This window comes from Emys orbicularis, chromosome 1 (genome assembly GCF_028017835.1).
Source record: "Emys orbicularis isolate rEmyOrb1 chromosome 1, rEmyOrb1.hap1, whole genome shotgun sequence".
Classification (NCBI taxonomy): domain Eukaryota; kingdom Metazoa; phylum Chordata; order Testudines; family Emydidae; genus Emys; species Emys orbicularis.
In genome coordinates, this window is record NC_088683.1 from 68,223,949 (window position 1) to 68,296,037 (window position 72,089).

The following is a 72,089-nucleotide window of genomic DNA, read 5'->3' on the forward strand; positions in this document are numbered from 1 at the left end:
ACCGGCTCAACACCCTGGTCCCGGCCGCGGGCTTCCTGACCACCCTCCGGACGTTGATTCTGGAGTTCTTTTGGTCAGGACTGCACTGGGTCTCTGCGGGAGTTCTCCATCTACCCCTGGAGGAGGGAGGGCAGGGCCTGAAGTGTCGGCACGCTCAGGTCCACGTCTTCCGCCTCCGGGCCCTGCAGAGGCTCCTTTATGGTGCAGGTAGTCCGGCATGGAGCGTATTGGCGCACGCCTTCCTGCGCCGCTTCCGAGGGCTCCGATATGACCGGCAGCTCCTTTGTCTCCATCCGAGAGGTCTTCCGCGAGGCCTCTCCGAGCTGCCGGTCTTCTACCAGGACCTCCTCCGGACCTGGAAACTGTTTTCAGTGACCAGGTCCGTAGCGGCCACCATGGGGGCAGATCTCCTCGCGGAGCCCCTGCTACACAACCCCCAGCTTCGTGTGCAGGTGGCGGAGTCCCCCATGGTGCGCCAGAGGTTGGTCCTGGCAGAAGTCTCCAAAGTCGGAGACCTCCTGGACTATGACCGGGGAGACTGGCTGGATCCCCTGACGCTCGCTCAGCGCATGGGGCTCTCCAGACCTCGTACTCCCCGGCGCGTACTTCAGGAGGTGAGGGCCGCTTTGCCGCCCGCTGCTCGGGACTATCTCGACCGGGTCCTGCGAGAGGGCACGCCCCGCCCACCCTCCACTCCGAGCCCTCCAGACTTTTTCATCGGGCCCCTGCCCCGTGGACCCAATCAGCCCCCTCCCCGTCCATTCGCCATGAGCCGGCTGCACCATCTGCAGCTGGTTCTGTTCCGGACCGCGCCAAGGAAACATCTATACACGCTCGTGCTCCATGTTCTTCATGTCCTCACCCTCGCGTCCCGCCCTGATACGAAGTGGCGGGACCTTCTGCCACCTCTGGAGGGTGAGGAGCCCCGGTGGGCCAGCCTTTATTCTGCTCTGATCCCAAAACCCACCAGGGACATCAGTTGGCGGCTCCTTCACGGAGCCGTGAGCACGGGCGTGTACTTGGCGCGGTTTACCCCTATCCCAGACACCTGCCCCTTTTGCGGCGTGAGGGAGACCCTGGCGCATGTTTACCTGGAGTGCGCCAGGCTGCAGCCCCTATTCCGGCTCCTCACGGATATTTTGTTAAGATTTTGGTTGCACTTTTCTCCTCACCTTTTTATTTATGCACTCCCTATCCGTCGCCCCACAAAGTCGCGGGACCTTCTGGTCAACCTCCTTCTGGCCCTAGCGAAACTGGCCATCTATAAAACCAGAGTGAGGAGGTTGGCCGATGGAGGTTCCTGTGACTGTGGGGCGTATTTCAGGTCCTCCGTTCTTTCACGTATCCGGGCAGAGTTCCTCTGGGCGGTGTCCACTGGCTCCCTTGATGCCTTCGAGGAGCAGTGGGCGCTGTCCGGAGTTCTCTGCTCGGTGTCCCCATCTGGTTCGCTTCGTTTGACCCTTTGACCTCACTCCTGTCCCTGTTCTTTTATTAGTTGTCCCCCGTAATTTTTTGGTCTCCAGGTCCTGTGGACCCCCCCTTAGGCTGGGGGGGATCCTTTAGCAGTGGGCGGGCTTCGCCCGCCCACTTCCTGGATCCCAATAGGTCTGGTCACTCAGGGAACAGAAAACTACTCATCCAGTGACCAGTATATTTGCCCTCTACCAGACTCCTGTACCCCACTGGTCTGGGTCTGTCACACCAGCTACTGTAAGTTAATTGGTCTCCCAGGGGCCAGTGGAAACCTACATTTGGTGAAACTTTCCTTTCCAGATATGCAATTTTCTCTCTTTGCTAAATATAATTAATGATGGCAAGAACATGAAAATAAAATGTTATTTATTCTGCAAGTGCTGTCTGAATAGTGTATATATCGCATTGCTCTTAGGAAAATGCCACCATGCAATCTGATGTTAAAATGCCATTTTATTTTGGTAAGTGATCATAGGGTTGCCACCCTGATGTTCCATTTTGATTGTCTCACAATGATTTCCATGCACTCTGTGTACAGGTAAAATGGTATTGTTTCTGACTGCCAGCCCTGTAAACTCAGTTTGGGATCTGACAGTGAAGCTGTTCTTTCCTTTTTGTCTACCATCACTGCTAATTGCACCCAGAGTTACCCCTGTGTGACTCTTTGGGTATGTCTACACTTGGAGCTGGGGGTGTAATTCTGAGCTTGAGGAGACTTACTTGAGCTAGCTCTAGTCAAGTTAGCGCACTAAAAATAGTAGTGTTGCCATGATAGCCTGGGCAGCAGGGAACCATGGGAGGGGCTAGCCACCCCGAATACAAATCCGCCCAGATCCTACACGTAGTTGAGTGGCTAACCTGAGCCGCTGCCCGGGCGACCACAGCCACATTACTATTTTTAGCATGTTAGCTCAATGAGAGCAAGAACAAGTATGTCTCCTCAAGCTTGGAATCACACCCCCAGCTCGAAGTGTAGGCATACCCTTAGTCTTCAGATTCCACCCTCAGTGACATCTGGCAAGCCCCTGCCCTTCAGAAAATTTACAAAAAATTCTATTGATGAGGGAAGAAGGAAGAAAATCCATCTCACTCCCTCTTATTTCTGTTGGTTCTATTTGTAGTGCTCGTGCAGTTAAGAGAGAGCCCTATAATTGCTTTAGGTATATTGATATAGAGAGATAAAGATGGATCCAATTCCTCAGTTAGAGTTGACTGAATTGTAAAGAATAAATGATTAATTACCAATCAGTTGACCAGCTCTATAGAAGCTAGTTTGTGCCTTTAGGCCTAGCTTTGAGCAAAGGGTGGTGTGTAAATTACACCCCCACAAGGAATAGCCCCGGGACCATTGTACTTCAGAGACATCCCTCTGAGATACAATTCCCTTTCTGCTTTCCCCTCGCTGTGAGGGGGTAGTAATTTGCTGCTATCTTATACCAACAGCAAATTATGGACACCCCTCATACCAAGCTCAGCTGCATTTGCTAGTGTGTTGGAGGAGGACCCAAAACTCAAGCAATTCCCTTCTACTAACTACCTACATACTCCGGGGTGACGACAAATATGCAGGTTCTCTTACTCCTGTGTGCCTGGCCCCAAGGTTCAAGAAGGCTGTGTGTCGGCCTAAGCTGGCTCCGACTTCCCCTTGCTCCCCTCTATACGCATGCAGACCAAGTCACAATCTATTATTTTTATGTATTATTTGTATTGCAGTAGTGCCTAGGGGCCCGTCTTGACTCATAGATTCTCAAAGGTTATAAAGTCAGAGGCACCATCGTGATTATCTAGTCTGATCTCCTGTATAACACAGGCCAGAGAACTTCCCTGAATTAATTCCTCTTTGAACTAGATTAGAGCATATCTTTTAGAAAAACATCCAATCTTGATTTAAAAATAGACAAGGACCCTATTGTGCGAGGTGCTGTACAATCACACTGTTTGTGGAGTAAAGTACCTGAGGACCCTTCATGGTTTTATTACTGTGCATTGATTATTTATTTGTATAGTGCCACTATGTACTAGGGTCCTTTCACTGAACAGTTTGACTGCATCCTCCTCCTTCAGTTACTCCACAGTGTTAGTAACAGAGAGAGAAAATAAATTATTGGCAGCTATAACAAAGCTCTAATTCTGTCACAGTGCTGTTGTGCTCTCATAAACAATAACAGCAAAGGAGTCTGTGGAGTCACCAGAGCCCAGTGATGGAGTAGTAGCCCCATAAAATCAAAATTCCTCTTAGTTTTTATTTTATCTAATATGTGGATCTGACAAAATCTAGCTAACAAAAAAAATTAAATGGAAAAAACAGAAGGAAGTGCTGACACAAGGCCACATCCTCCATGGTCGCTCAGGTGCACTTGATGCTTTTTATGTCTGGGGCTGCTCTGAGCTGGTCCATTCCCCAATACTGGTTAGAGAAGCTGGAAGGTTACTCTAATCTGCACTAGCTGACAATTTTCCCCAGAGGCTATTACGGCAGCTAGGGATTGCGGGAGTGCAGGACAGCTCCAGCCATGACCCCTTTGACCGATTGTGCCCCCTGTTCCAGCTATAGGGAGGGAGTGCATAGGTGGCTTTTCAACACAGAAGAATCTTTGCACACAGGAGAAATCCTCCAAGGGCTGGATCCACAGGGTTTAGGGCTGTTTCCTGCCTCTGCAGTGATGCAGAGTGGCTTGAGGATGGTCCATGATCGGTGCCAAACCATGCACATTTGCATGTGTAGACTTCACATATTTTATGGAGATTACTTTTTTGTACGTTTTCAAACTCAGCTCACAATGTGAATGCAGAACAAGTTAAAGGAGAATTGTTCCAATATTTGTATATTTTTCCACTATGTAATTGCAAAAATTCAGATAATTTTCAGTTATGTCGCATTCTTCTAGGCACAATAACATGCATTTTGCAATGAAAGAAATTGCTGCTTCATCTTGTTTTTCAACAGATTGCACTTGTAAGTGGTAATAGTGGTAGTTGTACAGCAACCCAGATGCTGTATTGCACTGCAGATAATGTCTCATCTTTTGCAATGTATTCAGTTTCCATAAGCACAGCTGGATGCCCTGCAACTTGATTCATTTCAGGTGCTACAGAAATCTATGTTAATAATAACTAGGGCTGTCGATAATCATAATTAATTCACACGATTAACTAAAAAAATTTAATCATGATTAATCACAGTTTTAATTACATTGTTAAATAATAGAATACCAATTGAAATTTATTAAATATTTTGGATGTTTTTCTACATTTTCATATATATTGTATTCTGTATTGTAATTGAAATCAAAGTGTATATTATTTTTGCTTGCAAATATTTGCACTGTAAAAATGATAAACAAAAGAAATAGTATTTTTCAATTCACCTCATACAAGTACTGTAGTACAACCTCTTTATTGTGAAAGTACAACTTACAAATGTAGATTTTTTGTTGTTGTTACAGGACTGCATGCAAAAACAAAACAATGTAAAACTTCAGAGCCTACAAGTCCACTCAGTCCTACTTCTTGTTCAGCCAATCGCTAAGACAAACAAGTTAGTTTACATTTAAGGGAGATAATGCTGTCCTCTTCTTATTTACAATGTCACCAGAAAGTGAGAACAGGCAAGGTATTTGCGTGCCAGATATGCTAAACATTAGTATGCCTCTTCATGCTTCGGCCACCATTCCAGAGGACATGTTTCCATTCTGATGATGCTCATTAAAAAAAAAAATGCGTTAATTACATTTCAGACAGAATGCCTTGGGGGAGAATTGTATGTCCTCGGCTCTGTTTTACCTGCATTATGCCATATATTTCAGGTTATAGCAGTCTCGGATGATGACCCAGCCCATATTCATTTTAAGAGCACTTTCACTGCAGATTTGACAAAACGCAAAGAAGGTACTGTGACAGACCCAGACCAGTGGGGTACAGGAGTCTGGTAGAGGGCAAATATACTGGTCATTGGATGAGTAGTTTTCTGTTCCCTGAGTGACCAGAGCAGGGGCTGCACTAGAGTAATCAGGAACCTGCTAGAACCAGTTAAGGCAGGCAGGCTAATTAGGACACCTGGAGCCAATTAAGAAGAAGCTGCTAGAATCAATTAAGGCAGGCTAATCAGGGCACCTGGGTTTTAAAAGGAGCTCACTTCAGTTTGTGGTGCGAGTGTGAGGAGCTGGGAGCAAGAGGCGCAAGGAGCTGAGAGTGAGAGGGTGTGCTGCTGGAGGACTGAGGAGCACAAGCGTTATCAGACACCAGGAGGAAGGTCCTGTGGTGAGAATAAGGAAGGTGTTTGGAGGAGGCCATGGGGAAGTAGCCCAGGGAGTTGTAGCTGTCATGCAGCTGTTACAGGAGGCACTATAGACAGCTGCAGTCCACAGCGCCCTCGGCTGGAACCCGGAGTAGAGGGAGGGCCCGGGTTCCCCCCAAACCTCCCAATTGACCTGGACTGTGGGTTCTTCCAGAGGGGAAGGTCTCTGGGCTGTACCCCAGCCCACATGGTGAATCTTTGAGGCAAGAAAATCCGCCAATAAGCGCAGGACCCACCAAGATAGAGGAGGAACTTTGTCACACTGGTGTCAAGAGTGGGATCTTGGGGTGCACAGCGCGGCGGAAGAAGGAGGGTGATTTAAAAAAAAAAAAAAAAAACGGGAGAGGGTTTATTTTTTTTTCACCACAATGGATGACGTAGTGCGGGCACTGATACAAGCTACGGCGGCCCAGCAGGAGGCTACCCGTGTCCAGGCAGCCGCCCAACAGGAGGCAGTAAGGCTGCAGCAAGAGACTAATCGACTGCTGATGGACCAGGCGGCTCAAGACCGAGCTATGTTGCGGGAACTGGTAAACCAGGTAAAGTCCCTTACAGAGCTGAATCACGGCCATGATGGGACGCGGCTCATACGGGCCAGCCATTGGCAGCAGAAAATGACATGGGAGGATGATGTAGAGGCATACCTTCTGGCCTTTGAGCGGACAGCCCTACGGGAGGCCTGGCCTCGAGATCAGTGGTCTGGCATCCTTGCCCCATTCCTGTGTGGGGAGGCCCAGAAGGCCTACCACGATCTGCCTGAAGAGGCTGCGGCAGACTACCCCCAGCTGAAAGCAGAGATCCTGGCCAGATCTGGGGTAATGACAGCAGTGCGGGCCCAGCAGTATCACGGTTGGAGGTACCAGGAAGACAAAACCCCACAGTCCCAATTGTATGACCTCATCCATCTCGCACGAAAGTGGTTGCAAAGAGAGTCCCGGAGTCCGGAAGAGATACTAGCAGTTCTGGTCATCGACCGATACATGAGGGGACTACCACCAGACCTTCGTGCCTGGGTAAGCCAGAACGAACCCTCCACCTATGACGAGGTTGTCGCCCTGGTAGAAAGGCGAAGGACAGCGAGGGAGCTGACCCGACCAGTTAAGGAAGAGGCACCCCGGGTTAAACTAGCAGCACCAAGCCCTAAAGTTCAGGTGACTGGGCCACCAGGAGGGCCCAGGTGGAAAAAGAGAGAGGCTGAATGCCCATCAGAGGCCACAAAGAGTCGGAGCACTGAGGGAGAAGAGGATCGTGATGTTAGACTGCCCAAACCAAGAGACCGGGGAATGCCTAGGGCTCCATACAGATGTTATGCCTGCGGGGAGTGGGGACACATAGCTGCACAGTGTCCCAATGCTGAGGAGCCTATGCAGTGTAACCTGGGGAACTGGGCAGATCCATGCTCCCTAATCCACCTTGTGGGGGTCTCACTAACCCCACATATGTATACCAGACCAGTGAAACTAAATGGGGTAGGGACCACGGCACTGGTTGATTCGGGGAGTGCTATCACGCTTATCTCAGGGAAGCTCGTGAAGTGTAGTCAGCTGCTGCAGGCTAAACGTATGGGGATAACATGTGTCCATGGGACAGTTAGTTACTACCCCACCATCCCAGTAAAAATCGAGATCCAAGGGAACACTACTGAGGTAGCAGCAGGTGTAGTCCCTAAACTCCCATACCCGGTGCTCATAGGGAGGGACTTCCCAGGGTTTGGAAACTTACTCCCAGTAGGGGGATTGGAGAAAGATGGGGACCCTAAAATTGGTGAGGCATCCACAGCAGACTGTCAACCCCCAATCTTCTCTGAAATATCCCCAGATTTGTTCTCCACTCCCAGACAGGGTAGAAAGACAAAAAGGGAAAGAAGGGCAGCTAAGGCCTTGGGAACCTGAATACTGACCCAAAACCAGAGGGTCGCTCTTGTAGGTAGGCGGACCCGCGCAGCTGAAAAGGAGGCCACGCAGGAGGGAGAAGCACCTGAGTCTGACCCCCACCCTAATGCTTCTGAACCAGTAGAGGCAATAGAGACTGGGCCCCTAGATCTTGGGCAGATTAGCCCCGGGAGAGGAAATTTTGGGCGGGACCAGGCAGAAGACCCAAGGTATGACAACATTAGGAAGGAGGTGACTGAAATAGATGGGGTCCCCGTGGAAGAGAAAACCCAGGGACCAGGACCCTACTTCATAATGAAGAAGGATCTCTTATACCGGGTTGCACCAGTACAGGGGCAGAAGGTACAGCAGATCCTAGTACCTCAAAAACACCAGAACGCTGTATTAAGTCTTGCTCATAGTCATCTTTTTGGGGGGCATTTGGGTGTAGAGAAGACCCTGGCACGAGTCCTACGACGGTTCTTCTGGCCCGGAGTACATGAAGAAGTGCGGAGGTACTGTGCCTCCTGCCCGGAGTGTCAGCTGCACAGTCCCCGTCCCCACTTGAGGGCACCTTTAGTACCCCTTCCCATCATAGAGGTCCCCTTCGAGCGAATAGCCATGGACCTAGTGGGACCCCTGGAGAAGATGGCTCGGGGCCACCAATATATACTTGTTTTGGACTATGCTACTCGCTACCCAGAAGCCGTCCCCCTGCGGAACACGGCCTCTAAAACTATAGCCAAATTGCTGTTGGGGATCTTTGCCTGAATGGGGCTACCGAAGGAGATACTAACCGACCAAGGAACCCCATTTATGTCGAAGCTAATGAAGGACCTCTGTACACTGCTCCATATACATACCCTGAGAACTTCGGTCTACCATCCGCAGACTGATGGGTTGGTAGAAAGGTTTAACCGAACCCTCAAGGCTATGATAAGGAAGGTGCTAAGTCGGGACGGGAAGGATTGGAACACCCTACTACCCTACCTTATGTTCGCTATCCGGGAGGTACCTCAGGCCTCAACTGGGTTTTCCCCCTTCGAGTTATTATACGGGCGTCACCCCCGTGGCATACTAGATATCGCCAAAGAGATTTGGGAAAAGGAACCCAATGAGGGGAGAAATATAATAGAGCATGTATTGCAGATGCGAGACCAGATAGCCCGGGTTACCCCTATTGTACGGGAACATTTGGAGAAGGCACAGGAGGCCCAGCGAACCCATTACAATCGCCAGGCAAAAGTGCGACAGTTCCAACCAGGGGATCGGGTTATGGTGTTGGTACCCACGGCAGAAAGCAAGCTTCTGGCCCAATGGTAGGGGCCCTGTGAGGTGGTTGAACCTGTGGGGGAAGTAACCTACAAGGTGCGGCAGCCAGGACGCAGAAAACAAGAACAGATTTATCACGTTAACCTTCTGAAACCCTGGCATGCACAAGAGGCATGCACAACGGTCCAAAAAGACCTAACCCAGGAAAACAAGCCTTCCAAACAGGTGAGAGTGTCTCCCGATTTAACACCAGACCAGAAGAATGAGGTGTCTGAGATGATCTTCCGGAACCAAGATGTGTTCTCGACAAAACCGGGTCAAACAACCGAGACATATCACCACATCGTCCCGAACCCTGGGGCCAGAGTAACAATGAGGACCTATCGGGTGCCAGCGGCAAAAAGGGAGGAAATAAAAGCAGAAGTAAAAAAAATGCTGGAGTTGGGGATCATCGAAGAATCCCACAGTCAGTGGTCCAGCCCAATCGTGCTGGTGCCCAAACCTGATGGCACCACAAGATTTTGCAATGACTTCCGGCGACTAAACGAAGTATCCCAGTTCGACGCGTACCCCATACCTCGCATAGATGAGCTAGTGGACCGTCTGGGTAATGCCCGGTACTTGACTACCCTAGACTTGACAAACGGGTACTGGCAGATTCCCCTTGCAGAAGATGCAAAGGAAAAGACTGCGTTCTCTACACCAGAGGGTCTTTTTCAATATACTGTCCTCCCTTTTGGACTACACGGGGCCCCAGCTACCTTCCAGCGCCTCATGGACAAGCTGTTACGCCCGCATAACAGTTATGCTGCTGCCTACTTGGACGATGTGGTCATTCATACCCCAGACTGGGAAACCCACCTGGAGAAGGTGGAGGCAGTCCTTGATACCTTCAGGCGAGCTGGCCTTACAGCAAACCCTGCCAAGTGCGCTGTAGGGTTTACAGAGGCCAAATATCTTGGCTACATTGTGGGAAAAGGTCTGGTAAAACCCCAAGTGAACAAGTTAGAGGCCATCCAAAATTGGCCCCGACCAAGTCGCAAGAAACAAGTCCGGGCGTTCCTAGGTGTGGTGGGGTATTACCGACGATTTATCCCCCACTTTGCCACAAGGGCAAGCCCCCTGACAGACCTAATGAAAGCCCATGGACCAGATCTGGTGAGATGGTCTGACGCAGCAGAGGAAGCATTCACAGACCTACGGACTGCCCTCTGCAGTAACCCCGTACTGATAGCCCCTGATTTCACCAAGGAGTTTATCCTGCAGACGGATGCATCGGAAGTAGGGTTGGGGGCCGTTCTATCACAGATGGTCGGGGAGGAGGAACACCCAATTCTAGACCTCAGTCAGAAACTCCTTCCAAGGGAACAAAAATATGCAGTGGTGGAGAGAGAATGCCTCGTTGTAAAATGGGCCATGGAAACATTGCGCTACTACCTGCTCGGGCGCAGATTTGTCCTCGTGACCGGCCATGCCCCTCTTCAATGGATGCAGCGGAACAAGGAGAAGAACACAAGGGTGACCAGATGGTTCTTATCCCTCCAACCTTTCCAGTTCCATGTGCAACACAGAGCAGGGAGCCGTCATGGCAACGCCGTTGGCTTGTCACGTGTGCACTGTCTGGCGTCCCAAGCTGCCCAACCCCTTGGCGTTGAGCAGGGGGGAGGGATATGTGACAGACCCAGACCAGTGGGGTACAGAAGTCTGGTAGAGGGCAAATATACTGGTCACTGGATGAGTAGTTTTCTGTTCCCTGAGTGACCAGAGCAGGGGCTGCACTAGAGTAATCAGGAACCTGCTAGAACCAGTTAAGGCAGGCAGGCTAATTAGGACACCTGGAGCCAATTAAGAAGAAGCTGCTAGAATCAATTAAGGCAGGCTAATCAGGGCACCTGGGTTTTAAAAGGAGCTCACTTCAGTTTGTGGTGCGAGTGTGAGGAGCTGGGAGCAAGAGGCGCAAGGAGCTGAGAGTGAGAGGGTGTGCTGCTGGAGGACTGAGGAGCACAAGCGTTATCAGACACCAGGAGGAAGGTCCTGTGGTGAGAATAAGGAAGGTGTTTGGAGGAGGCCATGGGGAAGTAGCCCAGGGAGTTGTAGCTGTCATGCAGCTGTTACAGGAGGCACTATAGACAACTGCAGTCCACAGGGTCCTGGGCTGGAACCCGGAGTAGAGGGTGGGCCCGGGTTCCCCCCAAACCTCCCAATTGACCTGGACTGTGGGTTCTTCCAGAGGGGAAGGTCTCTGGGCTGTTCCCCAACCCACATGGTGAATCTCTGAGGCAAGAAAATCCGCCAATAAGCGCAGGACCCACCAAGATAGAGGAGGAACTTTGTCACAGTACCAATGTGAGATTTCTAAAGATAGCTACAGCACTCGACAACAAGAATCTAAAGTGCCTTCCAAAATCTGAGAGGGACGAGGTGTGAAGCTTGCTTTCAGAAGTCTTTAAAGAGCAACACTCCGATACGGTAATTATAGAACCTGAACCACCAAAAAAGAAAATCAACCTTCTGCTAGTGGCACCTGACTCAGATAATGAAAATGAACATGCATTGGTCCGCACTGCTTTGAATTGTTATTGAGCAGAACCTGTCATCAGCATGTCTTCTGGAATGGTGGTTGAAGCATGAAGGGACATATGAATCTTTAGTGCATCTGGCACGTAAATATCTTGCGACGACGGCTACAACAGCGCCATGAGAACACCTGTTCTCACTTTCAGGAGCCATTGTAAACAAGAAGCAGGCAGCATTATCTCCTGCAAATGTAAACCAACTTGTTTGTCTGAGCGATTGGCTGAAGAAGAAGTAGGACTGAGTGGACTTACAGGCTCTAAAATTTTACATTGTTTTATTTTTGAATGCAAGTTTTTTTTGTACATAATTCTACATTTGTAAGTTCAACTTTAATGATAAAGAGATTGCACTACAGTACTTGTAGTAGGTGAATTGAAAAATACAATTTCTTTTGTTTTTTACTGTGCAAATACTTGTAATCAATAATAAATATTAAATGAGCACTGTATACTTTGTATTCTGTTGTAATTGTAATATATTTTAAAATGTAGAAAACATCCAAAAATATTTAAATAAATGGTATTCAATGTTTAAAAGTGTGATTAATTTTTTTAATTGCGCGATTAATCGCGATTAATTTTTTTAATTGCTTGACAGCCCTAATAATTACTATTTCCCCTAGACTGTTAGCTGCAGCTTCTTGTCATTATTGCAAGTAGAGTAAGTGATGAGCTAATCTATAGTACAGTTACAACTTAACATGTGAAATCAAAACAAAGACCTAAGGCTCTATGGGCACACATGGCGTACACCAATTATCTGTACTAAACAACCCTTTTCAAACCACTTCTTCCAGTTTTGCTCTGAATATCTCAGCAGATAAAACAGTGTCTTGGGGGCGAAACATATTGGGCTTTCCACTCTGTATTAATTTCCTTTGTCATAGTGACAGGTCTCATCACTTGTCAAAAGTAGCACATGCATGCCAAAGACAGCAAGATATCAAGCAGTGGTCATTTCCTTCACCCAGTTTATTGTTCAGCAGTTCAGAATCCTTTTTAACACACACATGGAGACAGAGGAATGAAAACAGCATGAGTAAGAAGCCAGAGTTGCCTTAATATAAGGCTGTTCTTAATTCTCATACCCTATAAGCCTGATATTGAAAGTTGCTGAAAACTGACTGCTTCACTGAACTCACTAAGACCTGTAGGTGCTCACCACCTCTCAAAATCAGACCCTTTAAGACTATGTTGCTATTCTGGGGGGACTTGGGGTAAGAAAGAAACTATGTTTCATGCCAGTCTTGTTTGTTTACTGTACACCCCTGTTCTGTAAGTCTGGGGTTAAGAAGAGAAATTTTCGATTTTCTAGCATCTAATTCATTAAAGTTTTATTGTGGACTAGGACCTACAAGCCTTTTGGAAGAATTTTTTTTAAAGGAGAGGCCAGGAGGGGGAGAAGGGGGAGGCATGGCAGACTAGGTAAAGGGGATCCAGTCAATCACAAGATCAGGGCCTTAGAAGACGAATGAAATATGAAAGACTGGCAGAGAAGAATACAGTCAAGTACACACACACGTCTGGAAATGACAATGTGCGGACACAAGGGGTAATGAGGATAAGTCATATGGCTTAGGGAGAGCAAAAAGTGTAGTATCAAGAGCTGAAAGCAGCTAAATTGTGCAGGGCCTTGAAGACCTTAAATTTGAGGAGAACAGTGAAGAGGAAGTCTGTGCTGGTATTTGCAGAGTGGATGGACATGGTCTCAAGCAGCAGGAAAGGTAGAAGAGTTTTGCAGCAGAATTACATTGCAGAGTACAATCTGGCAGGAGCCTCTATCTCTACCTCTTCCCTCTCCCCCCCTCCCCCCCACAGGCACTCTTCTTCTGCCCAGCACTTTTCCACTCCACTGTTAGTACTGTAGTCCTGTTAAATAATAACAACATTACCTTCACTCGCATTCTCCTTTGTAAATAAAAGAGGTTTATTTAAAAAAAAATCACAACCTTAATTAATTGCATTCATTAGCATTTGCACCCAAAGCATAACAAAGCACTTGATACTTACTTTCAATTGCTTAACTGGAATTTATTACCAATTATGACTGCTGCTGAGAAGTTAAATAAGCAGCTAATTTAACTGTGGTAATGTTCTCATCAGCTGTACTAGCATCTCTGCCCTTGCACTTTCTACACTGTTAAAAATCACAGCTGCAGTTAAATCAATTGAATCCATCTGCTCATAGGCCTAGTCTCAGCAGCTTCTGTTTGAGCTTATCTTCCAATGGCTGAATACAATACACCTCTACCCCAATATAACGCTGTCCTTGGGAGCCAAAAAACCTTACCGTGTTATAGGTGAAACCGCGTTATATCGAACTTGCTTTGATCCTCTAGAGTGCGCAGCCCCGACCCCCGGACCACTGCTTTACCGTGTTATATCCAAATTCGTGTTATACCGGGTCGCGTTATATCGGGGTAGAGGTGTAGTTCTATTTTTTTCATTAAATTATGGTAAATTGTCAAAATGTCAACCTGACACAAACATCTAATACAAGTCTCCAGAGCCAATATTATCACCTTGAAACAAAAGGAAACTATGCCAAATCTGACCAGTGGCCGAGTGATACTACTCCGCATTACCGTGTAGCAGATATGTACAGTAATATTATTAAGGCTGTCCCTCCAACTTCTAAAAGGCAAAATGAATGATGTGAGCACATCTACTATGCTGTCCAGCAGAGAATAGCGGTAAACATTGTGGAAAGACAGGCAAAAATAGGTGGGGGCTACGTGCCTCATTGAAGTCAATGGGAGTTTTGCCATTAACTTCCAGAGAGCCAGGATGTCATGCATAGCTTATATTTTGGAGCATCATCAATTTCAACTAAAGCTAATGGAGGTGCAGGCATTCAGCATAGGGGTCTATTACAGGAGCAGGTGGGTGAGGTTCTGTGGCCTGCACTGGGCAGGAGGTCAGACTAGATGATCGTGATGGTCCCTTCTGACCTTAAAGCCTATGAGTCTATGAGCATCTCTGAAAATTGGGGCCATACAAAAAGCAGCTATGCACAGAATCATAGAATCATAGGACTGGAATGGACCTCTAGTTCAGTCATCTAGTCCATTCCCCTGCAATCATGGCAATATTAAGTATTATCTAGACCATCCCTGACAGGTGTTTGTCTAACCTGCTTTTTAAAATGTCCAGTGATGGAGATTCCACAACCTCCCTAGGCAATTTATTCCAATGCTTAACCACTCTGACAGTTAGGAAGTTTTTCCTAATGTCCAACGTAAACCTCCCTTGCTGCAATTTAAGCCCATTGCTCCTATCCTCAGAGGTTAAGAAGAGCAATTTTTTCTCTCCTCCTTGTAACAACCTTTTATGTACTTGAAAACTGTTATCATGTCCCCTCTCAGTCTTCTCTTCTCCAGTCTGAACAAACCCAATTTTTTCAATCTTCCCTCATAAGTCATGTTTTCTAGACCTTTAATCATTTTTATTGCTCTTCTCTGGACTTTCTCCAATTTGTCCACATCTTTCCTGAAATGTGGCGCCCAGAATGGGACACAATAGTCCAGTTGAGGCCTAATCATGCGGAGTAGAGTGGAAGAATTACTCCTCGTGGCTTGCTTACAATACTCCTGCTAATACATACCAGAATAATGTTTGCTTTTTTTGCAACAGCATTACACTGTTGACTCATAAGTAGCTTGTGATCCACTATGACCCCCAGATCCCTTTCCGCAGTACTCCTTCCTAGGAAGTCATTTCCCATTTTGTATGTGTACAACTGATTGTTCCTTCCTAAGTGGAATAGTTTGCATTTGTCCGTATTTAAATTTCATCCTATTTACATGAGACCATTTCTCCAGTTTGTCCAGATCATTTTGAATTATAATCCCATCCTCCAAAACACTTGCAACCCCTCCCAGCTTGGTATCGTCTGTGAACTTTATAAGTGTACTCTCTATGCCATTATCTAAATCACTGATGAAGATATTGAACAGAACCGGACCCAGAACTGATCCCTGCAGGACCCCACTCATTATGCCCTTCCAGCATGACTGTGAACCACTGATAATTACTCTCTGGGAACGGTTTTCCAATTAGTTATGCACCCACCTTATAGTAGCTCCATCTAGGTTGCATGCAGCAAAAGGGAGTGTAACTCCATGTGAGCTTAGGAGTCAGGGCCGGCTCCAGGGTTTTGGCCACCCCAAGCAGCCAAACAAAAAAACAAACAAACAAACAAAAATGCCGCGATCGTGATCTGCGGCGGCAATTCGGCGGGAGGTCCTTCGCTCCGAGCAGGAGTGAGGGACCGTCCGCCGAATTGCAGCTGAACAGCTGGACGTGCCGCCCCTCTCCGAAGTGGCCGCCCCAAGCACCTGCTTGGTAAGCTGGTGCCTGGAGCCGGCCCTGTTAGGAGTTCTAAGCTCCACAGTAATTCATTAATTATGTTCCAACTCCATAGGAAAAGAACTTAATGTTTATTACAAGACCCAAAAATACTTCCTGCTTACTTGTTTTAAAAACAAGAACAAATGACATTCATTGTGATGTAAAAATCCTCAGGACAAGTAGAACACAGCAGATCTTCTGTACCTCAAAAACAACGAGGAGTCTGGTGGCATCTTAAAGACTAACAGATTTATTTGGGCATAAGCTTTTGTGGGTAAAAAACCCCACTTCTTCAGCAGCTGAAGAAGTGGGGTTTTTTACCCACGAAAGCTTATGCCCAAATAAATCTGTTAGTCTTTAAGGTGCCACCGGACTCCTCATTCTTTTTGTAGATACAGATTAACATGACTACCCCTCTGATACTTCTGTACCTCAGTTACTGCAAAGAGTGAGGCAAACAATTATATAGCAATAGTTAAGTGTATTTCCTGTTTTTTTAACAGTTCCCCCCTCCCCCACACACACACCTCCACCACCTTTTGCAAAGTAAGTCTGTCTATCACAAAACAAACTGTGAACAGGAAAAGTGTTACAAGTTCAAACAGCAAGTCCCCATGTTTACAGAGATCTTCTTGATCCTGGACAATCATTGAATCAAGAAAAAAGCCCCAGAATCTGAACATGGCAATGAGAACCAGGAGGGCTCCTCTGAAAGAAAGATGGAGATGATCAATTAAAGCCAAAAGGTGAGCAAGGTTCATTTGTAGTTGAACGAAGTTGTTTAGTTTCATATTCCTGCACTTAGGACGGAAGAATCCCATTCACTGTTACAGACTAGGGACCGAATGGCTAGGAAGCAGTTCTGCAGAAAAGGACCTAGGGGTTACAGTGGACGAGAAGCTGGATATGAGTCAACAGTGTGCCCTTGTTGCCAAGAAGGCTATCGGCATTTTGGACTGTATAAGTAGGGGCATTGCCAGCAGATCGAGGGACGTGATCATTCCCCTCTATTCGACACTGGTGAGGCCTCAACTAGAGTACTGTGTCCAGTTTTGGGCCCCACACTACAAGAAGGATGTGGAAAAATTGGAAAGAATCCAGCGGAGGGCAACAAAAATGATTAGGGGGCTGGAGCACATGACTTATGAGGAGAGGCTGAGGGAACTGGGATTGTTTAGTCTGCAGAAGAGAAGAATGAGGGGGGATTTGATAGCTGCTTTCAACAACCTGAAAGGGGGTTCCAAAGAGGATGGATCTAGACTGTTCTCAGTGTTAGCAGACGACAGAACAAGGAGTAATGGTCTCAAGTTGCAGTGGGGGAGGTTTAGGTTGGATATTAGGAAAAACTTTTTCACTAGGAGGGTGGTGAAGCACTGGAATGGGTTACCTAGGGAGGTGGTGGAATCTCCTTCCTTAGAGGTTTTTAAGGTCAGGCTTGACAAAGCCCTGGCTGGGATGATTTAGTTGGGAATTGGTCCTGTTTTGAGCAGGGGGTTGGACTAGATGACCTCCTGAGGTCCCTTCCAACCCTGATATTCTATGATTCTATGATTCTATATTAAATAATAGGCTCAATCTTGCAGGTCTGGCGCCGGCAAAAGTCCTATTCTTTGCAATGTCCATCTGATTCTTTAGCGATGGCAGCAGTTCTCAAACTTTAGCAACCCAAGGACCTCCATTTTGATCTAAAATTTTTCACGGACTCCCAAGTCAGCTTCTAATTTTCCCTGGGGGTGCTCAACCCTCCGCTCAGCCCCTGCCCCCACTCCACCCCTTCCCTCAAGGCCCTACCCCTGCCCCACCTCTTCCCACCCCCACTCCACCTCTGCCCCTCCTCTTCCCCACCTCTTTCCATCCCCTCTCTTGAGCATGCCCCATCCCTGCTCCTCCCCCTCCCTCCCAGTGCCTCCTACACATCACTGAACAGCTGTTCCCCAGCATGCAGAAGGCACTGGGAAGTAGAGGGAGGAGTTGATCAGCTTGGCCGGTGGCCCTGGACATAATTTGCGGACCCCCTGGAGTACCCTCATGGACCCCCAGGAGTCCACTGACCCCAGTTTGAGAACCGCTGAGATATGGTATTTTTCTAAAACTAATTTTTCCATGATCTTTTCATTCTTAAACAAAACAATTCAATGTGCCTATATGTGACCCCCTCCTACTGTGACCCTACACACTAATGCAATGATATTTGTACAAAATATGCTTTGTGCGGTATCATATGAAAGTTAATAACATGCTGATTATTAATATCATTGTCAAATGCACATGTTAACCTTATTTGTGAAATTATGAATTTCCTCTGTATGATGTTACTAGAACATATTTAAGACCAGACATTCTAGCCTAGTTAAAGGTGATAAACAGGTCTGTCCTAGACAAAGGAATGTGAGCTTGTCTCAATTCATATATTAGCAGTAAACAAAGCTGTCGAGCTAAACCAGCAGGGGCTATCCTGTTCCTGAACTTGAGAGACAAAAGATTAACATGGCTCCTGAACACCAGAGAGAGCAGGGGTGAAAGTAACTTAAAGGACTTACCGGTATGCCGGAGTCCTGAGCAGGGGGCGGGGCCTTGGTCAGAAGGGGCGGGGCCTCGACCGGAAGAGGTGGGCCTTTAGAGACCCAGGCCCTTTAAATCGCAACTGGGCGCCCCGGGCCCTTTAAATCACTGCTGGAGCTACCAGTTGCGGAGGCGGCTGGGAGCCCCGGGGCTCAGGGGCCATTTAAAGGGCCCGGGGCTACCTGCAGTGGAACCCCAGGCCCTTTAAATTATGGACGGAGCCCCAGGGCTCCCAGCTGCCTCCGCTACCCTGGGGCTCCAGCAGCGGGGCTCGGGCAGCAATTTAAAGGGCTCGGGGCTCCGCTACGGTAGTGGCAGCTGGGAGCCCCTGGTCCTTTAAATCACTGCCAGAGCCCTGCTGCTGGAGCCCTGGGGTAGTGGCTGCGGGGCTCCAGCGGTGATTTAAAGGGCCATGGTCTCCCAGCCGCCACTACTGCAGCGGAGCCCGGGTTCCTTTAAATCGTCGATGGAGCCCAGGGGCTCCAGCAGCGGGCCTCTGGCGGCGATTTAAAGGGCCTGGGGCTCCAGCGGGTGCCGGGAGCCCCAGGGCCTTTAAATCGCCACCTGGGGAAGCCGGTCCGGTACAGCACACCGGCTCTTGCTGGTACGCTGTACCGGACCAGACCAGCTTATTTTCACCTCTGAGAGAGACACACAGGAGACTGAATCCCCAGGAGGCCTTCCTGACTTGTAATACAAAGACAACCCTTTGGGAGATATAAGCAACAAAAAAGACTCCATCTTTATCCTTCATCTGAGGAGACAAAGAAACCAAGTGATTTTATCTCTCTGATGGTTCCTGGCCGAGCCAGCCAGTAAAAAGCTGGAAAGGAGACTGTGGGTAAAAGAAACCATCTTGAACAAAGACTGTATCTTGCTAGATTAAGTTTTAGAGTTTTAGATGTGTGTTTTCACTTTTATTTGCTTGTAGCCATCTCTACCTTTATCACTTTTACTTCATATCACTTAATCCATGCTCTTTTCTTAATACATTAGTTTTACTTTTAATATAAACTGGTTCAGTACTGTGTTTAAAGAGACAGGTGTATTTACCCCCAGTTAAATTAATAAGATGTACTGACTCTTCAACAGAGCAGCAAACTTAATATCTTCTGTCAATGCACAGTGGTAGGGGCTGTGCATTGCACAGAAATATCTCTGAGGAGCTCAATGGCTGGAGTTCACTGATTGTTACCTGCTAGGTGAGGTTTGGGCTCAGAGAGTCTTCAGGAATTTGCTGGTGAGGAAGGCAGATTGCTGTGACAGGGAGCTGAGACACAGTCTAATCACCAGCAAAACTCACTCTTGCTGAGGCAGAGAGGTAACACGGGGTATGCCTGCACTGCAATAAAACACCCACAGCTGGCCTGTGTCCGCTGACTCGTGTTTGTGGGGCTCAGGCTGTGGGGTTATAAAATTGCAGTGTAGATGTTTGGGCTCAGGATGGAGCCTGGGCTGTGGGCTCCTGCCTCCTCACAGGGTCTCAGAGCTTGAACATCTACACTGCAATTTTATAGCCCTGTACTGAGCCCCATGAGCCCAAGTCAGATGACCCAGGCCAGCCCTGGGTGTTTTATTGCTGAGGAGACATATCCACAGTGGCTCACAGCTCTGAGTACCCCTAGCAGTGTGCTACAGTGACACAGTCAAACAGGGTTTACACACCACTTGCTGTTTTGACTGAGGTGTAGGCTCGAAGCATTGGTAAAATAGTTTTACATGATTTTCAAGTGATGAGGCTGAGCACAGTCAAAGAAAGGTTACAGTTTTATGATTTTTTGTTTGTTTGTTTGTTTGGGGCAAGGGAAATAGAACAAAGGAAGTTTAAAATGAACAACAGTGAAACAGTCACTAAGCTAGAGCTGTCTACATTGGAAAAGGACCAAAAAGCCCTAAAGAGAGAGGCCGAGAAAGCCGCAGGAGAACATTAGAAATGGGAAGCAGAATGAGAGTCAGATCGTGAATACCAAAAAGGGAATATAGAGGAGCCAAAGAGCAAGAAGAAGCACACATGCGGACCCTGGAAACAGAAGCAGCTGTCCACTAATGAGCCATGGAGCTGAAAGAAGCCCTGGAAAAAGAGGAGGAGAGGCTGTATAACCTGGACATGATGGAAAGGCATGGACAGATCCCACAGCCCACAAGTGCTCTCTCTCCGCAAGGGATACCCAGCTGGGAGCAGCTGTGCCCTGCATACAAATAAGCAGCCTGTACTAAAGAATATTTTACCACTTTTGAAAGGCTATTTGAGGTGCATAAAGTTCCAGAAGACAAGAAAGTCCCAGCTTTGGTTACTTAAACCCTCAGGGAAAGCCTTAAATGTATTTAATGAAATAGAAATTGAACAAGCACTGAAATATGGTGAATTTTAAAAAGCTGTACTGCAAAGGTTCCAGATTACTCCTGAGGTGTTTAGAACAAAATTTAGCACCTCAAAATGATTACAATGAATTCAGTTTTCACCAAAAAGGTTAGTGGTGACTGGACATCAAACATAATGAATGCCAGTGAAAATGGGGTAGGATCAGAGGGTAAAACAGGGAAAGAACAAGTTAAAAATTACTTAGACAAGTTAGAGGTCTTCCAATCACCACGGCCTGCTGAAATACATCCTAGAGTACTCAATGAACTGACTGAGGAGATATCTGAGCCATTAGCGATTATCTTTGAAAAGGTTTCAGAGTAGCAGCCGTGTTAGTCTGTATCCGCAAAAATAACAGGAGTACTTGTGGCACCTTAGAGACTAACAAATTTATTAGTCTATGCTCTAATAAATTTGTTAGTCTCTAAGGTGCCACAAGTACTCCTGTTATCTTTGAAAAGACTTTGAAGATGGGCGAGATTCCAGAGGACTGGAAAAGGGCAAATATAGTGCCAATCTATAAAAAGGGGAATATGGAGAACCTGGAAAATTACAGACCAGTCATCTTAACTTCAGTATCTCAAAAGATAATGGAGCAAATAATTAAGCAATCAATTTGCAAACACTGAGAAGATAATAAGGTGATAAATAACAGTCAGCATGGATTTGTCAAGAACAAAGAGTGTCAAACCAATCTAAAAGCTTTCTTTGACAGGATAACAAGCCTTGTGGATAGGGGGGAAGTGGTAGACGTGGTATATTTTGACTTTAGTAAAGCTTTTGATACTGTCTCACATGACCTTCTCATAAACAAACTAGGGGAATACAGCTTAGATGGAGCTACTATAAGGTGGGTGCATAACTGGTTGGAAAACCATTCCCAGAGAGTAATCAGTGGTTCACAGTCAAGCTGGAAGGGCATATTGAGTGGGGTCCTGCAGAGATCAGTTCTTGGTCTGTTTTTGTTCAATATCTTCTTCAGTGATTTAGATATTGGCATAGAGAATACACTTGTAAAGTTTGCAGACAATACCAAGCTGGGAGGGGTTGCAAGTACTTTGGAGGATAGCATTAAAATTCAAAATGATCTGGACAAACTGGAGAAATGGTCTGAAGTAACTAGGATGAAATTCAATAAGAACAAATACAAAGTACTCCACTTAGGAAGTGAAACTCTTCTGCCAGTCAGAGTTGGCAGCAACAAGGGCCGGGTTCAGTATCTAGGGATTCCTTTTCAACAATACAACACAAAACTGGCTTGAGCCCCCACCCAGTGACCTGGGACAATTACACACTACCCCATGGGCGCCTCTAAGAGGCAATACTTCCCCTCTTGCAAGCACAGAGTCTGAGTGTAGCAAAAACTTTTAATAAAAGGAGGAAAGTAACTCAGCATTAATTTGGGAAAACACCGTAACTAGGGTTCATAAACATAAAGCATGAGCAAAAGACCAACCCCCAAGTAAGTTGAGCAGTGTCCTTTTCCCCTCAGGGTCTTAAGTGCAGCAACCCAAAAGTCCCTTTAACATGCTCGTCCTTCTCTGCACCCCACTCATAGTTGCTGTCCTTGGCCAGTGCAGCCCAAGTATTCAGAGGTTCATCCACAGAGTTCACCTCCCACCCTGTGTGGAAGGCGACGGGGGGCAGGTAAGGAGGCACCTTACACACTGCACTGCTCGGACACTCACTCATCACCCCAACGGCCAATTGACAAATCTCTGCAGGGCTCTGCGCTGGCTCTCACCACCAGCCACCCTGCTGGCCACTTGCTATGCCTCTCCCCCAGCCACCCTGCTGGCCACTCGCTATGCCTCTCCCCCAGCCACCCTGCTGGCCACTCACCAAGATGTTCATCAGGGCCCCCCCACTTAACACAGCCCTCAGCGGGGGGGAGCCTTACTGCTGCTGTATATTGGGCAGTCTCTTGCAATGGAGACACTGTCTCAAAGTAGGTTTGATACTTAGATCTAGGTATCAGTGATTTCAGCTCTGCAGCATGTAACAAGATTCTCAATTGAATCTAAACTAGCTCTTTTATTATACCATTGAGGTAAGAAGGGTCAAGTGGTACCTTTTACAGAACAGACACACCCACACTCTCTCTCAAGTCATTAGACTTTGGAACCCATGTCCCCTGCCTAGCGAGTGCTGTTCAGTTGAGGGTAAGTCCCTCCATTGGGGTATGCCAGGTACAGTTCTGCTGACCTCAGATCACACAACAAGGATAACAACATTTTATTACTCCTGCCCCAATAACAAGGAGATTGGGGATCCAACACCAGCCACAAGTGATCATTTGGGTAAGCAATCCATCATGCTGAGCACCTAGGCAGGGTGGGTGTGTCTATGCAAATGAGATCAGCTCCTGAAGTCTTTTTCCACAACTCACAACTAGATGTCAGGGGAGAGCTCATTCAGACTGCTTACAGAAGGAACAATTAGTTGCACACATACAAAATGGGAAATGACTGCCTAGGAAGGAGTACTGCGGAAAGGGATCTGGGTGTCATAGAGGATCACAAACTAAATATGAGCAAACAGTTTAACAGTGTTGCAAAAAAAAGCAAACATCATTCTGGGATGTATTAGCAGGAATATTGTAAGCAAGACACAAGAAGTAATTCTTCCACTATATTCTGCACTGATTAGGCCTCAACTGAAGTATTGTGTCCAGATGTGGGTGCCACATTTCAGGAAAGATGTGGACAAATTGGAGAGAGTCCAGAGAAGAGTAACAAAAATGATTAATGGTCTAAAAAAATGACCTGTGAGGGAAGATTCGAAAAATTGGGTTTGTTTAATCTGGAGAAGAGAGGCCTGAGGAGGGACATAACAGTTTTCAAGTACGTATAAGGTTGTAACAAGGAGGAGGATATAGAAAAATTGTTTTTCTTAACCTATGAGGATAGGACAAGAAGCAATGGGCTTAAATTGCAGCAAGGGAGGTTTAGGTTGGACATTAGGAAAAACTTCCTAACTGTCCGGGTGGTTAAGCACTGGAATAAATTGCCCAGGGAGGTTGTGGAGTCTCCATCATTGGAGATTTTTAAGAGCAGGTTAGACAAACACCTGTCAGGGATGGTCTAGATAATACTTAGTCCTGCCTTGAGTGCTGGGGGCTGGACTAGATGACTGGACTAGAGGTCCTTTCCAGTCCTATGATTCTATGATACAAGATGGGTCCTAGAGAATGTGTATAAATTGTGTCATTTGATTGAAAAAAATGAATCAAGGAGGAGGGGGTAAAAAGCTATGAACAGTTTGATGTTTTTGCACAGGAGCAGTTCCTGAGCATATGTTCTGAAGAGGTTAAACAAGCTATTTGGGATAAATCTCTAGAGTCTGTCCAGAAAGCAGCAGATCTGACTGATACCTATGTATTGACAGAGCATTCAGTGAGCAAAAGCCACAGAGGGAAGGGCAGAAGCCCCCTGTTAAGGGGGATTTTGTCCCTGGAAAGAAAGATGGTGCCCAGGCAACCATAGAATCAATTCCCTCCTAGAAATCACACTCACAGATCCCCTGTACCAAGAAGATGTTTCAGGTGTGATTCCACTGAGCACCTGAGGAATAATTGCCCTAAAATAAGGGAAGCTAAGCCCACACACTGTCCAACCCTGGTTAATACAGCTGTTATTAGCACAGAGGTGCCTCCAGGGCCTCTGATTAATTTGACCCATTGGAGATGAGCATGGAATTTATTAACATTGCCAAGGTGAATGACAAAGAATGTCTAGTGTGGAGACACACCGGTGCCCAGATTTCTCTGGTTAGGGAAAGCATGGTCAAAGAGACTCCTTAACAGTGCAGTGAACTTAATATCTGCTGTGAATGCACAGTGGTAAGGGCTGTACATTGCAGAGAATCATCTCAGGATCTTGGGGGCTGGAGTTCACTGATTGTTACCTGCTAGGCAAGGTTTGGGCTGGGAGAGCCATGAGGAATTTGCTGGTGAGGAAGATAAACTGATGTGACAGGGAGCTGATACACAATCTAATCACCAGTAAAACTCACTCTTGATGAGGCAGAGAGGTAACACAGTGGCTCACAGCTCTGGATATCCGCAGAAGGGTGTTACACCTACATTAACAGACAAGCGTATTTGGGTAAGATCTGAAATATTCATTGACCTAGTGGGTAATGTGTCCAATCTCTTGGGATTGGTAGAACTTTATATATAGTGAATACGATTTTAAATAATCTTCACCATATCTGAATTGGCTGTCTGGGTGGGAGCCCAAGGCTGGATTGGTCTAAGGGAGCTGTGTTTCTGGCTTCTGGGTTAAACCAGTATGGTATTGTAGAAGCTGTTTTGGTGCTGGCTTGGTGAATCTCCTTATTAGAATAACCATCAGTTTGGGGGATTGTCTTCCCCATTCTTTGCAGTTTGCCCTGCTTGAGCAATCTCAGTGTGGTCACAGGAGATATCCTTGAGCTGTTACATACCAAAGGACTGGACTCTACACAAACACAGTGACCCAGTAGTAACTTCTGCAATGGTGTCTGTGCAAATGGAACTGGGATTATCTGTGGAATGGGCAAGTGCTGAGAAAACTCTGCTCTCATTGCAAGCATAGAGTTTGGAACCACAATAACCAGGGACTCCACTTATAGAGAACTTTTCTCAACTTTCCAGTGACCATCAAAAAGAGCAGCTTGACATCATGCATAACAAGTTACCAGCCACGTTTGCTTTGAAGCTTACTAATCCATATCCTTCAGGTTTCAAGCAGAATGCTAGCTTCATATAGAAAGACCTGCTGCCCGTACCAGTAATGTGCTTATCTCAGCAGCAAGGCCTGGTCTAAGATCAGGTGGAAGATCAATAATTGTCTGAGAAAATAAACAGCAACCATGCTATTCCCCCAGGTCAGGCCTGGGCACACCCAGAGCCCAAACTGCCACTGGCTGGCAGCAGCTCCAGACATAGGATTCTATGACTGCAAATCTGTTTAGACTGTTTAAAGGGCAGCAATATAACTGTTTCATGAGGTTATCTGCCATTTACAAACTGTCTGTTGTGCTGGATGTCACTAAGGGAGTGTGACCACAGTGGCTGGGGACACTAAACAAGGGTGAGGAGAGGTCTCCCTGTGCAGCTAATGAGCAAGGGAAGGGGACTGACTGGGAAGCAGCAAAGCCCTATCAGTGGCTACAATAAATTTGTTATACAGCAAGTCTGTGGGATTCAGCCTTCTGCCATCTGCTCTCCCCACTGAAAGACATCAGTCTTGTGATATTAGAAGTGCAAAAAGATACAATCTCTTCCCTGTTGTACTAGAGATATCTGCTCTGCTAGCACTACACAGAGTGAAAACGTTCAGGCAGAAACATATCCCTGCTTCACTGAGTTAATGAGCCCCCAGGTACTCTGCTAATATCTTTACTGTACCATGGAGGCTGCTCACACATTGGCTGTTGCTAGGTTACCTGCAGGCTAATCACAATCTGTGATATACTTTGAGAACTACTTTGGTCTAGGTGCTCACTATAGACAAGAACTGAGCTGGCAAATAAAGCATGCAGAGGAAGAGGGAATTTTCAAAATATGATATGCAAATTCCCCTGCAGGGCTCCACCCTCAAATATATCATTTGCATATGCTAGTATGCTGGAAAACATACACACATTCATCATAACAATGAAATGCTCAGCCAGGCAGGGAGGCAACAGCAGCTGGAGCTAGAGATAGTATAGGACCATGTCAAGGCCTAGAGCCTGGGACAAATTCAGTGAAGATAATAGCCACACTGGGGTAGAAGGGGGAGGGGAGAACCAAATTGTACAGATGTAGAAATGAATGTAATCATAGATACTCCTCCCCCCCCCCCCTACACACACAATGTACTAGTGGGTGTAAAAGCATTTATATTGTTACCCCTTCTGACTTGAACAGCTAGCCAAAAATGTGGGGTCTTGTAGGTTGTTCCATTTAGGAGAAATTGGTGAGTCAGGTATTTTCTTTGATGCAATCTCATTTATTTACAAAGATTATACATAAAGTCCTGTTTTCCTGAACATCATAGGACTCAAATAGCAGGAGACAATTTGTTTGCTTGTTGTTTCAAGCCTGGCTTTACAGCCAGCACTCTGCTCCCAAAAGCTTTCTCTCTTAGCTTTCTCTCCACATTACGGCAGCACCAAAAGTTCCGTCTGCTTCTGTGGTCCTTCCACTTGTGTTGACTATCTCTCTTACACACACACACTTAACTAAACAATGCTCAGCCGAGCCACTGCATACATAATTCAAATTCCTGAGTGGCCTTGGATGTGCCTTTGTTTTTATCAGAGACACGGGCCCAACCCATAACAAAAAATACATGTTGCCAAGCTCGCTTACAGTAAGTGGATTTTGGTTTCTTTTCTTGTTTAATTGCTTTGAATGTGTTGGTAATAGCAGGTTGCTGTTTTGGGGGGGAGGGGGTTTCTTCTGCTTTTGTTTTATTTTTTAATTTCCTGCCGGAGAACGTGATTGGCTCTCAGTTGTGCAATCCTCTGCTGAGCGCATGCGCACAGAGCTAAAAAAAGCTTTAAAAGACTGCTTTGCGCTTTCGGTTTCCTTTTTCCTTTCGCTTTTGGCGGGCTTTTGCTGCTGCTGTGTGTGTGTACGTGCTTGCTGCTGCTCTTCTGCTTAAATTCCACCACGTGGTCAACCCACAACAATATGCACAATATCACAGGGCCTGAGCAACTAGACACCCTGCCAATGGAGGGCCAAGGAGAAATTCAGAGCCCGTTAACACCATGGTTTGCTACAAGTGTCTCTCCAGATCTAACTTACAAGGTTCTTCTGGAAGCTAACAGAGGATGGTCAGAATCTTGCAGATGAGCTGTTGTGCCTTAAGATTGGGGTGTTCAAATAATGCTTCTCGTTATTATTATTCATTATGCGTGGGACGAGTAAAAGTCTGGGAGTCTAAGGATATGTCTAAACTGCAATTAGGCACCTGCAGCTGGCCCATGCCAGCTGACTTGGGTTTGTGGGGCTTGGGCTAAGGGGCTGTTTAATTGCAGTGTACACATTCGGGCTCAGGCTGCAGCCTGACCTCTGGGATCCTCCCACCTCGCAGGGTCCTAGAGCTGTTATCTACCACCAATCTTTGGGCATTGAGGAACCTGTACCATTGGACTCATTTGGACTTTTCTTTCTCACCACCAGGTCCCCAAGCAAAGCTATGAGTATAAGTCTATGAGTACAAGTCTATGAGCATATGCAGGGAATACTTCCAGGATACAGGCCTATCGGTGCCTTGTGTTACTGCTGAGTAAAATAAAAAACTAAGCTAGCTCTATGGGCTACAGAGCCCAGGCTCCAGCCCGAGCCCAAACATCTATATTGCAACTAGGATGTGGGCAGTATGAACTAGTGGCCAGAACAGGAGTCAGGCTGGTTCATATGCTAGGGCAGGAGGTCAGAGTCAGAGATAGGCCAGAGGGCAAACCGAGAGTCAGGCATCAGAAGGCAGGCAGGGTCAGGTTACCAGGAGATATGGGTCAGGCGCCAGGTTACAGACAACAATTGGAGAGCAAGGTCGAGGACAAACCAGGGTCGGAAGTTGGAGTCTAGGGTCTATTATTAGCAGAGGCTGTGGCTGGAGCAGAGGCAGGCAGTCTGTTGTTAGTTTGACAGTTGGCTTTCTGGCTTTCATCATGGCTTTCTGGTTTATATACTGATATTGGCCAATCAGTGGGCTGTGAGGGGCTGTCACTCAGGCCCTGCACGGCAGTATGCCCTATCAAGTCAAGCTTTGCAGGGTCCTCTTGGGGGCATCCAGCCTAAGCCTCTAGGGGCAATACAGAGGTGTTAGCAGCCCAGATTATCCACATAGTCCCAGATTCTAGCCCTACAGGGTCTTACACCACCACCCCTCTTCAGGCCCCCCTTCAGGGGGGTGCCAGTCCAGACTTGTCCAGGTGAGCCTTGTGGAATTCCCCCATCAGGTCAGGGGCATGGATGTGGGAGGCAGACTCCCAGCTATGCTCTTCAAGGCTGTAGCCTTCCCAGTCCACCAGATAGTATAGGCAGCTACATGTCTGATGGGAATCAAGGATAGCATGCACTTTGTATTCCTCGTGACCCGGGACTTTGACAGGTGGAGACGGCAATGTGGTTCAGTCAGGGAAGGGGTTCTCAGTGTAGGGCTTCAGAAAGGAAACACGGAAAATGGGGTATATTTTGAGAGACTGAGGAAGCTGGAGTTTAAAGATAACCAGGTTAATTTGCTGACATATCAGGAAGTGTCTCAGGAACTGGTGGTCCAATTTCCAGGAGGACCAATGGATCAGGAGGTGTTTGGTGGCAAGCCACACTTTCTGGCCTACCATGAACATTGGAGTTTCTTGTTGCCAATGGTCCACATGTCTCTTGTAGGCCTTCTTCGCCTCTTCTAGGTGATTCCTGAGTTCTTCCTGAATATGATAGATCTGGTAAACCCAGTCAGTGGTGACAGGGTTCAGGGAGGCTGCTAGTAGCACCAAGTGGAAATGGGGGTGGAACCCATGACTGGCGAAAAAGGGGCTCCGACCCATGGAGGCATGGTTGGCACTGTTGTATGAAAACTCTGCATATGGCATGAGTGTGGACCAGTTATCTTGGTGGTGATTTATGAAGGATCTCAAGTACTGCTCCAGTACTTGGTTCACCTGTTCAGTTTGTCCATCTGTTTGGGGGTGGTATGCGATGGAAGTGGATAAGTGGATCCAGTATCCTGAATACTTCACATCAGAAGTAATAAGTGAACTGTGGGTCTTGGTCAGAATCTGTGTGGTCTGGGAATCCATGGAGCTGGACCATGTGGTGCAGCAGGAGTTGGATAGTAGTTTCGGCAGAAGGCAGGTAGTTGCAGGGGATGAAGTTTCTTTGAGACTGAAATTTTCTGTTGGAAAAATCAAAGTGAAAGGTCCAGCTGCTCAGCAGTCCATCTGGCAGGCTGCTGGAGAGGTGGGATTCCCAGGGCTTCCAGGCTCCTCAGCTCCCAGGACAGCTGGCTCCCTGTGCTCCCCGACTCATGGGGCAGCTGGCTCCCAGGGCTGCATGACTCCCAGGGCAGCCACTGCCCCAGAAATCGGGGAGCCTGGAGATTCAGCTGCCCAGGAGTCAGTTGCCCAGCTCCCAAGACTACCTGCCCCAAATTCCAGTCTCTGGCTTCAGGCAGCCTTGCAAACTCAACAGTAGGAAGTTTGGAAAGTTCAGATAAGGTTCAAATAAGCATCTAAACTATTGAATGCTTGTCTGATCTGAACTTCCACACCTTCTGACATTCGCCCATCACTAGGTTTTTATAGCACGGATGAGTATTTGTTATTTGGTTCTTTTAACTGTTCAGAAATTCTCCCTTTCACAATACACAGTATGCAACGTAGGAAGGGCATGTGGTAGTATCTTTACATAACAAAATGTTCCATTCTTCTGAGGAAACGACTAAGGAAGAGGATATTTGCAAAGTTCTCAGAACACAAATGCTGAAGTTGTGGTTATTTAGGGCTTGAAATCAGCAACTCTCACATGGCCCTGCTATTTGCACATTCTCCCCCCCCCCCGCCCCCCCGCGCATGCTCAAAAAAACCCCCAAGAAAACCCCCAACACATTAATGCAATGCTTATTATAGGTGGCACAGGTAGTGATACCTATAGCCAGGGTGGCACAACACTTCCCACTTTAAGATCATGTTTTCAGTGGCTTATAACTTTACCAAACCTTAACTGCTTGGGCTGAAATTTTCCATGCTGGGTGTCTGCCTCAGGTTGGATTATTTTTTTAAGACATTTCAGCTAAAATGTTTCAATACTTTTGAAAATGAGGCTAAGGGAAAAAATACATCATTTTGTCTGTATTAAAAAATTCTGGCAATCTTTTCTTTGGACAGGTCTAGTACTCCTATGCTTTGGGGTTAAGGACTTGAAATTTGGCAGAAGGTGGCCCTTGTGTCAAGGATGTGCCCTTTGCTGTCCCGGTGAAAATCTGCCTAAATTTGGCCAAATTATAATCCTTTGAAAAATCTCTGTTTGCACATTCTCAGTAGAGACTTGTTAGACTTTGGCTTCTAAATTCTCTGATTATTCCATCTGCACTGAGCATGCTCCGTCTCCTCCCAGCTCCTATGTGCTGACTGGACTGCATGCATGCCATCGCCACAGAGTGACTGAACACCCTGGATTGCAGGGCTGCAGGGCTGAGCAGGACTTTCCCTGCAATTGTTCCTCCCAGCTGTTGAAGGTCATTGTGGTGCAAGCCACTGGAACTGATATCAAGAAGACTGTTTCTCCTCCTGCAGGTCCCCAGGAGGCTGATGGAGAAGAAGGAGGAAGCGATCTGACTAGAATGCAAAGGGGTGTGCAGTGGGGGAGAGGGAAGAGCTGTAGGGCAGAGGGACAGGGATAGGCGCTCCAGGGGAAGGGGAGATTGGTGCAGGAGCTGGCAGTATGGGGGAGGGGCAGAAGTGGGGATGGGTAGGACAGAAGCAGAGGGTGGGGAAAGGGCAGGAGCTCTGGTGGGATAAGGTGGGGTAGGGAACAGGAGCAGAGGGAGGGGGATGAGGGCAGGGGCAGGAGATGGGAGGAGGATGGGAGGAGACAGGTAAGAGCTGGGTAGATAGCAGCAGGGAAGAGTACAGGGCAAGAGCTGGGGGTGGGGGGATAGGAGCAGAAGGGGACAGGGAGAGGCTGGGGTGACAGGGCAGGGGGCAGGAGGGTCTGTAATGGCTAGACCATCCTCCCCTACAGACCTTGGATTGAACTCATTACTCCTGAATCACAACTTTCCTTTGCTGTCTAGCAAATAGCTGGGAACACATCCCCCTCTAGTAATGGCCCCACATAGCAAACAACAGCTTGGCACTACTGCCAGTTACTCTGTTAGCTCAAGTGTTAGAGGCCTACACTGTGGATCTAAAGAGCCTAACCATGCTTGACCCATGTGTGGGCCAACATAGTTCCACATGATAAATATTTTTTCAATTTTTAAGTTTTTAAAAAACTTAGAAAATTACATTGAAAGAAAAAAAGAAAGAAAAACCAGTGTTAAAAGAACAGTATTAAGGTTGCAAAGTCAAGCACTCAAGTTAGGAAATGCCAGAATTAAGCTTGCCTGTGCCACCTTAATTTGGCCCTCTTGTCCATATGATGATACAATCTTAAATTACACGATCATATGCTATTTTTTCAACAGGATCCCTGTCTCATTCAGTGCACAGGATGGACTTTGGGAATGAAGCAGGATTGTACTGGGAATGAGGCTGTTTTCTGAAGGAAATGGGAAGGTGGGAGATGAATGAAGCAGGGAACTGCAGGAAGAGAAGGATGAGAAAGTCCAGAGGAGAATAACAAAAATGATTACAGGTCTAGAAAACATGACCTCTGAGAAAATATTTAAAAAATGGGGTGGTTTAATCTGGAGAAGGGAAGACTGAGAGGGGACATGATAACAGTTTTCAAGTACATAAAGGTTGTTACAAGAAGAAGGGAGAACAATTGTTCTCATTAACCTCTGAGGATAGGACAAGAAGCAATGGTCTTAAATTGCAGCAAGGGAGGTTTAGGTTGGACATTAGGAAAAACTTCCTAACTATCAGAGTAGTTAAGCACTGGAATAAATTGGCTCGGGAGGCTGTGGAATCTCCATCATTGGAGGTTTTAAAGAGCAGGTTAGACAAGCACCTGTCAGGAATGGTCTAAAAAATACTTAGTCCTGCCTTGAGTGCAGGGGATTGGACTAGATGACCTCTTGAGGTACCTTCCAGTCCTACACTTCTAGGATTCTGTGGTCTCAAGGCTAAGGTAATTGACTGCCTTCTTGGGGAATTGGATTCTATCTCCGTCTCTGTCATAAAATTCCTGTCTGAGGCTGGGCAAGTTGCTTAAACCAAAATGTTCACAATTAACTACTTACTACGTGTTCTTCATTTTCTGCATGCCTAGTTTGTGGCACCTGGGATCTAATTTTCAGAAATGCTGAGCGCTCACAGTTGTAACTGATTAATGGGAACTCTGCTTGAACATATACAGTGCTATAACGTGCTCTCTGAAAAATCAGGCCTTAGGCTTCTCAAATTGGGTTGCCAAAATTAGTTGACTCCTTTGACTGTAATCTCTGTGACTCAGTTCCCCAAGTGTAAAATGGGGATAACAATACTACTTCACCTCACAGGGGTGAAGATACATTCATTAACTTTTGTAATGAAGGAAGATACTATGATGACTGCACCATAGAAAAGCTCTTAAGGAAACGAATTCTGTATTTAGTGCAGGATCTGGTTGGTGTGTGGTAAATAATGCATGGTGCCACACCCTGAATGGTGAGGATAAAAAGAATTATTGAACAGCCACCCATTCCGTCAGCACCATTCATCCTGTGCACTGAATGTGGAAAAATGTATGTGATCATATCATTATGATACAGTCTTTATGGCATAGACAAAAAGGGACTGAATGATATTGCATGGGCAATTTCAATTCTGAAATTTTCCTAACTTTTTAGCATTTGACTTTGCAACCTTAATGTAGTTTTTTAGGATGTAATTACTACAGTTTTCATCGTTCCTTTTTAAAAAATTGTTCTGTTCTTCCTAACTGTGTGTAGGGCAGGGTTTAAATAGCTTATAAAGGTTAATCAGTACACACTGCCATCGATGTGTCAGGATCCTTGACTGAAAGCTAAGCCGTTCAAAAAAACTGGGATATGTGTTTTCACAGAGCCCTTCAAGCTCTGCATTTAATTACTAGATTAGTCATTTGAAATTGTATGCAACCTATCCCAATTCGGGTCACAAATAGCAAACAATTAAATGAGAAAATTACCAATTGGGTTCTTTCGTTTGGGAAATACAAAAACACTTTGGTTCTTTAATTGATTGTTGATTCTTAAAGCAGCAATGGTAGCCAAGCACCTAATTCTAATAATATGGAAGCAATTCCCAGAACAGACCAATGGGAAAACAAGCTGCTTGACAAAATGGATTATTACATCACATAAAGCAAGGCAACATATACTACACCTCTACCTCGATAGAACGCTGTCCTTGGGAGCCAAAAAATCTTACCGCATTATAGGTGAAACAGCGTTATATCGAACTTGCTTCGATCCGCCAGAGTGCGCAGCCCTGCCCCCCCGGAGCACTGCTTTACCGCGTTATATCAAAATTCGTGTTATATCGGGTCACGTTATATCGAGGTAGAGGTGTATAACCAGACGGTGAATATCTTTTGCACATCTTATCTGGTACCTGATTCTAGACAATACATGCTGATTGGAATGCACACATTTTCCTTTATATCTATGCAGCTGAGTTAGTACATTCAGTATTTACTATACAGACACAGGTCTTAGAAAAGTATTTGTACTAATTCCTTGTATATGTAAACAAGAAAGCGTAGGGGCAAGTTCTGTCTTTTTGTTCTGTGGTTATACATCATCTGGCACAATGGGGTTCTGGCCCATGACTGGAGCTCCTAGGCACTACTGCAATACAAATAATGAATAATTATTATTATTGTACAGAGGACATGTTCAATATTATTATTATTATCATTATTTTATTTTATTATTGAACACGTTCACTGTACAAAGCAACAGAGGGTCCTGTGGTACCTTTAAGACTAACAGAAGTATTGGTAGCATAAGCTTTCGTGGGTAAGAACCTCACTTCTTCAGATGCAAACGTTCTTACCCACGAAAGCTTATGCTCCCAATACTTCTGTTAGTCTTAAAGGTGCCACAGGACCCTCTGTTGCTTTTTACAGATTCAGACTAACACGGCTATCCCTCTGATACCGTTCACTGTACAGTGATCCTCCACTGTGTCTATTGCTTCTAATGTTATGACATATCCCTTTTTATGCACTCACATTTTCATCAACCCTCTAAATGTAAGTGTTGATCCACAATCATTGCTAGATATACATTTTAATTGAGTACTTTTGTTAACACCGTCTGTGAAGACTTTAATGACCTGATATAACCAAGCTTTCAGTAAGACTGCCTTATTTGTACTTCACATTTTCTCTTTTTTCTTAAAAGATAAAAATGTAATGTTAAATTGTAATTGTAATATATAGGGGGAAATACAAGAAAACACAATGAAATGTAAAACATGGAGTACAACTGTGTTGAAACCATGATTCACCACCAGGGGGCAAAGTGTACCAATAAATGGCAATGGAGACAAATAATCTCTCTCTAAGTAATTACATTGGTATATTGATTTGTTCAAGTCACAAAATACGTTTAGGACACTGTGGAGTTCATCTGTTTCCACCAGTTTGGGTAGTTTGATTTTGAAAGAGGAGAATTAGGAAAGATTTGTGTACTACAACTGGGAGATGCCTGAGGGTAAACTGATTTATTCACGATCTGTAGCTTAAACTAAGGACAATGATACCAGCTAATGATCTTATAATGGTCATTTTGCTTGTCCTACCTATTTTAGGCATGTATATGGCCTCCATCACAGAAGTAGGTGAGTGCCATGCAGGAGTGGCGCCAGGGTTTTTGGCACCCTAAGCGGGGGTCCTTCTGCGCTCCCGGTCTTCGGGGCACTTCAGCGGTGGGTCCAGGAGCGAGTGAAGGACCCACCTCAGAATTGCCGCTGAAGATCCGGAGCGCAGAAGGACCCCCCCGCCGCCGAATTGCCGCCGAGGGCGGCAAAATGCCGCCCCCCCAAATCCTGGCGCCCTAGGCGACTGCCTAGGTCGCCTAAATGGAAGCGCTGGCCCTGGTGCCATGTAATCCAATGTGTTTATAGAACTGGTCAACTCCCAGGATTTCCATTTTGTGGGAATCTTCAATATTTCAAAACAAACATAACCAAATATTTTTTAAATTTTCCACAAAATGGAATTTCTGAAAAATGGGTTTCAGAAAATTTCTTTTGGAATTTCAAATGTTTGTGTCAGAATTTTGAAATTTCATTTCATTTTTTTCATTGTTATACTTATTTTTACATTATTTAATGACGTCAGTAGTAGTAGTAGTAGTGCATAATATGAACTATTAGTACTGATGTGATATGACAAAATATAGTAGTTGAAATATTCTTTTTGTAAGCAGGGTCTGAATACACTCTCCCCTGCTAGCTAGCTGGGGAGGGGAAAAGGCTTCAGGACCAGCTTGTATTTACATGAACACACCCACTCTGCCTAGATATCCAGCAGGCAGAGCTGTGTTGCCAAAGTGATCAACCTTGGCTGGTGTTGGGTTACAAATCACCTTAGTACTGAATTCAGGGGTAATGAAATGTTGTTATCAATGTTGTTATCCTTATTGCATGAGTAAAGGGCAGCAGAACTGTGCTTAGCCTGTCCTGATTGAGGAGGTCACCCTCAACTGAAATGAACTAGCTAAGCAAGGGGCTCAGATGCCAGACCCCTGTGATATAAAGAGGGGGTGGAGACAGATGGTCCTGCTAGGGGGTGTGGGCACTACCTGAGAGTCCTAGGCATGGTTTAAGCTGCCCCTCCCCACAGTTCAAAGATAGAGCTAATTAGGGCTCCATTAGAAGTCTTTTGTTTCGTTAAGTGATCGGTAGAGCTGAAATCACCTCTTGTGGGACAGCATTTCTGCCCAGCCTGCTTCAGCAATGAGGCTCCCCCAATGAGAGCTGAAAATCACTAAAAGCTGGGTGGAACCTCAAGAGACCGGGCTGCAGAAGTCACAGTAGAGAAGCAGGTGGCCACAGAAGGTGACAGTGTGAAGTGCAGCAGCTGGCAGGGTGGCCAATGGAGCAGCTGGTGGGGCGGCCACTGAACTCTGGGTTTTCACTGACCAAGGACAACCACTGTGAGTGGGGTGTGGTGAGGGAGCAGAGATGGGCATGTTAAAGGACTTTTGGTTGCAGAACTCAAGAACCTGAGGCAAAAGACGCTGCCCAGAGTACTCTGGGGTGAGTGTTTTGCTCACGATTGAATCCAGTTTGCTGCATTTTCCCTAATTAATGTCGAGAGACTTGCCTCCTTTTATTAAAAGTTTCTTTTTTACACTCAGACTCTGCTTGCGAGAGGGGAAGTATTGCCTCCTAGAGGCGCCCAGGGGTGATGTGTAATTTCCCCAGGTTACTGGATAGGGGCTCAAGCTGGCTCTGTGTTGTATTGTTGAAAGGGAACTCCTAGATATTGAACCTGTCACTGGCTGCTGCTGACTCCACCTGGCAGAAGGGTTACATATTTTTTTAAATCATAAGGGGTAGCAGCTACTTAGTACTGGTTGAAACATCAAAGTGTCTGCTGTTTGTGTTGTAATGAAATGGTTAGGCATTTTGACACAAACTATTCTGTGTATTTTAACACAAACTGTTTCATTACACAATTGGATCTAGAAAAGAAGATAATACATTGCAAGAAGTACTAAAGAGCAGCTGCCCTAAATGATTTTAAAAATAAAATAAAATAAAACTAATAGACTATTTCAACTATCTTATGTCATACTATGACATGTCAGCGTCGTACAGGACGTATTATGCTGTACTACTACTGATGTATCATGAAATAATGCATAACCAATAAAAATAATATGAAAATGAAAAAGCCCATAACATAAAATAAAATGTAAAATAAAATATTGATATTCTGACACACAAATCCAAAATTTTCCTAAACTAACATTTTTTGTTCAATTTTTTTTCAGTAGAATTTAGCAAAATCAATATGAATTCATGAAAAAATTTGGTTTTGTTGAAACAGCTTTTTCTGACAAAAAAATGTTTTGACAAAAAAATTCCAACCAGCTGTATGTATGTATGCTCACAACATCCCTAGGTGATGGGGCAGAATTATCCCCATTTTACAGATGGGGAACTGAGGCACAGAGGGCCAGATTTTTAAAGGTATTTAGATGCCTAGTGATGCAGATAGGTGCCTAGTGATATTGTCAAAATGACCTAAGTGCCTAACTCCTAATTTAGAAGCCTAAATAAATCATTGAGATTTAGGCACTTAGAGCCAGATCCACAAAGAGATATAGGTGTTGTGATATTCAGTATCACAACGGCTAACTTTTAGGTGTTTAGAAAATCACATGAACACCACTGTGATCCACAAAGCCTGAGATAGACACCTAGGCTCCCTATACAATGAATAGAGAGAGGTGCATAAGAATGCAATCTGCAAAAGCCAGCCCACTATGTGTGGAGCCATCTAAGCTAGCCAATGAAAGATACCAGGAGAGGAGTATGTCCTCAGCCCTTCTCCTCTCATGGAGATAGGTGTCTATTTCTGCAATTGATCCACAATTGGGAACCCATCTCTTGGAGTCAGGTGGCCTAAGTCATTTCTTTGTGAGAGTGAGTTAGGCACCTGGCTGGAGGAGGTGGTGGTGATGCCTATGTTGTACCTGTAGCCTGTGGGGGTGAGAGCACTCATTTGGGATGTGGGTGAACCAGGTTCAATCCCTTCCTCTGCCTGAGGAAGAGAATGGTTGTGAACAGGGGTTTTCCACCTCAGAAGAGTGCTCTAACCACTGAGCTATACAATATTCTGATGTGAGGCTCTCTATCTCTCATGTTGAAGTTGTTCCATAATGTGTAAATAATTAAAAAGTCATTAGAGCAGGGGGACTGGACCCTGAGTTTCTCACCTGCTAGGTGGATGCCCTGAACATCAGCCTACAAAGTCATTCGTTCATTCTCTGTCCCGATGACTATTTAATTATTTATACAACTTCAACAGGAGAGATTCAGGGATTCCTCACATCAGAATATCCCATGGTTAGAGCACTTGCCTGAGAGGTGGGAAACCCCTGTTCAAATCCTTTCTCCCCCTCTGCCAGAGGGGGGAATTGAACTTGGTCTCCTCCATCCTAGGTGAATCTTCTAACCACCGGGCTAAAAGTTATAAGAGAGGTGGCAGCAGCAGCACCTCCTGTTGTGGCCAGATTTTGAATGGGACCTGATCCAGTAGGTGGTCTCCAAGCATGCCTACCCATGGGTGAAACAAATGCTCTTCTGCTTATCTTCCCCTCGTTTGTGGATCACTCCAGGTCTTCAGTGAAAGAGAGGTGTCCAGATGCCTACAGTGAGGCAGCAGTGCGCATGCTGAGAGGCAGGAATTTAGGAGCTTAGGAAACTTTTACCCTGAAAATTTAGGCACTGAGTGAGTTTAGGTGTTTACAGGGTTTGGTGGCAGCCAAGCAGGGTTTTGTGAATCACAGCAGTGCCTAAAACTGGGACATAGGCATCTAAGTACCTTTGTGAATCCATGCCTAAGGCATGAAAAATCCACACCCCTGAGTGCTGTAGGTATGTCGACCTAACCCCTGGTGTAGACATAGATAGGTTGACAGAAGAATGCTTTTGTTGACCTGAGCTACTGTTGCTCAGGTAGGTGGTGTTCCTACAGCAACTGAAAACCCCTTCCATTGCTATAGGATGTGTTTACACTACGGGGTTATGCCAGCATAGCTCCCCCACTCTACTCCCAGTAGTGTAGAGATGGCCTTAGGCTCCTATGTCACTTTTGAAAATGAAACTTAGGTCTGGTCTACACTGCAGAGTTAGGTCAACACAAGGCAGCTTACGTCACCCTAACTTTGTAAGTGTCTACACTAAAATTACACTCCTGCCGACGTAACTCACCTGCTATGCCAACTTAATAACTCCACCTCCAAGAGATGTGTAGTGTTCAGGCTAACGTAGCTAGGTCGACCCAGTGTCAATGCAAACACTGCATTACTTACATTGACATTAGTGACCTCAAGGAGGTGTCCACAATGCCCCATCTTGACTGCTCTTGTCAGCGTTTTGAACTCTGGTGCCAGTGGCCAGGTACATGGGTACATGTCATTCCTCTTTAAAGCGCCACAAATTTTTGAAATTCCATTTCCTGGTTGCACGGCTTGGAGAGCATATCTAGCAACTCAAGCACACCTAGCAACTGCCCAGCTGACCATACCAGCTCCATGCTGCAGACGTGTTCCTGCCTGGACTATTCAGGAGGTATTAGATCGCTTGGGTTTGTGGGGAGAAGAGGCTGTGCAGGCACAGCTCCGATCCAGCTGTAGAAACATTGACATCTATGAGCAGATTGCTTGGGGCATGGAGGAGAAGGGCTACAAGAGGGACCAGGAGCAGTGCCACGTGAAAGCCAAGAAGCTGCAGCAAGCATACCAGAAGGTAAGGGAGGTTAACAATTGCTCTGGTGTGGAGTTGCAGACCTGCCACTTTTACAAAGAGCTACAAGCCATCCTTTGACGAGACCCCACAACCACCCTAAGAGTCATTTGGATATTTCAGGGGAGCATGAGCCACAGACCCCCTCTGTGAACAGCGAAGAGGAAGTTGAAGTTGAGGAGGAGTATGGGGGACAGGTGATCGGGGGATCCAGTGGCACAGTGAGCCAGGACCTGTTTTTGACTCCTGGGCAGTTCATCCAGTCCCTACAGTGGAACATGAGTGAGCCTGATGCAGGGAAGGAATCTCTGGTAAGTATGCAATTTGCTTTGAATTTGCAGGGACAGAACTCCTAAAGTAGCAGAATAATCTGTTGATTTACTCTTTTTTTACTTATGTTAGAAGAAGTAGTGAAATAGCCAATAGAGGTAGAGTCACTATCTAATTCTCATTCCCCCATAGAGTTAGGCAGATGGGGCCCTGCGGAACAGTTTGTTTATGTGCACCGGGATGTTCCATGAATCCTCTGTAGAGATCTCGAGGAAACTTTCCTGAAGGTAGTCTGCAATCCTCTGCTGAAGGTTTCTGTGGAGGGCTGCCTTGTTTCTCCCACCGTAGTAGGACATTTTCCCATGCTATGCAGTGATTACTTCAGCAGGCACCTTTGCAGCACACAGGCTAGCAGCCTATTGACCCGGTCTGAAGCTGGATGTTTGCAGGAGCTGTTCCATTTCAGCCCTGGTTACCCTCAGGAGTGAGATATCAGCTAAAATCACCACCGCCTGTGGAAAACAGTGCCAGTATTCAGTTCAATTGCCCTATCTGCATATACTCAGGCCCGTGAGCTACTCCCCCCTTTATTTTCCAAATTCACCCCCTTCCTCCCGGGCCGTACTCGCCATAGCTGGGACTGCCGCCGTGCTCTAGGAATCCCAAGGAGAAGTAAGAATGTAGCGCTTGTAACTCAAGGGGAGTGAGTTCAGTATACCAAGTTTCCATTTATCTCGTGAATACACTCACAATAGTACCTCTGTGCATTGTATCTTTTGCAGCTGGAAATGTCGCCTTGAGGATCTTTCCATGCACAGCAGTGGAGTAGCTCAGTCACATAAGGAGGAGAAGGAAGAAGATGCAGGATGACATGTTCCAAAAGATCCTGCAAGCCTCTGCTGCTTTGGATACCGAACAAAGGGCTTGGAGGATCACCCTCACAGACAACAATGCCAGGGATAGAGAGGAGAGGAGAAAGGCACAGGAAAAGGAGAGGGATGTGCAGCAGGAGAGGCTAGCACTTCTCAAGCAGCACACAAACATGCTGAAGCCTCTATTTAACTACTCACCTCCCTCTGCAACCCATACAGGACTGCATTCACCCCTCTCCACATGGCATCCGGGGATGCTGCACTACCCCTCCCACTCGACTCCGGAGGAGAGTACAGATAATCACAGCTGATGCACACTGACCTGTGAAAGACATGGTTGGTGCATGTGTTTCTGAAATGAAAACAACTGTCTTTTCCTCTTCAAAAGTTCTTTCCCCTTAATTTATTAAGTTTTATCCAGTTATAAATGTATCAGTTTGCATGAATATGGAATAAAAGTCTATTTTTGGAAATTTAATTCATCTTTATTAGTTCACAACATATGCTGGCTGGGGCTGACATCATTCACAGATAATAGTAATAGGTACATTTGCAAAGTTATATTACTACACACACAGAACCCATTACAAGGTTCATAGTGGGGTGCAAAAGAGCAATGCCAGGTAGAGTTCACTACAGCAACACACATTACTGTGACTCGCTATTGAAATGGTCTTTCAAAGCCTCCCTGAGCTAAAGAGCTCCGCATTGATCTCTTCTTATAGCCTGGGTATCCGGCTGCTCAAAATCATCAGAAAGCCGTTCCACCACTGCCCTCCACCCCAGCAGAAACTTTTCCCCCTTTGCTGCACAGATATTATGCAGGACACAGCAGGCAGCTATAACCATTGGGATACTTTTTTCACTGCCCAATCTCATGAGTAGACAGTGCCAGCAACCTTGCAAATAGCCAAAGGCACATTCAACTGTCATTCAGCACCTGCTAAGCCTGTAGTTGAAGTGCTCCTTGGTGCTATCAAGGTGCCCGGTGTATGGCTTCATGAGCCTCAGGAGTAGTCTGGGTCTCCCAGGATCACTATTGGCATTTCAACATACCCAATGGTAATCCTCTGGTCTGGAAAGAAAGTTCCTGCACAGGCCTGTGTTCTTAAATATGTGTGCATCATGCACCTTCCCTGACCAGCCCACGTTGATGTCGGTAAATCTCCGGTGATCCACTAGTGCTTTCAATACCATAGCAAAATGTCCCTTTCTCTTGATGTACTCTGTGGCCAGGTGGTCTGGGGCCAAACTAGGGATATGTGTGCAGTCTATTGCCCCACCACAGTTTGGGTACCCCATTGCTGCAAAACTATCCACTATGTCCTGAGATTGCCAAGAGACATAGTCCTTCGCAGCAGGAGGCAATTAATTGTCCTGCACACTTGCATCACAGCAACCCCCATGGTGGATTTCCCAACTCCAAATTGATTCCCAACTGATCAGTAGCAATCAAACGTTGCAAGTTGCCACAGCGCAATTGCCACTCGCGTCTCCACTGTCAGCACAGATCTCATTTTGGTGTCACTGCGCTGGGAGGTTGGGGTGAGCTCTGCACAAAGATCCAGGAAGGTGGTCTTGCACATCTGAAAGTTCTGCACCCACTGCTTATCATCCCATACCTGCATGACAATGCGATCCCACCCATCAGTGCTCATTTCTCGGGCCCAAAACTAGCACTGCACCATCTGCAGCTGCTCCATGAATGCTGCCTACAACTTTGAATTGTTTCTTTCCATGTCCCACAGCTATCTAGCCTCCAAGGAATCGTCATGTTCCCTGTGGCTCCTCTGGTGGCTCTGCAAATACTGCAGGATCAGGGCCCCCCTGCATGCAACACTCATCACAATAGTGCAGAGCAATGCAGGATCCATGCTTCTGACATAGATGGCGGACGGCGAGGAGGGGCGTGGGTTTGCAGGGATTTTGAAAAGAGGCATGAAACATTATGGGCTGCAGATGAAATTAAGGGATGGAGAACACTGCATTATGGGATGATGAAATCATGTTCCCAGTCACCCCGCATGACTCGTTTGGCCCCATGAGGCATTGCAAAACCTTCCCAAAATACCCTGCGCTAGATGGTGGTGGGATGCACAGTGGGCTAGCTAGCCATGGTGCACTGCTTTCTGCATCAATGCAAGCACTGCTAGTGAAGATGCGCACCACTGACACACAGAGTGTAGCATAGACATGCAAAAGCGATTTAATTACTGTGACGGTTGTATGCCAACGTAACTTAAGTAGACATAATTTTGTAGCATAGACAAGGCCTAAGCATTGAAATAAGTTAGGCACTGTAATGCTGAGCGGAACAACGCCTACATACCTTTAAAAATATTGGCCTCAGATACTACAGGAATGGGTGGATCTATAAAATCTTTAGCTAGATAGATAGCTAGATACTTGTATAATGAAACATCTGCTTTCTTTAGCTTAAGTAGGGCATGGTTTCTGAAGCGAAGTGTGGTTATTCACCACTCTGTCTATATTTAAAAAACTAAAACAAAACAAAACAATTATATCTGACCTAGTTTAATTAAACTGTGGGTTGCGGTTCAACATTTGAAAATTGGTTACTAGGAATTTATACTGCTTTAAAAAACCACTATAAAATGATCTTTGTTTTTTTTTTTTTTTTTTTTTTTGTGGTCCGTTCTAGAACTAATAGCATAGGCTAGAACTGTTCAGACATGTACTGTATTTCCTTGAAGACAGCAAACTTGAAAATGTAGGTGGTTTAATAATATATTAACCAAAGGTCATATACATTTCTCTAAAAAGCATAGAATTAATGCCTCTCTTAAGTAGGCAGCTTTAGCATATGTTTTGTTTGTTCTGTACATATTTTGGAATGCAGACTGTTGCTCGTGAAAGTAGTGGCTTAGGCATTGATTCAGCAAAGCTGTGAAGTTTTGGGAATCTATGTGCAGATTATGAATGCTGTCTGATATTGAGGACTTGCTGTCTATCTGTATCAGACTGAAAACTCCATTTTGATTGTAAGGCTGGCCTTTGCCTTCTAATCTGTCTTTTGCCTCCATAGAGCTAAAATCTATTGAAGGTGATGGGAAATTTGTGCACTTAGCACAGGGCTAAAAATAGAGGGTCATTAAACTTCAACGATTGTCCATTTAAATGGAGCAACCTTGGACAAAGAGATGGCTACTCAGGCCTACCGGCTTTTCAAGTCAGAATGCTAGGGTGGGTGGAAACAATTCTATTTTATTATATTCTATATAGGTTTTTATACCACGCTCATCACCTTAGCATTTGAGCGCCTACCTGTGCTGCATTAAGAGCAACTTGATTAAACAGTTGTCATGTGTTGTTTGTTCTCTCATCCTCTCCCCACAGAGAGATGCATATGCAGTGGAGTGTCTTGTTTTGGTGGGGGTTTTATTTATTTATTATTATTTATTTATTTATTTCTATTAACTAAGCAACAGAGCACCTGGTAGGGGATTTTGATCACCACCTGAGAAAGGGGGAGGGGTGGAGATTATAAAAGAAAGGGTTTCTCACTGGCCTTTCCTTTTGTTATTGCTGTTGTTGTTCTGTTTTTGAGAGAGACCATATTCTGAATGAAAAGGATGGCAGAGGGGACAGAAAGGATCCTGGGCTCCTTAGAGAACTCTGCTTTAAGCCAAAAGAACTATCCAGTGGTGAGGAAACTGAGGCAGGTAAATGCATAAACGTGTGTTTGTTATTTTGTCTAGATCAGTGTATCTCTTCTGCCAACTAAATAAAAAGTAAATGTGTTTAGAATCCTGTGCAAAGTCTGTCTGTGGATCTGTTGGCATCCCTATCACGTACCCCTGGAAGAGGTGAGCTGTAAACCCAAAGTACCCACATGGCTGGAGTTTTAGGAAAGGATGTGTTTAAATTACTGGGAGTTTGAAGGGTTAGCACTGATCCTGGGGCCTAGAGGAGCTGGGCCACAGGGCCCCATTTCCCTGAAGAGGTAACAACCCGCAGCCTATGTCCAAAAATGTGCCAGAGATACCAAGTAAAAAGACAGAGCTGCAGCCTACTCAATCCAAGGAAAGCTCAAAGCACTTATGTTCAGTGGATTAGCACACAACACAACATCCTGGGGAGTATCTAGCAGAGAGAGGGTTATCAAGGGCTGTTTGTGTGACAAAAGCATTAAGCATGGGCTTAATTTTAAGCACAATGTTTACGTGGATTTCTGTTTGGCCATGCATTAAATCATGTACTTATAGTCCATTGAAGTCAAATGCTTTTCAGAATCAGGGCCTTAGGCAGTTGGTAATAGGATACAGAGTTGTCAGTAGTTCAGATCTGCACCAGGCTAGTTAGAGTTCGTACTGACTGAAGATTGTTTGGAGGGGGTTATGAAAAATCATAGGACTGCCACCATCACCTGCTGATAGTGGGGGCACAGAGTGAGAGCAGTGGCTTCAATAGATGTTACTGAGCATGCTCAGTCTATGTGAGCATGCTCAGTACAAGCCAAGCAGCAAATCTGGAGAGGCACGTGACCCTACGTCTCTCCTCCGCCCCCCATGCATCACCTCTGCATGGCCACCTTTGATGGCAGTGTTAATAGGAAATCCAAGACTGAACGGCTTTGGGGGCCGGATTCTCAGCCGATGTAAATCAGTGCAGCTCCACTGAAGCTACACTGATTTGTGCTGCTGGAGCCGTGAATTGACAAGAAAGCTGGCTCCTGGCTCCCCAGCCGGGCTGCTGCCCAGTCTCCACTCCAAGCTAAGCTGCCACCCAGGCTCCTGCCTCAGGCTGCAGCCCGGGCTCCCCGCTCCCCACTCCCAATCCTGGCTCCCTGCTCCCAGCCAAGCTGCTGCCCATGTTCCCAGCTCCCCACCTGGAACATGGCAGCTACATCGGGCTTCTCGGCTCCCCACTCCCCATTGGGAATGGGACAGCTGCAGCAGGATTCTCAACTCCCTGCTCCCCGCATCTGGTGGGGAGCTCCTCACCCAGAGTCTGGTCAGCTGCCGTATTCCAGGTGGGGAGCAGGGAGCTGAGAGCACAGGAGGGCAGCTGGGCTCCCAGTGTGGAGCAGGAAGCCAAGAGCCTGGGGGGGCAGCTGGGCTCCCAATGGGGAGATCCATGCCCAGAGTCCAGTCAGCTGCCATGCTCCCAGTGGGGAGCAGGGAGCCAAGAGGGGGCAGCTGGGTTCCCGGCAGGGAGTGGGGAGCCAGACTACTGGCAAGGAGCTGCACACTGAGCTGAGAGCCCTGCTCTCAGTTCCCTCCCCCCTCCCCCATTGCCCCTCTTAAGTCAGTGGAAGCGCTCCGAGTGAGGACGCACACCACCAAGAGAAGAAGGACCGTGTGGACCTGAAGGGCCATGTGGACCTGAACCATCACAGTAATTACTTCAACCTAACATAAGTTGACTTAAGTTTATAGTGTAGATATGCCCTATGTCACAGTATCCTTGCTTCATAATGATTAAGAATCATGATACAGTTACAAACACAGCTCACGTAACTCAAACAAGGGTCATTACAGTCAGCAAAATGGGGCCAACTGTGTGAGTAAGACAAGCCTGTTACCTGATGAGGATATTGTTTACACACAGCGGATTTATATTTCTGAGCAATGCTAGGTGAAGTGTAGAGTGGACAGCAGCTGGTGCAATTAAAAAGGGGTCAGAAAACCTTGAGCTGTTTTCTTCTTCTCTATAACATTAGCTTTAAAAATATCATACACTCCTATAGCCCTGTAGCAGCCACTCGGTGTGTGGAACGAACTCCCATTCACCAACACTAGTCACGGGAAAGTGGCAAAATCAGCACCCATCTATACATAGTTTTCAAATTTTGCAGTACCTTTTGACTTCTCTTTGGAGTTTTCATCTTTTTAATACTCCAAAAGCAAAACAAACTCTGATTTGTTGGTTGAATGAGTAGGTCTTCCGTGTGCTAAGAAAAGCTACTTCAGTTAGCTCAGACTGGAAATATATAGCAACAGAAATATATATATCGTTACTTGATATTTATTTTTATCATCAAAGTTGCTAGACTGGTGTGGGCTTTTTTCCGCACATTTTATCCTTTTAGAAATAAACAACTGGTTAGTCTGTATCTTAGACCTTGTGTTGCTTAATTCATACATGCATGGGGTGAAGCACCAAACTGAGGAAGAAAGTACTAACCTATCAATGGGGCAAGATGGCATTCCAGAACGTAGAAGGAAAATTCCATAGTCAATCAGCTTTATTATTAAATCACTAGTTTAATTTGGAGTAAAGCTGATGATAAAATATATCACATACCAGTTGTGAAAAGCTAATTTCTTTAGCCACATTAAAAAAAATTGAATGAAGTGACCAGCATCAAGTCCTCCAAAAACACTTTGGACAAGGAATAATGGACACTTAACTATACATAGCAATGGGCTATGTATCTTATCTTATTCTGGAGTAGTCACAGATAACTCAATGGGTGAATAAGACTTAGCCATAAGACTGTAATTCTATTAAGAGGTTCTAGTAATTTTGGGCTGGATCACATACCCTTGTTTTCAAGGCCATGGGAGGATGACTCTGAGAATCCCTTCCTTGCAAAGTTTCTTCCTGATTGTTCCACTGAAGGGATGGTGTTGCTATCCTAAAAGATAAGCTTCAGAACTCATTCCCAGATTCCCGGGGTGGGATGGGGTGGGGAGGGTTCAGTGACAGAACAGGAATATCAGCACAGAAACCAAGGTCTGGCCCACAATATCAAAGGAAAACAAAGACAGAACTATTTCAAATACAACAGGCTCCAACTTTGAAAACCTAAGGGTAGTCTACACCTTGACCTTCACAGAGACAGAAATTCATCCCTTCTCTGAATTCATTGATCTTTCATTAAACTCCTCACTGTAGGTTCATTCTTATATAGGAATCTCTCCCCACGCTGCTTTTCTGGTAGCTGGTCCTTTAAGTTTGGGAGAGAAAAGCAGTTGCTGATCTATGGAAGCCATTCTATTTCCTGGAGGCTGCATCTTCCTGCTAAGTATCCTTAGCTAAGCTTATTTCCCCTTTTTCTTATTTCTGAAGAGAGGATATATCATCACAGGCAAGAATCCCATATCTCTGATCTGCCATACCATATGCAACTTGAAACCCCTCTTTAAATGTATGTGGCATAAAATACCGTTCTGTACATCTAAAATAAGCTAGTGAGGTTTAGGAAAACAATAATCTTTTAAGATAAGGTTCGAATGTAGCATCATGATATGAATCTCCTCAATGAGATAAGTCTGCAACCATTTGGTTGCACTCTGGTGTTGGTTTGAAAGCAATCTCACGCATTTCTCACAGCTAGATTCTAATCACAGATACATGGTGCACCTCCCTGGGTGTCTCTGAACAGCAGCAGCAGCAGCAAGTTGGTGGGCTGTGCATGCAGTTAGGCCTTCTTGCAAGATGTAGAGCAATGGATGCTATTCGTGTGAAATTAGGATTCAGCCCTCAGTGTTACTCAATCTGCCATTTTTAGTTATTCAATTTTACAACAGCAAACAAATCACTTTGTTTTATATCCCCTGCCTGCTAATTTGTTATGTTAGCAAACTTAGCGCTCCAGGCTGCCCTCACTTATATAGGTTTTCATTGCTGTGCATGTTGTAATTTTTTTCTAATGTTTGCTGGTTACATTTTGCTATGATGCCACCTCAAAACTTTCATATGGTTTAGAAACTCGGAATAGAAATGTGCTTGCTTACTTCAGGGTAGCAATATTTTGCAACCCTGCCAAGATGTGTGAGGCTATAACTGCAGGATCATCAAGCAAAGCTGCTGCTTATCATATGATTTGTCTACTAATGGGGGACGAGGACCTACAGGCTTAGCCTTAGGGGTTCTGCTAGAATTCTTTGGGCTTCTCCATAATTCTAGTAGTAAATTAGCATATTTTGGTCGGGAGAGAAGGGAAGTGGCGCTCAGTGAAGCTTGATTGGGAGACTCCCTACCTAAATAGTTATATGAGATTTGCACCTTTTATCCTTCCCCGAGGACCCCTTTTCCTTCTTCTAATCTCTCCTTCTCCCTATCCCTTAGGACTGGGCCAGACTCCATTGTTCCCCTCCCCCATTACTCCACTGACCTGTCCCGTAACATCACTACTGTCTGTGGTTGTCAGCTGCACTGCTGCTGAAGGGAGTAGGGTTGGGTTCCTCTGACTTCTGCTTCCTTAGCTTTTTCTCACCCCAGTAGAGTCAGGGTAGTGCAGGATAGGATGAGTGTTCAGTGCCAATGTCAAGCCAGAGGTAAATTTTGAAGGGCAGGAATTGTCTTGGTCACGTGGCTAAAGGAAAAAGAGGTGGGAACAAGGTGTGACCATGTCTCTCTCATAGGAGACAGGAAAGATAGGAGCAGTGCATATTTTGTAATGGTGAGACTGGTTTTACAGCATGCTTCCATACGTAGTGTTACAGGGAGGCTGCTTAAGTGTCTGTTCTTATATGTGTTTTTGATATGAAGAGAGAGTCCTTCCTCCGCGTGATTTTATAAGTAATTTTGCAATGAAAGGCCTGGTTTAGTAGTTTTTTGTTTATATTTATGCGGAGCCTAGGTAAACACACGCTCTTCTGTTTGGTTTTTCTGATAATGAAGAGGTTTGAATGTTAACAAAGTTTTTGCTCTTGTAGACCAAGGAGCCCGGAAAGAACTATGTAAAGCGGTTGTGGGAATAGTTATTTCAAGTTGGGGTAGGTGAGTCCGGGTCATTGAACAAATGTGTAAATTGCTCCATCTTACTCAAAGGCTTTGAATCCAGAACCAAAACTGTGGTGTTTCATTCTGTCTGGTTTTTAAGTAGCTGAAGAATAGTGATACACCTCTACCCCGATATAATGCTGTCCTTGGGAGCCAAAAAATCTTACTGTGTTATAGGTGAAACCGCGTTATAGTGAACTTGCTTTGAGCCGCTGGAGCGTGCAGCCCCGCCCCCCTGGAGTGCTGCTTTACTGCGTTATATCCGAATTTGTGTTATATCGGGTCACGTTATATCGAGGCTGCTCTTTTTTCATGTAAAACTCCCTTTGGCGAGAGTAGCCCTATGATTTTTTTTTCTTTTTTGGTTTTCATTACTTTCAATTTGTATATTGTGCATATTCATATTGTCTTTCACAGAAATGTGTTTTATTCTTTGCAACATCTGTGGCTGCCTGCTGTGGAGAAGGGTGGTTCATCTACTGCCACTCTTTCCAGAATCCATTTCATGTGCTGATCTCCAGTCCAATCCCATGGCTGTCTACATGCAATGAATAGCCCCTGGATGGACCACATTCAGCATTGAGATTAGATAGCATTTGCTGCTGCTCATGATGGGAGGGGCAAGTCTGGCTCTCTCAATGAGTTTCTGAAGCAGTAGTAGCTCTTGGAACAACTGCTGCTGTTGAGATGCTATCTGGGCCTGCTGAATATAACTGCTGCTGGGGTCAATTTGAGCCTCCTGCTTATTTCATGAGTTCTTCCATGCTCACTCTTCCGTAGAGGGTCTCAGTCGATTTTTGGTACTGACTTGTAGCAGTATCAGGGCAGAATAACAAAAGAGGACATTCACTGGTGGCTTAGGTTTTCACACAAAATCAACCCCTTTTCTCAGCTTGGGATTTATTGCAAGGGCTCAGCTTTAACTCATTTACCATCAGTTTGGTGAAAGTCTCAAGCTGTTCTCTATCTGGGTAGCTTTTCAAGAGGAAACTGAAAAGTGCAAACCACACAGGTTCCTATTAATTCCCTGCACTCCCTTTCTTGACTTCTCCCCATCCCATCAAACCCCAAGCCATTTTTTGGTTCAGCAGGACTTTCTTTTAGGGATGCCATAAAGACAGGGGGCAGCAGGATTTCAGGGTACCTCTATGGGTATTGAAAGGCCTGTCTATACAGTCACAGGTCTGTATATTTTTAAAAACTATCATGGTTTGAAAATGATATACTGACGATGCATAGTGCTTCATTTGTGTTTGAAGAGCCACAGAGTGCAAATCTCCAGATAGATGCAAATACGTTGTCTCTTGAGCAAGCCTCTGACACAAAGTTCCAGTGTGATGCTGGGCAAACCACGTAAACCAGACTTTTCATAGGTGGCCACTAACTGTGTGCTCTTTTTAATGTCGTTTTTTTATATATAATATTGTCCATATAGTAGTATATGTTCCATAATGCGCATTTACAAAGAACAGTACAGCACTGCATAGTAATTTGCAGACACCTGACATAACAGAAACACTGTGAAAGCCACAAATTACTAATAAAAGATAGTAGGAGGCCCAAAATTATAGCGGTAACCACAGATATTAGATAATTATGGTGAAACAAAGGTTTGTGTTATCAGATGTATGGAGTGAGATTGATTTCATTTTCTGTTTTGATTGAAAAAAAAGCACTATGAATAAGGTGTGGGTGAATCAGTGGAGTTCTGAACTCTCAAATTATTTTTGAGATCACATGTTTTATTTGAGCTCACAAAGTCTTTTTTTCTGTGTTTTGAATCCATTTTTGGTATACAGATACCAGTGATGAGCATAACATAAACACAGACATTTGGATTATGTATTTAGATTTCTTCAAACTACATGTACTGGGACAGATTATGAAAAATACATTCACTTTTGTAATTTACTCTAATGTAAAATATATAATCCTTTTCAAGGGAAATTAAATGTTCATCTTCCCCTCTCCTACATATATTTCTATACAATGAGATGCCTGTGCTATTTTACAATATTAGGACAGAAGAACTTACTTCCAAAAGCCTGAATGGCAATTCTATATCCATTACAATGTATAGACACTACTTGTTCAAATTGCTAATAACTAGAGCTGGTCAAAAATAGTAACTATGTTTTTTTTTTAAAAAGAGGATTTTAAATTTTTCAGTGAAAAATGAAAACAAAAAGTGTGCATTTTTATCCCCTCCCCCCACTTCTCTCTATTTTCCTTTCTCCTCCCCATTTTCAGTATCAAAAGTAAAAAAAAGGAGAATGGGTATAGGAATATAGGCCCACAGTAAGTTTGGGTGAACTATAGTTTTAAATTGGGATATCAGCATGAGCAATAGGCACAAAGCAAAAAGAATAAGATCTTGAGAAAGAAGAGTTGTGTTACACTTTCAGTGCCCCTTTGACATACCAGTGTTATCTTATTTAAGGTTTGGGCTGAAGTAATGGAAATAAAACATGGTTAATTCGATAACAGGTGCAGTAAATAATTGTGTCTATAAGAAATTCCTTCATCAGCCCTTAGCTAAGGTCTGAAAATTGGCAATGACATCATTGTTTATGAAAAAAGTAAACTCTTAAAGGCTTCATTGCTAATATCTGCCTGACCAAGTTGGAGCTGACCAATATGGGTCTAAGCACCTCTGGATTTAGCCCATTTGTAAGTATCTTGATCAAATGCCCATAAATGTTTTGTTACTGTTTGGATGTAGTAAATTGCTTATTAGTTAGGCTTTTTAGGCATGCTTAGAACAGTTGTATAAATACCATTCAGCCTTTGGAATTAATATTAAAATTAGTGTCATGGTAATATCCTGCATAAATAATAATAATTCCAACCAAAGGAGTGGGGGTAAAAACAAAAAATGTTAGTATATTTTTTTTAATCAAAGCAAGGGAGAACTTCAAACATTTTCACTGAAAATGTTCAGTTGTGAAAAAAGGCCTGGTCTACTGATAACAGTCCACAGTTTTCTAACTTTGAATTCCAAACTTTTGGGACACAGTAGGATTTCAAATGGATTACTTCCAGTCTTTGTCCACCCATAAGGTAATGGGTCGTCAGAGAGAGCAATATAAATTACTACAACAATACTGTAACACAGAGACGCCTGTATTAGCTCTACTGAGCTTTAGGGTTACTCCAAGGCAGTGAACCGGGCTGTTCAATAGCTGATGGGATGACCGATCAGGACAGTGCTATCAATGACAGAGCTAAATCTTCTCCTGCTAGAGAGGAGATCTAAGGTATTTATGTGGCTTCCATCACTGTGGTATTTGAGCTTCTTATAATCTGTAATGTATTTACCCTCACAACACAGCTGTGTGACGAGGCTAGTACTATTATCTCATTTACACAAGGGGAGCTGAGGCACTGAGAGGCTAAGGGTGGATTCTCTCAGGGTATGTCTACATGGGGATAAAACACCCACGGCTGGCCCGGCCAGGGTGGAGAGTTCCAGAGGTTGGGTTCCAGGCTTAGCCTCCACTGACCCACCTTCTACCCCAAAAACTCATCCCCAGTCTCCTTACCCAGCTGTCCCAATCCCTCTCTCCTGACTCCTCCTCTGATATGTGTCTCCTTTTCCCATTCACTGGCTCCCAATACTAGTCTCTCTACAGCTCCTCATCCAATATCAGTCTCCTCCCTCATTCTCTCCCTGGCTCCTTGCCCCAGTCTCTTGGCCCAGCCACTCCCAGTTCTCCCCCTGCAACCCTGCTTCTTATCCAGTGTTAGTGTTTCCCCATCCCCAGCCAACTGACTCCCAATTCCCCCCCCCCCAGCTCGTAGTGCCAATCTTTTCCCCTAGTCAGTCCTAGTCTCACCGGACTCCTTGTCCCAACCTACTCCTTTCCTCCCCACAGTCTGGCTTTTGTTCCCTCTGCTTTTGAATCAGATGGCTTCCTCCTCCATGCTGCCTGGGTACCAGCAGGCTGGGAGTGTCATTGAGAGCACAGGAGAGACTGACTCCGTGCTGTCAGTTCTGGTGCTTACCCCCAGCCCAGCCCAGAGCAACCACTCCAGAGAAAGGCCAGCTTCACCCCTGTAGCCCTGGGCTGTAGCACGCTCAGTTGATCTGTGAGGATAGCGCATGCAGTCTGGCCAGCACTCAGAGCTGCGAGATACTTGAGCAAGCTCGGTGAGGACAGAATCTTTGGAGAGTTTAGCTACTATAAATATCGAAGTCTCTACTGAGCATGTGCACACTACGGTTTTTCAAAGGCTTATAACTTGGCCAAATTTGGGTATATTCTCACAGGGACATGCAAAGGCACATCTTGACACAAATGCCCCCCCCCCCCCCCCCCCCCCCCCGTCAATTTCAAGTCACTTCACCTAGGTATAGGAATGCTAGAGCTGTTCAAAGAAAAGGTTGCCAGATTTTTTTTTTTAATATGGGCAAAACAATGTATTTTCTGCTAGCCTTGTTCTCTTAAATTTCCCAGAACATTGCTGCCTGAGGCAGACCCCTGGTAGGGGAAATTTCAGTGCAAATGATAATTTCCCAAGTGGGAGTCACTGGTTGCTTCCCATCACAACAGACTGGTGTCCATTCAGAGCGTCAAACTGAAACTTGTTGTGAACAAGAGTGCGTTACTCCAGTGCTCCATCCCTATACTTGTTCCACACTGAGCACTGGCCTTTAAAGCCCTTGAATTCCTGGGCTCAGGTTATCTTGCGAATTATCTCCTCCTCTCTGACAGAGACTGTACTTAGAGCTCTCATCCCCAAGAAGAGTCGAACTTTCAACAAGAGCGAGACAGAGTAGGACATGGAACATTCTCAGCACTGGGCCAATGGCTGTGACACTCCTTACAAATGTGAGCTACTAATGACACTACAGCCTTTAAAGCAAAAGGCAAGACCCAGCTTTTTGCTATAGCTTTCTCATTGTGACAATACAACATAAAACAACAAGCAAACAAAAACTCTTCCAGTGCAGGGAAAGAGGAATAAAGTGTGCTGAAGAGGGAGCCCTGTTAAACTACCTGTTGCAGTAATATACGTTTTTAAGGAGTTTCAATACTATGGTGATAAGCGTCGTATAAATGTCTAGATAACAAAAATAACTACAGATGAAATAAATATAAATACATGAAATAAAACAGAATAACATCATTGGCCACTAACAAGCAAATGGCCTCTCAACTCCAAGTCCTGGGATAGCTTTCAACTAAGGGCAGGTCTACACTATAAACTTGCACTGATGGTGAAAACGCTTAAGCTGATGGAGAGAGCTCTCAAGGCAGTAGCTCTGATGATGGGAGAAGCTCTCCTGACGACATAGCACTGTCTACACAGGGGGTTAAGGTCGGTATAACTCCATCACTTAGGCCTGGTCTACACTACGAGTTTAGGTCGAATTTAGCAGCGTTAAATCGAATTAAGCCTGGACACGTCCACACGACGAAGCCCTTTTTTTCCTACTTAAAGGGCCCTTTAAACCGGTTTCTTTACTCCACCTCCAACGAGGGGATTAGCGCTAAAATCGGCCTTTGCAGGTCGGATTTGGGGTAGTGTGGACGGAATTCGACGGTATTGGCCTCTGGGAGCTATCCCACAGTGCTTCATTGTGACCGCTCTGGACAGCACTCTCAACTCAGATGCACTGACCAGGTAGACAGGAAAAGCCCCGCGAACTTTTGAATTTCATTTCCTGTTTGCCCAGCGTGGAGAGCACAGGTGACCACGCAGAGCTCATCAGCACAGGTAACCATGATGGAGTCCCAGGATCGCAAAAGAGCTCCAGCATGGACAGAACGGGAGGTACGGGATCTGCTCGCCATATGGGGAGATGAATCAGTGCTAGCTGAACTCCGTAGCAGTAAACGAAATGGCAAAATATTAGAAAAAGTCTCAAAGGCCATGAAGGACAGAGGCCATAACAGGGACGCACAGCAGTGCCACGTGAAAATTAAGGAGCTAAGGCAAGCCTACCACAAAGTCAGAGAGGCAAACGGAAGGTCCGGGGCAGAGCCGCAAACATGCCACTTCTACGCGGAGCTGCATGCCATGCTAGGGGGTGCAGCCACCACTACCCCAACCGTGTGCTTTGACTCCATCAATGGAGAATCACGCAACAGGGAAGCAGGTTCGGGGTACGAGGAAGATGATGATGAAGACAATGAAGATAGCTCACAGCAAGGAAGCGGAGAAACCAGTTTCCCCAACAGCCAGGATATGTTTATCACCCTGGACCTGGAACCAGTAACCTCCAAACTCACCCAAGGCATGCTCCCAGATCCTGAGGGCACACAAGGGACCTCTGGTGAGTGTACCTTTGTAAATATTACACATGGTTTAAAAGCAAGCATGTTTAATGATTAATGATTAATTTGCCCTGGCAATCGCGGCCAGTACAGCTACTGGAAAAGTCTGTTAACGTGTATGGGGATGGAGCGGAAATCCTCCAGGGACATCTCCAGAAAGCTCTCCTTCATGTACTCCCAAAGCCTTTGCAAAAGGTTTCTGGGGAGGGCTGCCTTATCCCGTCCGCCATGGTAGGACACTTTACCACGCCAGGCCAGTAGCACGTAGTCTGGAATCATTGCATAACAAAGCATGACAGCGTATGGTCCCGGTGTTTGCTGGCATGCAGACAACATCCATTCCTTATCTCTCTTTGTTATCCTCAGGAGAGTGATATCATTCACGGTCACCTGGTTGAAATGGGGTGATTTTATTAAGGGGACATTCAGAGGTGCCCGTTCCTGCTCGGCTGAACAGAAATGTTCCCCGCTGTTAACCACGCGGTGGGGGGAGGGGTGAAGTGATCATCCCAGAGAATTGGGTGTGTGTGTGGGGGAGGGGGGTAGTTGGGTTTGTGCTGCATGTTAACCCGGAAACTGCAGCCCCTCCTTTTACATTGCAAACCCCATTTTAAATGGCCAACCCAACGGGTGCTTGGTATGGGAAATGAGAGCGCTACTGTTTGAAACCATTCCCACATGTAAAGAAGGTTAAAAAAGCCAAAAGACTGTGGCTTACCATGGCTGTCTGCAAGCCGAAATCTGTTGCCTGGCACTGCGTGAGTGATCTCTCACACCAAACCGGCAGGCCCTCAATATAAGAGGAAAAATGTGACCTTGTAACGAAAGCACATGTGCTGTGTAATGTGAACAGCAAAATTTAACGTGAAAGAGTGTACCCATTGTTCTCTAAAATGTGTCTTTTTAAACCATCTCTCCCTTCTCCTCCACCAGCTGCAAATGTTTCTCCTTCACAGAGGCTAGTGAAGATTAGAAGGAGAAAACGGCGGACTCGGGATGATATGTTCTCGGAGCTCCAGATGTCCTCCCTCGCTGACAGAACACAGCAGAATGCGTGGAGGCAGTCAATATCAGAGTGCAAAAAAGCACAATATGAACGAGAGGAGAGGTGGCGGGCTGAATCGCGGGCTGAAGAGAGCAAGTGGAGGGCTGAAGAGGATAGGTGGCGTCAGCTTGCTGACAGAAGGCAAGAGTTGATGCTCCGGCTGCTGGAGCATCAAACTGATATGCTCCAGCGTATGGTTGAGCTGCAGGAAAGGCAGCAGGAGCAGAGACAACCGCTACAGCCCCTGTGTAACCAACAGCCCTCCTCCCCAAGTTCCATAGCCTCCTCACCCAGACGCCCAAGAACACGGTGGGGGGGACTCCGGCCACCCAGTCACTCCACCCCAGATGATTGCCCGAGCATCAGAAGGCTGGCCTTCAATAAGTGTTAAAGTTGTAAAGTTTTAAACTGCAGTGTGTCCTTTTCCTTCCCTCCTCCCCCACCCCTCCCAGGCTACCTTAGCAATTATCCCCCTAGTTGTGTGATGAATTAATAAAGAATGCATGAATGTGAAGTAACAATGACTTTATTGCCTCTGCAAGCGGTGCTCGAAGGGGGGAGGGGAGGGTGGTTAGTTTACAGGGAAGTAGAGTGAACCGAGGGTGGGGGGCGGAGGGTTCATCAAGGAGAAACAAACAGAAGTTTCACACTGTAGCCTGGCCAGTCACAAAACTCGTTTTCAAAGCTTCTCTGATGCGCACCGTGCCCTGCTGTACTCTTCTAACCGCCCTGGTGTCTGGCTGCTTGTAATCAGCGGCCAGGCGATTTGCCTCAACCTCCCACCCCACCATAAATGTCTCCCCCTTACTCTCACAGATATTGTGGAGCGCACAGCAAGCAGCAATAACAATTGGAATATTGGCTTCGCTGAGGTCTATCCGAGTCAGTAAACTGCGCCAGCGCGCTTTTAAACATCCAAATGCACATTCCACCACCATTCGGCACTTGCTCAGCCTATAGTTGAACAGGTCCTGACTACTGTCCAGGCTGCCTGTGTACGGCTTCATGAGCCATGGCATTAAGAGGTAGGCTGGGTCCCCAAGGATAACGATAGGCATTTCAACATCCCCAACGGTTATTTTCTGGTCCGGGAAGAAAGTCCCTTCCTCCAGCTTTTGAAACAGACCAGAGTTCCTGAAGACGCGAGCATCATGTACCTTTCCCGGCCATCCCATGTTGATGTTAGTGAAACGTCCCTTGTGATCCACCAAGGCTTGCAGCAGCATTGAAAAGTACCCCTTGTGGTTTATGTACTCGGTGGCTTGGTGCTCCAGTGACAAGATAGGGATATGGGTTCCGTCTATCGCCCCACCACAGTTTGGGAATCCCATTGCAGCAAAGCCATCCACTATGACCTGCACGTTTCCCAGAGTCACTACCCTTGATATCAGCAGGTCTTTGATTGCGTTGGCTACTTGGATCACAGCAGCCCCCACAGTAGATTTGCCCACTCCAAATTGATTCCCGACTGACCGGTAGCTGTCTGGCGTTGCAAGCTTCCACAGGGCTATCGCAACTCGCTTCTCAACTGTGAGGGCTGCTCTCATCCTGGTATTCTGGCGCTTCAGGGCAGGGGAAAGCAAGTCACAAAGTTCCATGAAAGTGCCCTTACGCATGCGAAAGTTTTGCAGCCACTGGGAATCGTCCCACACCTGCAACACGATGCGGTCCCACCAGTCTGTGCTTGTTTCCTGGGCCCAGAATCGGCGTTCCATGACATGAACCTGCCCCAGTAACACCATGATTTGCACATTGCTGGGGCCTGTACTTTGTGAGAGGTCTATGTCCATGTCAATTTCTTCATCACTCTTGTCGCCACGCTGCAATCGCTGCAATCGCTGCAATCGCCTCCTCGCCTGGTTTTGCTTTGGCATGTTCTGGCTCTGCATATACTCCAGGACAATGTGCGTGGTGTTCATAGTGCTCATAATTGCTGCGGTGATCTGAGCGGGCTCCGTGATCCCAGTGCTATGGCGTCTGGGCTGAAAAAAGGCGCGAAACTATTGTCTGACGGAGGGAGGGAGGGGCGAGTGATGACATGGCTTACAGGTACAGGGAATTAAAATCAACAAAGGTGGCTGTGCATCAGGGAGAAACACAAACAACTGTCACACAGAATGGCCCCCCCAAAGATTGAACTCAAAACCCTGGGTTTAGCAGGCCGTTGATTTCACAGAGGGAGGGGGAAGCAAATGAATACAGAACAAATCTGGTCCATCTATTTTTTACATCTTAAGCTGGCAGCAGACGGTGCGGCATGACTGATAGCCATCAGCATCTTCTGGGTGCTTGGCAGAAGATGCTGTACTACGACTGCTAGCCATCATCGTCAAGACGGTTCAATATGACTGCCGGCAGGACTGAGTCTCCAGGAGACAAAACATGTCTGCCCAGGTGCCTCTGATCGAACTCACTGAGGAATACGACGACGATGGATACCAGTCATAATACACCATCTACTGCCAAAAGGCAAGGAGCTGCTGCTGTATAGCAATGCAGCCCCACGTCTGCCAGCACCCAGATAGCCGATGACGGCTACCAGTCATACTGCACCGTCTTCTGCCAAAAGGCAATTAGCTGCTGCTGTGTAGCAATGCAGTACCACGTCTGCCAGCACCCAGATGACATATGGTGACGGTGAGCTGAGCTGAGCGGGCTCCATGCTTGCCGTGGTATGTTGTCTGCATAGGTAACCCAGGTAAAAAGGCGCGAATCGATTGTCTGCCGTTGCTCTGACGGAGAGGGAGGGGCGTGACGACATGTACCCAGAACCCCCCGCGACACTGTTTTTGCATCATCAGACATTGGGATCTCAACCCAGAATTCCAATGGGCGGCGGAGACTGCGGGAACTGTGGGATAGCTACCCACAGTGCAATGCTCCGGAAGTCGACGCTAGCCTCGGTACTGTGGACGCGGTCCGCCGACTTAATGCACTTAGAGCATTTTATGTGGGGACACACACAATCGACTGTATAAAACCGATTTCTATAAAACCGGCTTCTATAAATTCGACCTAATTTCGTAGTGTAGACATACCCTTAGGGATGTGGATTTTTCACACCCTTGAGCTACATAGTTATACCATAGTAAGTGTGTAGTGTAGACCTGGCCTGAGAGAGGTAGTTAGGAAAGGGGAAAGACAGCGCTATAATCACCCTTCTATAGTTGGAGGAGGGAATGATTCATAACCTGACCTTCAATACCAGTAAGTGGCTGGAGATTGGAGAGGACGGAGTGCAAGCTATTGCCTTTCTAAAGCAAGCATGATGGGGGCACATGTGCCTCCTAAGGCCTGCTCAGGGTAATACCTCCAGTGACAGCTGCTCAGGTACCACATCTTTTTATCCCCTCCCCCGCCTTCATGCAACCTGAGGCACTCAACATTTTTTCAGTAATTCATAAGTCTGTAGATGTGACTCTGGCTCTAGGATTCTTAAATAGACCTCCTCTCCCCCACCAGTGCAGACTATCTGCAGGAGATTAAAGGATACACAGAGAGCTGGTCAGAAAAGGGAGGACCCTGCACGCTGCAGACAATTTCAACTTATCAAAAACCTGAAAACCCAAACGTTTGGGGCCAATTTTTGTTTTAAACAACACTTTGTGGAAAATTTCATTTTGCTCAAAACCCCATTTTCCATCCAAAAATAGTTTGGATGGAGAATTTTTGACCAGCCCCTAGATACACAGTCACTAATCTAAACCATTCTGAGGGCCCTGTTTAAGGTGTCTTTTAACATGAGTTCTGTGCATGAAGGCCAAAAGCTGTCAGGTCAGTGGGAGTTACGCCTGAGTAAGGACTCCAAGGTATTGTCTTTGTTTGGGCGATTTCAGTCAATAGAGAATTCCACTGTCTGAAATGTGGAAGACATGCTAAAAGATAGAATACAAAGCCTCAGTGTTTCTGTGGTGAAATACAAATACTGTACACTAGTGATACTCAGACTGAGGCTCACAAGCGGTTCTTTCATGTGTCTCCTGCGGCTCTTTGCAGCACATGATATTAAACACTGTGTGATTTAATTATTAACCAGTCTAAGTTATTAACCAGTCAGGATGCTTTTACTGTGATTGTGTGTTTCCTTGCTCATGAAGAGCTGTTGAATATAGTAAATGAAACAATGAAGTCACACTACTGTGGCTCTTTTTGGTAACGTTGATCACTAATTTGGCTCCTGAACCACTGAAGTCTGAGTATCACTACTGTACACAGTTCTTATCAATAAGGAAGTACTGAGGTTTTCCTATCTGTACTACGAAGCAGCTTTCACAGGTGGCATCTTGCAAAAGGAAATTCTCACGACCTGAACTGATAAGCCAATCTCTTCAGCTGATTAAAATGTTGCTTTTCAATTTCTGCCCAGTCACGGAGAAGTTTTCTAACAAATGGTCACACAGCTTCCGGTCACATTCACTACTGGAGATTTTTTAAAAGGTAGTTAACATATGAAAGAAACTATAGAGGATTGTAAGTTACTTTGTGTCCAAGCACAGTACTTCTTTTTCATTTCTGTTTTGGAGCATATTAAAGGCCAAAGTCTTTAATCTCAGCACGCAGCCTGTGGTAGGAAGTCATCCTGTTCTCCCAGGCTACACAACCACTCCTTGGCTACCACCATGATCTCAGGGCTAGTAGCCCATATAGTTTCTGTGTCCTCACTCCTTAGTGGAGTGGCCAGTAGATCTGTGTATTTGCAAATCCATCAGTCCAGCCCTTGTTTCTCTTCTGCCCTATCCATACTGTAGTTGTCCGAGAGCATATGGCCCAGACCAGCCACACAGGGCCCTGACATTCCACCAACCTATACAGTGGAACAGCACCAGTTCTGCTGCAGCCCTCTGATGGTTCTTGGGGGGACCTAGGACCATGAGTCACCTTGTTACCCCACCCCTTCACATGAGTGAGTCTTGCCTGTGCCTGGCTGGGTGTCAGCTTCCTGACACCACCAGCCTTTCAGCTTCTCAAGCACTCTCCTCTGGGCTATGCCAGCCCTGTCTTCACCTTGCAGGTTAACCATAGGTGCACCCCCATCCCTCAGACTCTTTGAAGTGTTCTCCTGCAATATGCAGCCCCTGACACTGGCTGGGCTCACAGAAATTCCAGATCCTCTACCCACAAAGGAGCCGTTGTGACTGGGGTCCCAGTGCGGGCCAGCTGTTGTCACTCAATTAGGGTGAACTGCAAAGAATGGGGCTGACAATCCCCAAAAACCTGGTGGATATTACAATGCTTAGATTTACCAAGTCAGCATAAAACAGCTTCCTTATTACCTTACAGAAGCCAACAACACAGTTCCCTTAAAGTGATCCAGCCTCAGGCTTCCATCCAGGTACCTAAATCAAATATGATGATTTCTGAAAATCTTATTTCATCATATAAAAGAAAAGATTCTATCAGTCCCAAAGGATCGGACACATTACCTCCCAGGTTAATGAATGTTTCAGATCTTACCCAAATACATGCATAGAGCCAATTCTTATTAACTAAACTAAAATTGATTAAAAAAAACAAGAGAGAGTTTGGTTAAAAAATCAATATACATACAGACATGAGCTCAATTCTTAAGATTCAGATTCATAGCAGAGATGGTGAGCTTTGTAGTTGCAAAGAGTTCCTTTAGAATTTAGTTCATAGGTCCAATGTCCAATATTATTTCAAGGCGTTCCAGCTTAGGACTGGGATCTCAGTCCTTACGGCTTAAGCTTCCCCTGTATGAAGCCTCAAGCAGATCTGAGATGACAGAATCAGGACTCAGGGGTCTTTTTATACAGTGTTCTAGCATCCACTTGACAATGCAGTCCTGGTTCGAAAACAATAGGCTTTTCATGTAATCTTTTGCTTAAACACCACCAGTAATTAGTTACACAAATTAACACAGGGCAATTTATCCATTAGGCAGTCAATCACAAACTTCAAAGAGACATATAGACAATGACATTATTTTACCAAAGATTCATCTAAATGTTAGTATTCCATTTTGATCTCTGAATCAATACTTATAGTGACAGACAGGAACTGTCCGATTACATGGGTAGCATCTAAGATACACACAGTTAATATTACCTCTAACTTCTAACAACATAGGTTTGCATTTCAAAGTTCTAGCCTATTTAGCATCCAATGGCCCTAATTAACATTTCTAACATGTCTTCAAAGGTCGGTTTTGGGTCATTCAGCCTGCAAGCTGTTTAATCCTTTCTGGCCATGAGTTATATTTTGTATAAGATTTGCTGCAATTATATAGCAGTGGTAGCAACAATGGTTTGCACAGTTATATTTTAATTAGACAATGTCACAGCCGTGTACCCAATGTACTAGTTTTACCTTAAACCACCACTCCTGTAACTCACACAGCACTTGTGAGCACTTATAGTCAAACAAAAGAAGGTTTATTTAAGAAAGGGTAAAGATTTAAGTAGGAATGAGAGAAAGTGATGGAAACAAGTGGTTACAAAACAAAACAAAATCATAAAACACAAACCTGGGTCTACACTTATTAAAAGTTACCTTTCCTGTCCAAGGAAGTAGGTTTTACCCCTGAAGTTCAGTCAGTTGCAGAGCTAAGTAGTTTCACAAGAACCAGGATCTAAACGTTAATGAAAACGTCCCTGCTCCACGAGGCGTTTCTTCAAGGAATGAACGGGTCCTCTGTGTTGTACTGAAACAGTCTTTTGTTCCTGTTCGTAAACAGGGTGAACCGATGTCTTCTTGTAATATTCCTTTTTTACCTTTAAGAGGTTTGGATTGTTTGCAGTTGTCTCTGATGGCTTTCCGTTGGAATTCTCAGTATTGCGCAAGGCTAATCAATTGAACCTTGCATTGCATCACTGGCTAAACAGAGTGGGGCGACAACTCCCTCCTGCCTGAATGGGTCAGCACTGGGGGGCTAATTTTTACTCCAAGTCCATAAAGAATACTTTCAGTATATGTACATTATTCCTTAAATATTACCTGTACATACATCTCACAATGATTATAAATCTTGACATATTACAAGTTTTCTGTAAATACCTTACATGTTACTCTTTATGGATATATATCCTGTAACACATGTATTTGGTATAATGAGTTTCTTAGGTCTCAGGTGAGAGTTGTTTGCTAAGAACAGGGGATGCTTTGCTAAGAAGTCTCTGTGTCACACTCTCCCACAACCATTGAGGGATGGACAGGATTTGCCCCTGAGCATTCATCTGCAGAAAGTTGTCAGGATGGTGTTCAACTCCCTGAACCGCAAGACCATCCTTTTTTTTCCCCTAAAGGCCCTGCCTCATTCACTGCACACCCTCCAACTTCTACAGCAAATGAGACAGATGTCCTACAGCCAGCAGCCTCATTAACTACACAACCCTGACTCATTGGTTGGGCACTGAATGAATCCGGGATCCTGTAGAAAAAATAATGTGTGATTGTGCAATAGATTCATAGACTCTAGGACTGGAAGGGACCTCGAGAGGTCACCAAGTCCAGTCCCCTGCCCTCATGGCAGGACCAAATACTGTCTAGACCATCCCTGATAGACATTTATCTAACCTACTCTTAAATATCTCCAGAGATGGAGATTCCACAACCTTCCTAGGCAATTTATTCCAGTGTTTAACCACCCTGACAGTTAGGAACTTTTTCCTAATGTCCAACTTAAACCTCCCTTGCTGCAGTTTAAGCCCATTACTTCTTGTTCTATCCTTAGAGGCTAAGATGAACAAGTTTTTTCCCACCTCCTTATGATACCCTTTTAGATACCTGAAGACTGCTATCATGTCCCCTCTCAGTCTTCTCTTTTCCAAACTAAACAAACCCAATTCTTTCAGCCTTCCTTCATAGGTCATGTTCTCTAGACCTTTAATCATTCTTGTTGCTCTTCTCTGGACCCTCTCCAATTTCTCTGCATCTTTCCTGAAATGCGGTGCCCAGAACTGGACACAATACTCCAGTTGAGGCCTAACCAGTGCAGAGTAGAGCGGAAGAATGACTTCTCGTGTCTTGCTCACAACACACCTGTTAATGCATCTGTAGTGAGGCGGCCTGGCTCCCAGCCGCCCCAAAGAGGGACGAGCCCCTCTGGATGCCAAAGTGGGTGGAGCCACTGGAGCCTGCGCCTGCCCCCCAAAGGTCAAAGCGCAGGACAGGAAGTACAAAAGCCCCACTCCAGGGCTCAGAAGCTGCCTGGCCTCCGGAGAAGCCAGATGCTGGGGGCCTAGCTCCCACTGGGGAGACTCCTGCAGCCTGTGACTGATCCGAGGACTGGCCATACCAGTTAAGGCCTAATGACAACCAGACCCCGGAGAAGCTGTTAAGCCTACTGGAGAGAAGCGACCCAGAGGAGCTGCCAAGCCTACCGCTTGCCGACTACCCTGAGGAGCCCATGGTGCTTGATTCCATGGAGGACGCCGACCAGACGCAGGTACTGCTAGAGGGGGAGGTAGGAAGTAGCCCGAGGGCAGCCAACCCTAGTCTGGCTGCGGCATACCCAGAGCCGATGTCAGTGTGTTGCGGCCAGGATCCCCACTGACACAGCAGCAGGCTGCCTGCCGCTGTTAGGGCTCCGGGCTGGGACGCAGTGGAGTGGGCGGGCCTGCGTCTCCCCTGCCACCCCACTTACGGGTGGCAGTCACCCCCTCACCCCAGATGCTCAGAACCAGGAGTCTGGGTTTTTGTTCCTGAACTATTTGCTCAGCCCCTGCCTGAGGATCTGAGCTCCTGTTTGTTTGCTGCCCCGCCCTGACCCAGGGCTTGGGCTCCTTAGTGAACTATTTGCTCAGCCCCTGCCTGAGGGCCTGAGCCCCTGTTTGTTTGTTTGTTGCCCCGCCCCGACTCAGGGCCTGGGCTTATTAGTGAACTATTTTTGTTCAGCCCCTGCCTGAGCGCCTGAGCTCCAGACTGTGTGTTGCCCCACCCTGACCCAGGGCCTGGGCCTGATATTGGACTATTTGCTCAGCCCTACCTGAGGGTCTGAACTCCAGATAGTTTGTTTGCTGCCCCGCCCTGACCCAGGGCCTGGGCTCGCTCCTGAACTCTTTTGCTCATCCCCTGCCTAGGGCCTGAGCTCTAGACTGTGTCCTGCCTCACGCGGCTAATTCCCCGACTCAGCGGACCTCAGTAATGAGGTGGCCTGGCTCGCAGCCGCCCCAGAGAGGAGCGACCCCAACCGAACCCTTCTACGGCATCCCAGAATCATGTTTGCTTTTTTTGCAACAGCATCACACTGTTGACTCATATTTAGCTTGTGGTCCACTATAACCCCTAGATCTCTTTCTGCCATACTCCTTCCTAGACAGTCTCTTCCCATTCTGTATGTATGAAACTGATTGTTCCTTCCTAAGTGAAGTACTTTGCATTTGTCTTTATTAAACTTCATCCTGTTTACCTCAGACCATTTCTCCAATTTGTCCAGCTCATTTTGAATTTTGACCCTATCCTCCAAAGCAGTTGCAATCCCTCCCAGTTTGGTATCATCTGCAAACTTAATAAGCGTACTTTCTAAGCCAATATCTAAGTCGTTGATGAAGATATTGAACAGAGACGGTCCCAAAATAGGCCCCTGCGGAACCCCACTCATTATACCTTTCCAGCAGGATTGGGAACCATTAATAACTACCCTCTGAGTACGGTTATCCAGCCAGTTATACACCCACCTTATAGTAGCCCAATCTAAATTGTATTTGCCTAGTTTATCAATAAGAATATCATGCGAGACCGTATCAAATGCCTTACTAAAGTCTAGGTATACCACATCCACCGCTTCTCCCTTATCCACAAGACTCATCATCCTATCAAAGAAAGCTATCAGATTGGTTTGACATGATTTGTTCTTTACAAATTCATGCTGGCTATTCCCTATCACCTTACCACCTTCCAAGTGTTTGCAGATGATTTCCTTAATTACTTGCTCCATTATCTTCCCTGGCACGGAAGTTAAACTAACTGGTCTGTAATTTCCTGGGTTGTTTTTATTTCCCTTTTTGTAGATGGGCACTATGTTTGCCCTTTTCCAGTCTTCTGGAATCTCTCCTGTCTCCCATGATTTTCCAAAGATGATAGCTAGAGGCTCAGATACCTCCTCTGTTAGCTCCTTGAGTATTCTAGGATGCATTTCATCAGGCCCTGGTGACTTGCAGGCATCTAACTTTTCTAAGAGATTTTTAACTTGTTCTTTTTTTATTTTATCTTCTAAGCCTACCCCCTTCCCATTAGCATTCACTATGTTAGGCATTCGTTCAGACTTCTCAGTGAAGACCGAAACAAAGAAGTCATTAAGCATCTCTGCCATTTCCAAGTTTCCTGTTACTGTTTCTCCCTCCTCACTGAGCAGTGGGCCTACCCTGTCTTTGGTCTTCCTCTTGCTTCTAATGTATTGATAAAAAGTCTTCTTGTTTCCCTTTATTCCCGTAACTAGTTTGAGCTCATTTTGTGCCTTTGCCTTTCTAATCTTGCCCCTACATTCCTGTGTTGTTTGGCTAAATTCATCCTTTGTAATTTGTCCTAGCTTCCATTTTTTATATGACTCCCTTTTATTTTTTAGATCATGCAAGGTCTCGTGGTTAAGCCAAGGTGGTCTTTTTCCACATTTTCTATCTTTCCTACCCAGCGGAATAGCTTGCTTTTGGGCCCTTAATAGTGTCCCTTTGAAAAACTGCCAACTCTCCTCAGTTGTTTTTCCCCTCAGTCTTGATTCCCATGGGACCTTACCTATCAGCTCTCTGAGCTTACCAAAATCCGCCTTCCTGAAATCCATTGTCTCTATTTTGCTGTACTCCCTTCTACCCTTCCTTAGAATTGTGAACAATATGATTTCATGATCACTTTCACCCAAGCTACCTTCCACTTTCAAATTCTCAACGAGTTCCTCCCTATTTGTTGAAATCAAATCTAGAACAGCTTCCCCCCTAGTAGCTTTTTCAACCTTCTGAAATAAAAAGTTGTCTGCAATGCAGTCCAAGAACTTATTGGATAGTCTGTGCCCCGTTGTGTTATTTTTCCAACATATATCTGGATAGTTGAAGTCCCCCATCACCACCAGAACTTGGGCTTTGGATGATTTTGTTAGTTGTTTAAAAAAAGCCACATCCACCTCTTCCACCTGGTTAGGTGGCCTGTAGTAGACCCCAAGGATGACATTACCCTTGTTTTTTACCCCTTTTAGCCTAACCCAGAGACTCTCAACACTTCTGTCTCCTATGTCCATCTCCACCTCAGTCCAAGTGTGTACATTTTTAATATACAAGGCAACACCTCCTCCCTTTTTCCCCTGTCTATCCTTCCTGAGCAAGCTGTACCCATCCATACCAACATTCCAATCATGTGTATTATCTCACCAAGTTTTGGTGATGCCAACAATGTCATAGCTGTATTTATTTATTAGCACTTCCAGTTCTTCCTGCTTGTTACCCATACTTCTCGCATTTGTATATAGGCATCTAAGATACTGATTTGATCTTGCCTCCCAGTTTTGCCCTGACCCTCTTTTCTCTCTGCCATTATAGCCCACGCTCCCTCCTATTTCCGACCCATCTCCCAGGTCTCCATGTTCTCCACTTACCTGTGGGCTTTGCTCACCTGTCCCCGTCAAACGTAGTTTAAAGCCCTCCTCACTAGGTTAGCCAGTCTGTGTCCAAATAGGGTCTTTCCCCTCCTCGAAAGGTGAACGCCATCTCTGCCTAGCAGTCCTTCCTGTAATAGCATCCCGTAGTCAAGGAAGCCAAAGCCCTCCTGGCAACACCATCTTGCAGCCAGGCATTCAATTAAAGACTGTATAATGCATAAGACAAAGGGGTGAATTAAAGTTGCTCAGGCAGCCTAATTCTGGCATTTCTTAACTTTTGAGTGCTAGACTTTGCCACATTAACACCAACGGGAAGGGTTTTCCTGTCAGTTTAGTAATCCAACTCCCGAGGAGCGGCAGCTAGGTTGATGGAAGAATTCTTCCGTCGACCTAGGACTGTCTATACGGAGACTTAGGTAATCTTAGCAATGCCTCTCAGAGGTGTGGATTTTTCACACCCCTGACTGACATAGTTAAACCAACCTAATTTTCTAGTATAGACCAGGCCTTACTGAAATGGTTTCTGGAGTTTTTTAACATGTGCAAAACAACATTTTCTTCTCTAACCTCATTCTGAGAAATGGCTGATCTGATTTTGTTGAAATTAAAAATAAAAACAACACCAAGAAAAAACACCTTTGAGGCAGACAGCCAGCATGGAAAATTTCAGAGCAAATGTTTGACAGTGTTATAAGCCACTGAATCAGGGTCTTATAATGGAAAGTGACAGACCACCTTGAGTCTAGGCATTACTACCTGCACTGCCTATAATATGATAACCCTTTATGATACTACTTTCAAAAAATGTCCTGCATCTATGGTGTAAAACCTTAATGGTGTTCACTGTGATTAGAAATGTACCAGAGTGGATCTTGAACCTTTTGATCTGGATTCAAACTTCTTGACTCAGGCCCATCTCCAGTACATTTCTGCAAGGGAAAATGCTGATTGAAGCAGCAACTACGGGAACTGGAGCTTCGAAAATTGTGGCACATTCTTATGGCTTTAGTGGCCAATGCTGTTGCAATATCTGACTAACTACAGTACCCATAGCTAGCTGACTTACACTTGCACTAGCTAAAGTATTTTTCCATCAGAGGAACTGTTCCAAGAAACATTCTGCCTTGCTTCTATCTTTGTGCAGTCACAAGAAACATATGTTATTTTTGTTCCTTGAACCCGACCAGCAAGAAAGAGAAACGATCTACACATTCTGTGACAGGCGACCATTGGGACCTGCAGTGTGTGGGCTGTGAAGTATTACAGATGGCCTCAGCTTCTGCAGATCTCAGGACATTTCAGGTGTAGAGGCCCAAGCCCTTCCCTGTTACGTGAGAGTGGAAAGGACACAACACACACACCACCCGACAGGACTATAGAAAGGAAACTTCAGGCATGACACTTATGATTTTTCTAGCCCCCTATAATAGCCAGAATTTCCCCTCTTTGAAAAAACTTTGTGAATTGAGTTTCTCAGATGTGTGAATCATACTCTTTTTATCTCCCTTTCAGCCAAATTCTGGCCTCGGATGGCCCCATGCCACCCCCTTGAAGGCAATGGTTATGAAGGTAGAATATGGCTCACGTTCTGAGGCACCAGGCTGGCTCCATTTAGGGCTAGATTGTGGGTCTAACCACAGCCCTGGGTAGGGATGGTACAGAGCCACCATCCCAGAGAAGCATAAAAAGGCATTATGTTTTAATGAGGCACAATCCATCCTCAGTGCACAGTAAGAAGTGCCAGACAGTGCTCTTCTTTAGCATGGTGCAGCCTGTTCTTCAGGTCAGTGGTATGATGGTTGTACATAGCCCCGCACCCTCTCCACTTGCTTTGTGACTATGTGTGTGTAATGCCAACAGACCCCGGTCGTCAGCATGCAGGATAGAATCTGGGACCTCTGGAGCTAAATGCATGAGCCTCTACTGCAGGGGTCAGCAACCTTTCAGAAGTGGTGTGCCGAGTCTTCATTTATTCACTCTAATTTAAGGTTTCACATGCCAGTAATACATTTTAATGTTTTTAGAAGATCTTTTTCTATAAGTCTATAATATATAACTAAACTATTGTTGTATGTAAAGTAAATAAGGTTTTTAAAATGTTTAAGAAACTTCATTTAAAATTAAATTAAAATGCAGAGCCCCCCGGACCGGTGGCCAGGACCTGGGCAGTGTGAGTGCCACTGAAAATCAGCTTGTGTGCTGCCTTCGGCACGCGTGCCATAGGTTGCCTACCCCTGCTCTACTGCATGAGCTTAAAGCCATATGGCTGTTAGCTAAGGCTGTAGAGCAGACTCATTTAACTCTCTAAGTGGTCTTGGTGCCACTAGATGGGGAAGAACACCACACCCAGAAGATGTGTGGGTTACAAACGTCCTCTAGCTGAGGAAGTGTATACTAAGCTTCAGAGACTTCCCTGTTGAAATCCCAGATGAGTCCCCACTTGTAACACGGACAGACCTCGGTTGGCAGCGGGCGGGATTGGCCCTGGGACCTCTGGAGCTAAGTGAGCCTCAACTGCATGAGCTAAAAGCCAACTGGCTGTTAGCTAAGACTGTTAGCTAAGACTAATCTCTCTCTCTAAGTGGTCTTGGTGCCACTAGATGGGACAGAACACCACACACTCCTGGGTATGTGGGTTACATGTGCACCAGAGAAAGAGAAGGAGCAGTCCCTGTGTTCTTCTGAAACAGGGACTGCAAGTTTCCTCAGCCCTTGTGCAGTGTGTGTAAGTGTGAGAAGAAGATTCCTTGAGGCTTCCTCCCCTGTCACATCTTCTCCAGGGCTGGGAACAATCTGGCCCTTAGTATTGAATAATTAATACTAGAGCCAACCAAAACATAGGATTTCCAGTTGGCAGAAAATGTTGACCTTTTGAAATCTGGTTACATTCTGATTTGGACCAAAATTAATTTTTTAGAAATGTCTCATGAACCAGAAATTCCATGAAATGTTCATATTGGAAACAGACACAAAATATGCTCCCTGGCACCACAGCTGCTGACTGAAATTGACACGATGCCTATCAGTTTCACTCTGGCTAACTGATAAGAATCATGCCCTTTTTAGTCCACATGGTGAGGCTGCCCCAGAACCACAGACTGTCGAAATCCAGGCCACTCACTAAGAAACCTGCCTGGCACAAAGGGATGTGTCAGAACCCTAGCTGTCATTTGATGAAAGTTTGTCCAACCTAAGATGTTTCCATGAAACTTTTCGGCTCTGACGAATTCACATTTTCTAATGAAACTCTGTTCCTAACCAGCTCTGATTACCACAGACTGGGGTTTTCAAAAGAGCTTGGCGGAACCTAAATCCTTTAAGGTCTTTTGAAAATCCCATCCATACTATTTACCTATCCAGGAATAGGATAAAAAATATAAACAGTTTAAAACTCACAAAAGTTGAGTTTTGAGTCTTACAATTTCTTATTTTGGTCTGTGTTTTTAATTGTAGGTACAATCACTCCTCCAGAAGCACTTTAGTAGCTTCATATACTGACCCCTGCTCTAGGTTTTGTGCTAGTAGCT